This window comes from Pteropus medius, unplaced genomic scaffold, assembly GCF_902729225.1.
Source record: "Pteropus medius unplaced genomic scaffold, Ma_sr-lr_union100, whole genome shotgun sequence".
NCBI classification, from domain to species: Eukaryota; Metazoa; Chordata; class Mammalia; order Chiroptera; family Pteropodidae; genus Pteropus; species Pteropus medius.
Window position 1 is genome coordinate 4,963,480 of NW_024340849.1, and position 72,089 is coordinate 5,035,568.

The 72,089-nt window shown below is 45.3% G+C and overlaps 1 protein-coding gene and 1 non-coding gene across 10 annotated transcripts; one reads left to right on the forward strand and one right to left on the reverse strand.

Annotated features, from left to right (window-relative positions):
• Positions 1-15,534: 15,534 nt before the first annotated feature.
• On the forward strand, positions 15,535-15,653 carry LOC120590860 (5S ribosomal RNA). Its single transcript, XR_005649786.1, has one exon. It is a non-coding gene; the product is annotated as a 5S ribosomal RNA (ribosomal RNA).
• Positions 15,654-31,242: 15,589 nt separating this feature from the next.
• SOCS6 (suppressor of cytokine signaling 6) lies at positions 31,243-58,980 on the reverse strand. Of its 9 annotated transcripts, none has more exons than XM_039839797.1 (4): positions 58,895-58,980; positions 55,221-55,415; positions 38,021-38,086; positions 31,243-36,855 (listed from the first exon to the last, which is right to left on the reverse strand). In XM_039839797.1, exon 4 carries the CDS (start codon positions 36,726-36,728, stop codon positions 35,142-35,144), a length of 1,587 nt encoding a protein of 528 aa, XP_039695731.1. In that variant the 5' UTR covers positions 36,729-36,855; positions 38,021-38,086; positions 55,221-55,415; positions 58,895-58,980; the 3' UTR covers positions 31,243-35,141. The 9 variants fall into 9 exon arrangements, with proteins under 9 accessions (XP_039695731.1, XP_039695720.1, XP_039695703.1 ...); XM_039839786.1 differs by lacking the exon at positions 38,021-38,086 and adding an exon at positions 46,842-46,926; XM_039839769.1 differs by lacking the exon at positions 38,021-38,086 and adding an exon at positions 58,101-58,215 and having other exon boundaries at positions 58,895-58,941.
• Between the last annotated feature and the right edge of the window lie 13,109 nt (positions 58,981-72,089).

Sequence of the window (72,089 nt, forward strand, 5' to 3'; positions counted from 1 at the left end):
CACAAAAATATGACTATTTCTCCACATTTAGAAAAAAAAAACAAAGTAAAAAGACAAATCAGGAACGACACTGTTATAAAAAGTTTGAAAACTGTCTACACAAACAGAGTTAGACTTTCTTTTTATTGATTTATAACCCTCGAAAAGAATTGGCATGGGACCATACAGAAAATTAACAAAAGGGGAAGCACAGATGTCGCATAGACGTGTGAAAAGCTGTTGAACATTACCAGTTTTCAACACTCTGCAAATACAAAAGCAGTGACAAGGCTTTTCCTCGCCATCAAAGTAACCAAAATTAAAATCAAACCAACAAACTAATTCTCAGAGAGGGTAGGGGATGGGGGTCAAGGGCTCCATCGCACACCGTGCATCAGTGAAATCGTGAATTGTCCAATCTTTTAGGGTCAATTTGTGTCCTGGTGTCAAAAGCCTTAAAAATGTTCCCTCTTTCTAACCAAAATTTTCCTCTAGAAATACACCCTAAGTAAACAAGCCAGGAAGAATATTTGAATGAGGCTGTAAATACTGGGAAACGGCCTGAAGGTCGAATAGGTTGGGGTCCCTGAGTCAGACTCCGAGGCAGAGAGTTCAGGGGGCTATCTGGGGACTGCCCTCCGCCATGACTCCACACGGGGAGGGACGAAAGGGTGCCAAGCAGGGCCGAGTGAACCGAGAGGCCGCATGTATCACACTCGCGTGAAACCTCAGCCAGTGCCACGGGGCCGTCTCGGCAAGGATGGCCCTTTGGAGCTGAACTGAACTGAGACAAGGGCTGGGACCTGGTGTCCCCTCACCTATCAGCCACGGGTGTGGCCACCCCAGAAGGAGGGGTGGTGTCGGGGAGGCTGCTCTCCGGCCGATGGCGACCCCAGATTCGGCTGTGCCCTCAGCAGGCGAGGGCCCTTGTTCTCCATGATTCTTTATCATCACTCCTCGTGGGCTAGTGACAATAGGTGTGGTAGGTCGCATGTCCCTTTTCTTGTTTTCCCAGCTGTATCGGGGGCGGAATTGACAAATAAAAGTCGCATAGACTCGGCGTGCACAACGGGATGGCCGAGAATCCGTGTGGTGGTGAAACGCCTTTCACGTTCAAGTTAACACGTTCCTCGCCGCACGGCGAGGAACTTCTGGTGTGACGAGAACACCGACGACCTGCCTTCTCAGCAAGGTCCAAGGACACGGCACAGCGTTCCCCTCGTTACCGTGGACAGCCACCACGCTGCAGGCCACATCCCCAGGGCGGATTCATCTTAGAACACAACGGGCACGGGCCAGCCACATATTGTCAACATTCCTCAGTGCGGACAACAAAGAAAAATGAAAAAAACGGGATTCTATGGGAAGTAACCTCACAGGGTGATCTGATCACAGATTCCTACCTGCACAGGACACCCCAGGCATAGAGATTTATCTTTGCCTTAAGCTGGCCAGTCTGTGGCTAGTGTCCCTTCAAAGCGGATCCTAACTCTCAAGGGAGCACAGGTCTTGTTAAGGACCCCGTAATCCAGTCCCCGCCTTGCTTCCTGTAAACGTCCTGATGTCCCCTCCTCAATTTCAAATGCAGAAAAGAAACAGCGAAACTGTTCTTCTCGGGAGCATCTGAGATCTCGCTCCTTAACATATGTTGTTAGTTTGGCTCGGATAAACTCACACGAATTCTCTACGGGTCTGGATGCTTCTTATGTCGACAGCCGTAAGAGCAGGTTAAAGTCGTTTCCCCACGATCTATATTAATTATCGTGGGAAAGGCTGGCAGCCGCAGCGCTCAGTGATAAAGGCAGCGTGACTAATTCATGTGGCAGTAGGACCGTGCAGATTCTTTTGGCTATGAGTGACAGAAGTTCCTATTCCAAATAACCTTGAAACAAGTACGTTTCATCATTTCTCCTGACAGAAAGCCTCATTCTGGGGCATCAGAGCAGGCAGGGCAGTTCGTTCGCTTAAATAGCGAACGCGCAAAAACGTCCAGGATTCAGAGTTTCTGTGTTTCTTTCTTAGAGTTATAAAACTTCTCCAGAGCATTCCTTCTCTCCCCTACTCCCCCAGAAACCTGCCATGAGCCTGCTCACCCGGAAGGAATGTGGTGGTGTGACGGCCTTAGACGCAGGGGACTTCTGCTCAGGGACGTAAGGTCGCTCTTCCGAGCACCTGGCCACAGGTAGCAGGGAACCCTGTCGGAATGGAGAGGGCGTGCGGGCGCGTGACGCTCTGAACAAGAACAGGACAGCGGACTCGCCGCAGATCGAAGGGACATTCCGTAGGTCAGAAGATCCCCTCGAATCCAGCACGGCACAGTGAAAGGAGCCTCGTCTTAGGGTGTCTGACAGAACCGCGCTCGGAACCCAAATCAGGCACTTAGTGGAAAGTTTAACCTCAATTTACTTAAGCCGACTAATGTTCCTGCTCCCACACGTCCAGCAGGGAGAGTGACAGCCAGTTGACGAGCTGACGTCAGAACCGAATAAGGAACAAATATGAACTGGCGTCCGCGGCACGTGGACCACGTCGGGTGTGCACGGTCGGTCCCACCGACACCCCACCTCAACCTAACGGGGAGCAAGCACCTCGTTGTTCTCATCCCATGAACAGGAGAAGTTTGTAACTTGCTCAAAGTCACACTGCTGGTGAGAGGCAGAGCGAGGACAGGAGGCAGCCTGAGTCCAGAGCCCGTGCAATGGCAGGCGGCCGCTCTGCCTCTCGGATGCCAAGCCTGGACGAGGCCAGGCCCTCGGAATACACTCGTCCGTCTAAACCGCACCACGTCGCCCTGGACCATGGCCGCTACCATGAGCAGAACAGCACAGCCACGTCCCGTGCGTAGGCGCCATTCAGCTCTGACTTCCTCTCCTCAGCCCTGATGCAGATGAGGGACACAGAACACAACGATGCACGAAAACGGAAGGGAGGTGTGCGAAATGCAGGCTCGAGGAATCGAACCCGACGGAGAGAGAGAGAGATTGACAGAGAGATGGACGACATTTGTCAGAGTGAATTACATTTTAAAACACCCACTGTGTGCGACAGCGAGTAGGGCAGCTGAGCCGTGGCCCAGAGGAAACGAGACACGTTCCAAAAATGTTCGAGGCTAATTATTGTCTAAGATTCATAATGTCCATATATGTCCTCATTTCTACAGAGAAAGAGCCTGAGACTTAGCCTTCGAATGACCTTGCCGCCCGCCTCTGTCACAGGTAGGCCGCGTCGACGACGCCCAGGGCGGACCGTCCGGGCAGCTGTCACACCTTTATCATGTCACGATTCTCGCCCAAGCATGAGCTCTGGCTGCCATCTCCCTTTCACGCACAAGGAAGGTCACACGGCTGACAGGTGTGTCCCCGTAGCTTCACCGGGGGAAGAAATGGCGGACGAGCACATAAATAAATAAACTCGGGCTGATGTCTTATTTACATCTAAAACCCAAATCAGAATCTTCCTTTCCTTTCGTCCTGGGGCGATCGTGGTGCTGTTCGCGGGTTCCTGTCCTGTTCCTGCCCCGTCAGGCCTCGGTGACAGCAGCCGTTGTTCTGTCCCACGGGATCTTGTTGCCCAGTGGCTGCTAAGCTGACTTGTCTGTTTTTCTCACTGTCTCTGTCCTTTGGGTCCGACTTCCTGGCAGGGCCTGTTTCCTTCACTTGTGTCTACTTCCTGCTGAAGCCTTCTTCCCGTTAGGGAAGCTTTTACACGGTTTTCCCTCCCCGTGTGTAAACAGCAGAATCTGGATAAGAACGTGAGTCTTCTGCTTTCCAATTGCGTCCTTGTACTTTATTACCAAGTGTCACGCTACGTGACACGGATTCTGTAAGAAACACAACCCGCAAATATTTACTAAGTACCAGGTTCTCTGCTCGAGGACCTTTCGGTCTAGGGCAGCAGTCCCCAGCCTTTGTGGCACCAGGGACCGGTGCTCCCATGAGAATCTAGTCCCTGTCGATCTGAGGCGGGGCTGAGGCGGTGATGCTGGCGCTGGGAGCGGATGCGAATACAGGAGAAGCCTCACTGCTCGCCCACCGCTCACCTCCTGCCGTGCGGCCAGGTTCCTAACAGACCATGGACCGGTACCGGTCCACAGCCCGGGGGTTGGGGAACCCTGGTCTACAGGATAAAGCAAGACGTGTAAGCTGGTGACCACAACAGAGTGTGTTAAATCACACGTTGAGGAACACCGAATACCATCGGGACACCCAGGGGTGCGCCCCTAGCCAGTCTAGGGCGTGAAGGAGGGCTGGCCCACAGCAGGGAAGGGGGTGGTTGGATGTCTGCGGAGGTACAGTCCAAGCAGAGGGGCCGGCGTTGGTGGGGAGGGGAGAGCGAGCCCGCACTCTCTGGGGATGGCTGCGGTCTGCGCCGGTGGGGTTAAGGCGCCGAACGGGAGTGAAGCTTGGAGTCTACACTGCGGACAGTGAGAACCGCCGAAAGGCGTTTGGAAAGATTTGGAGAGAGACTCGAAGATGCATTCAGCAAAAGGAGATGGGTGTGTAAAAATGATGAGGACACGGTCCCTCTCTCCAAGGAGCTCATCACCGCCTGGGAGAGGCAGATGTACAAACACATCACCACAGAACCATTTGTTTTGTTTTAAATAGAGGACACACAAAGGGCTGGGGGACCCACGGGAGGAGGACATTGGCGCTGCCTGGGGAGAAGAAAGAAAGGCTTTGTGTGGGTGACAACTGAGCAAGATGACAGATGAGTGGGTGGCGACCAGTTCTGGCAGAGGGGCGTGGACCCTTGGGCGGGCCCAGGATAGACACTTCAATTCATTACCCAATATTAAATTAACCAAACATTTGCCACTGGCCTTAAATGGCAAGCCTCCGGAATTTGTCTCTCCCTGTTAGAGATAACGACAGTTACACGGTAACTTACGGCTCTCTTCTCAAGGATTTGGAACCTGTGTGGACAGAGAACACCGTATCTGGGGCGTTCGAGACACAGGAGGACCCATCGGAAGAATCTGCAGTTCCAGGAAGCGCTGCTCGTTTCTCGAGGCCACAATCACCACGTCAGAAGTGACTGGGACTCATGTTTGCGGGACCTGGGTGGGGCACATCTGCACCCACCCTGTTCCCCTGGCAGATTGACTCAGAAACGAAGTGTCCAAGTCATGGGATTGGAAAGAAACAATCTTCTCTCTCTAGCAGCAGCAAAGTTTGCAAAGGATTCAACTGCAAAGGACACTACAGTGTCTGTGCTCGTTAGTCTGGCACGTGCGTCACTTACGCACAGAAACCCGTGGGATGCAGAGTCAAGGTGAGGCAGAAAGAACATGCCTCTTGGCTGACAGCTCGATGCTGTGTTTGCTTCAGGGGAACTACAATCGGGGGGTCTCAGGTTTACTGGATGGCACCGTTCTACGTGATGTGTGGTTGTGGTTGTGGATACGTTGAACTAGGAACTATGTAAATAGGTTAAAAATAAAGAGGTGGGCAGTAATTTATCCAGGAAATAAGAAAAAAAGGTGTAGGAGGAGTTGCAATATGAATAAAAGATAATGTGGACTTGAACACAAAAAGTCAAAGAGTAACGATAAAACAGCCAGAACAATGATATTATAATCATGAATCTCTAGGTGCGAAATAATATTGCAGTAAATATATACCATGAAAAATGTAAAGATATTTTTTCTCATATCCGTATAACCCTTATTCTTATGTTTAAGCTAGTTTTCAAAACTGTAATGCTAATGTTCAGAAATTGTCAAAGAAGCTAAAATTAAGTATGTCTTATTCCATCATTCCACATGACAAAATATCGTTTTCGAGGTTATTTCAAACGGAGTTTGCGGTGGCGGACCTGTTTTTATCCAATAACCTGAGACCCTTCTCTATCTGAGAACCTGTCCTTTACGATGCACCAGTCACGCTGTGAAGGGACTTGGGTGAATCCTAAGAACAAAATGCTGACCCGTCCACAGGCCACGGAGGCACAGGGGTGAAAGTTCACACGTCCTGCACCCAAACCTGAACTCGCCACTCACTCGGAGAGGGACGCCCCGCCTGCCACTCAGCTGTGTGCTGCCTGGAACACGGGAGACCCTTTCTCTCAGGATACGAGGGACAGTGTAAGTAGGATTGTTCCAAAAATGGACTAAAGCGTGTCTCTTGTGCTGCTGCGGTTTCTCTTAAAACTGTCCCTTGTTTAATACGGTCCCCTGGCTCGGATTAAATGGCGAACGCAAATTCGGCGAACAGTGACAGCGGTTTTAAGAAGGCGTGGGAGGTGTGGGCTGTGTGCTTGCTTCGCCAAATAAACTTAAGACTTGATTCATTTATTTCTTTTCGGAGCCTTGCCTCTGACCCCGGAGAACGCCTTCAGAAATCACTATCTTCTCAATACATATTAACCCCCTTTTTGCTTGACCTGTTCTGAAGCAGAAAAAGAAAAAAAAAAACTGTAAAACCAACTTCTCGTTTTTATCAGTTTTGATAATAAGAACATGGAATAAGCAAAATTATAGACTACTTATAAATGTCTGAAAGAAAAATCTCCCTCGTAGCCCAGGCACACCAACTGTGTTATTTCTGTAGCTTTCCACCTTCCTGTCCACGGGTAGTTTTAAGCACAGTACAAGTGCAAGTTTATATTCTGCTTTTGTCATTTGAAATCATAACACCTTCATAAACGTCCGTGGATATAATTGTTTTATAGTAGTGACTCATTCCTGTCCCAGGATATTTGGGGTGCTCTCAACGTGCCACTACTGTATATGGGGCTGTAATGAATATCCTCATGCTTATAAAACAACGTTTAACCAGAGATCAATCACCTTATGGCAGAGCCCTCATTCCGGCGGTATGATGACGTAATGCGTGTGCCGTATGTAGCGCGTGTATGGCGTGTAATGGTAAGTAACCATCATTATTGGCCAATATGCGTGCTGTGGCGGCTGAGACATTACACTGGAAAAACTTTAACGTCCTTTCATCCTCAAACTCTGTGATTCCACCCCCCTCCAGAAATCCCCGAGTGGTTTCACGTACTTGCCAATCAGATAACCAGGGATCAAACCGGGGCATTTACCAAAGACTTGTCGAATCTAAGCAGGGCCATGGGGAGATTTCCGAGTCACAAAGACAAAGTTAGGGCACAAGCCATTGTAGCATTCAAAAACCACATGGCACGTCTGCTCGGCACCGACGACAAAGCATCCTGCAGGGTGACAAGCCGATGTCTCGGCTTCCGCGGACATACTGTAAATGACCGTCCTGACGCCGGGTCCCCCGTGGACCAGGAAGCTGCCAGGTGGGGAGAAGCTAAAGTGTGGACAGGACGCAGCGTTGGGCAGAGGAGTAGAAGAGATGAGCACACACACAAAACTCCCTCTGGGCAGGATTGTGACGCTGGCTCCTGGTGTCACCCAAACAGCACCAGACCTGGCTTTACCAGGACGCAACTACCTTGTTCCAGAGAAGCTATAAATAATCATCAAAGATGTGACTTACAGAATGCCCGGTACGTCACCCCAGTACTGTGACTCATGTAACCCTCAGTCCCTCCCACCGAGGAGGTGTTTAAACTGTTTCCATGCCATCCATCTGAACTCATTATGTTGGCAGTTAATTAAACTCATCTTCCCTGATAAACCAAAGCTCCCTCTGCAGAAGGGGAGAGAAAGGAAAACGAAGAGAGCCAGAGCTCACCCCGTCGGCGCCACTAGGGACCTGCCACCAACCCGGCGAAGACATAAAGCCAGAGAGAACCGTGTGTTTTCTAGGCCCCCAGGGGTGTGACCTGAGCAGATTTGTGTTTTCCAAACACCAGGCTGGATGCAACTCGGAGAAGAAGCTAGAGGGTGGGGACTGTGGGGTCAGGAGAAGCCCCAGGAGGCTGTCAGTCCTGTCTGCTCTGACCCCTCCGTTCAAGCCCAGTTTCTTATCACACACTGACCTCCCCCATCTGCCTCTCAGACACATCTGTCATTGTCCTCACGAACTCCTGTGTCCCAGATTTCTTTATCTTGTCAATGGCAACACATCTGGCTCTCTTAGGTCACGAAGGGTTGGAACCTCAGAGTCCCATACTTCCTCTTCCCCGTCACCCTCCAGTCACAGCCTGTCCATGCCTTCGCGATAAGGTTCTTTATTTCAACTCCGACTTCCACCGGAATTTCTCTAAGTTTAAAACAAATTCAAAAGAGGCGTCTTGATCAGTAGGAGGCCCTGGAAGGGAGAGGGGGAAGTATTCCTGGACTCCACCCGGCCTCACCCTCCCCACGCCCACCACCTCTGCTCAGTTGACTGTATTTTCCTCCTTGTTTATTTTAACTGACTCCTTAAGAGGACAAGGGAGGGAAAGGGATGGAAAACGCCTCTGTCATTAAAACTGACAGTGACCAAGTTATCCAGGTACTTCCCATCCCAAGCGTGACGGTCTCCCCAGTCAGTGCTCTGGGCCCAACAACTAGGGTATTATCATACATCTGGCACTGTTCTAAGTTCTTTATATCCATTAACTCGTTGAGCCCCCTCAGAAGCCCCGTAGGGAAGGTACTATTTCGCAGATGAGCCAAAGCGAGAAGCAGGAGGCTACGAAGTCACCTGCGATCACACAGCCATGATCTAGAAAACCGGAATTGAGCCAAAACCCTGCAGACCATCTCTGGAGCCTCATGCTCAGCCACCATTACACGGCCCTGGTCCCTGACACTTACACAACTTTCCTGCAGTCCACCCCACAACCTGCCCTCGCCAGCAACCTCCTCACCCCACCCCTGGGCTCGCTGGTCCGCCCTCTCCCCCGCCAAACTCCATTCGGAAGGGGTTGGGTGGGTCCTGGAGGCCTGCCAGGTGCCACCTGCCGCTCCAGCCCTCGGATGCACTGGCGACCGTAACAGATGAAAATGCCTGCAGAAAGCTTTCGTTTTGCAGAGAGAGTCATTAAGAAGCATAATAAGAAGAAAATCGCACAGTGCACTAGGAGAGCAACAAACCAGGGCTGGGGATGGGCATGATGGGGGCGGGGCGGGGGGCGGTTGCCATTTTTAGTGAGCAACCAGGTGGGGCTCTGAGGAGGTGACACTCGGCAAGACCTGCGGGAAGTGAGGGTCCTGGCCGTGGGCTACACTCCAGGAGCAGGGAGGGACCAATGCCCAGCCCTGCAGAGGGAGCCCCTGGGGTGTGGAGGGGCTGAGGGTAGGAGACAGAACCCACCTGGCAGGCCCTGTAAGAAGCCGACTTCTACTCTGAGTTACACACGCAGCCAGCCAGTGGCTGGAGGCTCTTGGGCATTGGAGTGACACGACCCGACTTCGGTCTTAAATATGATTTATTATTCTCATTTATTTCTGATTCCAACCCAAATCTTCTACCCCAGGAAAGGATATCAGTGCATGATCTTTGCAATGCCCGCTCCCTCTTACTTCTGTTCACTCCCTACCGTCACTTCAACTGACTGTTCGTTGCTCCATGCCTACCCCAAAACCCATCCGTTTTCCTGGACTTGGCTCAAGTCACGCTGCTTCCTCCACGAAGCCTTCCGGATTGTTGTTATGGCCCAGTGATTAACCTGTAACGGTCTTTGACTTAACTCATTACGAAATTACGTGTTGTTTGTCTCACGAAACTACTAGCTGCTATGAGACAGGGACCCTCGGGGGCACCGAGGAGGAGGGAGTCTACAGCATACGCAGAATTTTCCGTAGCACGTTCCTCAAGCCTTTTTCAAACTGTCACAAGTTAATTACCATAAGATGATTCTGAATACCTTTTAGGAAAGTCCCAGCTATCATAACATGAGGCGGTGAAGACGCAGGTAAGGTGGGTTTGGGTTATTGTGTTTTAACGCATCCCTTGCCATTCCCACTATTTACACAGCACTACAGATAAGCTACCATGCTCGAGCTACTGCCATAAAGTGATTCTTAAAAAGCAAATGTTCTTTGTTCAAGATACATTTTCTGAGCCGTTTTGTTTTATAGTCTTCCTGAGCAGTAATAGTCATCCCACACATTTTCATTCCACTTCTGGCTAATTACAATTTCTGATTCCTATAATCCAGATAATGTCGCTACTATTTTTTATTTCCAATTCCTTGAAAATTTTAAAAGAAGTTTAAGGATTTTTATTGACCTAACAGCTCCTTGCTGTTGCAACTATAATAGTAAATCCTCGACAGGGGCTTAGCAGAAATTATAAATGACTAACTTCTTAATTGTGATAGAAGAGAAAGACTCAATTTAAAGGATTTTAGTGTCAAAATGGGAAAAACACACCACACATCGTTATTTACCTAGGGGCTACTAGGGAATCAAACTTCTGCTTTATGGTAAGGATTTCAGAGGAAGCTTTTATTATATTAAAGGCTTCTGTGCACAAGATGCTGTAAGATTTCTTTCTGGTCTAGTTTTTTCAAAGTAATGTCTGCAATCTATTATACATTAGTACCTATAAACTCCATGAAAACAGATGTCATATTTTCTTGTTCAGTGTAGCCACTTTGGAAAGCAGTCTAGAAGCTACTCAACAAGTTAAACATAGAGTTACCACGTGACCGAACAAGTCCACTCACAGGCATACACCTAAGAACACTGAAAACAGATGTCAACATAATAATCTGTACATGAATGTTCATAGCAGAATTATTCATAATAGCCAAAAAGTGGAAATAACTCAAATGGCCATCATTTGATGAATAGCTAAACGAAGTACTGTATAGCCATACGATAAAATATTGTTTGGCCGTAGACACGGAGGGCAGATGCGTGCTACAACACGGCGAACCTGGGGAACACCCTGCGAAGTGAAAGCAGCAGGTCACAAAAGGGAACATTCCGTGGGATTCCGCTCATCTGCGACGTCCAGGATAGGAAAATCCACAGAGAAAGAAAGTAGAGTGAGGGCAGGTTAGGAGTTGCCAGGGGTTGGGGGAAGATGGAATGGGGAGTGACCGTTCGTGGATATGGGGTTTGGGGTGGGGGGTGATGAAAAGTTCTGATCTTAGATCGTGATTACTGTTTAACCTTGTGACTATACGAAGACCACTAACGGCTCGCCTTAAGAGGGCGAATATTATGGCATGTGAACTGGACTGTAAATTCAAAAAACATATTTAAAAAGTTTAAGGACATCATAAAAATTAACCCCGCCCCTTGCATTACAAGGAAGGAGCACTGAGAAGGTTCTTACGTTCCGCGCTCCTAGGTTTGAGGTGAGGATTGTCTTCCTCACCTTTGCAAGCCCAGGAGCTATTACGCATCCTAACCTGTGTATTACACCCTCTGCATCAGTTACGACACTTCCCATGATCAGTTAAGGAAAATGCAACTCCAATTCACCTAAATTATAGAGGAATCATTTAGCCCATTTGACTGCAGAAGTCCCTACACAGACTTTAGTTAAGACTTAGTCATCAAGGACCCAACCCTTTTCATGCCCCAATCCCACGCTTTGGACAACTTTGACCTCTGAAGAGATTCCTTCTTCTACCTAAGATGGCTTCCAGTAATTTCTAGAGCTACAGTTCCCTCATTTGCTCAACACCCAGGAAGTAATAACTGTGGGTCTTTCTCAGGCTGACTTTGGCCTTGCAGCATAAGAAATTGAATGGCTGGATCCACAGGACAGTGCAAAGAACCAAGCAAAGAGGCCCAGAGCTCAGAGGCAAAGCTGAGGTCATTTTCTTGCAGGGGGTGGGGGGAGGGGGAGAGAGCCGCTCATTCAAAAACCTACTAAAAGAAAAAGGATAGATATACGAAAGAAAGGGGTTTTTATTCTATGTTAGGAGAAAGCTGAGGCTTTACGTGCTGAGTATTTGTGGGGGCAAAGGGAGGACTGAAAATTCCTCCTTTTCGTGGGTCGTTTTTTTAAATTTATGTGACATTGTGCAGGTGTGATTTTCCAAAAACTCTCAGGTGAGACCCTTCAGGCTCTTTCTGGCTCTTACGGCAGACACCTTTCTGTGCAAGATTAGGGCCTGTCGATTAGAAATATTTTTTTAAAAAATAGTAAGCACTTATTGTTTGAAACCAATGAGGGGCCACCCCTAGGTGTTGGGTGGGGCCAACCCCACCAACAGGCTTTTCGGTCAGAAAGAAGAAGGAGGAGGAGGTTGCTGGAGGCGTAACCCCGTGCACCGCACTCCCAGACGTCACTCACTGAATGAACAAGAGACAATGAGACAACACGAATGACCGTTGACAGCAGCTTGGAAGGGACCAGTATAACAAAGGCAGGGCTGAGGCTGCGTGGGAAACTCTCGCTCTCTTGCGAAATATTTTCTAGGCAAGAAACTCCTTGAAAATGTGCCCGTTTTACCATAAGTAACTTAACGTATCTACTAATAGATACTTAGCTTAAGTACCTACTACCATCTCCCCCTCCTCTTTACATTTGGAGATCTGCAACTTAATAATAAAAAAAAAACGAACGCAATGCCGTCAAGTAGCGAGAGAATCCTTTACTTGCTCACCAGGACAGTCGGGAGTTTGCTCCCTCAGAAAAGAATCTTCACGTTGGCGTGAGCTGAGGAAATCCCAGAGCAAATGGCTTTCTCGAGGAACATCGTCGAGAGCACTGAAGTTTCACCGTCACAAGGGGCACGACCGACCGACAGTTTCTGCCTCTCATTCTACAACAGCCGTCTTGTTTCCTGTTTCCAAATTTTTTCCAGATTTAAAATTGATTTCTCAATCACTGACTTTTCAAAAGCACGTGGACAGACACGCTCAGAGTTAACAAATGCGTCCTCATACTGCAAGACAAGGCCATTCGGCGAAAGTCAGACTGTTAAGTTTCAGAGTCAAGGAGAAGAAATCCCATCTCTGCTGCTCGCTGGCTGTGTGACCCGGAGCAAAATGCCTGAACTCTGTCCGCCCCCCTTAAAATGGTGGTGATAATGTCCTCCTAACCAGGCTGCACTGAAGAGCAACCGAAATAATGCCTGTAAACCACACAGTCCAAAGCCTGGAAAAACCACTTGATAAATACTTATTGCTAGGTTGTAATTACGATAATTTATAGGAAATGTGTTCTAAACACTGGAGATGCAACCATTTATTTAAGTGTTATCTAAACATCCCCATGACCCTAAAATGTACACATCTGAGAAATGAGGAAGAACGTTCCTCATCTATCACATGCAAAAAAAAAAAAAAACTGAGGATAGAGGTCTGTATATCAACATCAGCTAAATCTATGGCAAAAGCAAAAAACGGTTTTCCTTCATATCATTTGTCTATATAAGCTAAAACGGCCAATTTATAGGAATGCTGATTCTCAGAGGCGGAGGAGAAGGCACTGACTAACTCCTTCAGTCAACTGATACAAGTATCAAGACCCTGCAAGGCAACAGAGAGCAAAAATCGGGCCAATTTTTAATGATCTAGCTACTTAAAGTAGATCTCACAGCTTCCTCATAAAAGTAATAATAATAACAAGTGTGTATTCACACACACACACACACACCACACACACACACACACACACATTCTAGATATATTCCAGGGGCTGTTCTAAGTACTTCTCATACATTGATTCGTTTCTGTATCCTGGCTCATTCCATATACCGGCTCAACATGTGACTTTCCAGACACTGATCCACAAGCTGACTCGTGGTCTTCATCACAGCTCTTACAGGTAGGGGCGCCATGAACCTGAGCAGTGGAGAGCCGAGCAAGGCCAAGGTTAGGTTCCGATGCGAACTCTGGCCATGTGCCCCAGAGTTGCCCTCCACCCTTACTTTCTGCAAAGCCCAGTGTGGAAGTCACTGATCACGTGTGGCCATATTTAAAGTTTAAATTAACTCAGTTAAAATTATGAATTTTGTTCTTCAATTACAACAGCCACACACGGCCCATGGCTTCTAGTGGACACACAGACGGAGGAATTCCCGTCACCACTGACACTTCTCCTGACGCGCTGCCATCCTAGCCAGGACACTTCACTGCCCCACGGACCCTAGCGGTCCATCCGCTTTGCCTAAGAGTCTCACTTGAATCCTAAACAAACTTAGGTTATTTTGTTTTCTTATTGAACGAGCAGCTTACTTGGGATCTACACTTTACACAGTTATTAAGTATAACACATTAAAGGTTGCAAGCAATTAGAACACATGTCCCCTGCTCTGAAAAGTTGACAATCTATTTGAATAATGAGTGAATTCTCCGATGCCTATTACAATTAGGCAGTGCTGTCTGTTGGTGGAACAAATATACAGGAGGGTAGAAAGGCATCATTTAATAGGCAACTCCAAGTAATAATGAATTGTTTTCCAAAAATATTCTTGCATCCTTGTCGCTTAGAACTTAAAACGCATTCTCCCACAGAATCATGGGCAACGTGCTGGATAAGTCCTATTTCACCTGGCCAGAGCCTACTGAATCTGTGATCTATTAGACTCTGTGATTTATTAGAAAGATTTTATAGTAAAATGTTGGGGGAAAATCCCTCTGGTAAAATATTTGTTATATATTCTACAAATATTTATTGACTCTATACTATATACCAGGCACTGGGTATAAGCTAAAAAAGCTCACAGTTTAATGCAAGAATCCTGCAGAACTGGCTTATCGTAGACTTGAAACCCAAAGCAGAGGTCCAGTAAGTCTTTCGGTTGAAACAGGAAAACCCCTACGAGCCTAACCAGCCCGGGAAGGTCCCCAATTATGTGCCTGCTGATGGTGAAGCAATGAAAGACTGTCGAATGAACTTGAAAGGTAACCAGAAAGCTCTCTGCCCACTCCCCACGGTTACCACCTCCACTTCCAAACATCGCACCCTCAGAGAAGGCCCCACCCACACAGGACACTGATGACGCTGATCAATCAAAACTGTCTTAAGACTTCCTCCTTTTGCTGTATAAAACGCACTGTCCTTTCAAACCCTTTGAGTTCCCAGCACAAAGGATGCAGTAGTAGCTGACTTCCTTACTACAAACGCCCCCTGACTTACAATGGTTTGACTTACAGTTTTTTGACTTTACGATGGTGCAAAAATTAGTATGCATCCAGTAGAAACTGTACTTCAAATTTTGCAGTTTGATCTTTTTCCTGGCTAGTGATAGGCGTTACGATGCTCCCTCGTGATGCCGGGTAGTGGCTGCGAGCCGCAGCTCCCCACTGGCCAGCCGATCGTGAGGGTTAGCAACTGATATTCAACGTGTACTGTGTTGCCAGCATTTTTTGGACATTGTGTTTTGTGTTTTCACATCCCACCATGTTCTACCAAACATCCATCTGTGTCTCCCACTTCCGCTGAGAAGAGGAAGAAGACAGTTACCCCCGAGATGAAACTCAAGATAATTAACCAAATGTGGCTGATGTGAATGTTCTGAGCACATTTAAGGGTGGCTGGGCTAAGCTATGATGATCGACAGGTTAGGTGTATTAAACGTATGTTCGACTTTATTTTTAACTTAAGATCAGTGTAGCAGGACATAACCCCATTGCAAGTTAAGGAGCATCTGGACAGTAAACTCTGAATAAACAGACTTTGATGAACTCTAAAGGTGGCCTTCAACTGTTGATAACCCTCAACTACCATCATCTGTATGGTTAGTTAAAATCAGTTGTGACAACTCTTCAAAAAACGAATATGGGTCTACGGCCATGCCACCCTGGATGTGCCCGATCTCGTCTGATCTCGGAAGTTAAGCAGGGCTGGGCCTGGTTAGTACTTGGATGGGAGACTGCCTAGGAAGACCAGCTGCTGTAGGTGTTAAAAAATCTATCTATCTATATATATATAGAGTGGAACTATGGTGCCATATATATATATATATATATGGCACCATAGTTCCACTCTCCTTTGTATTGCAGTCTACTTTAAAAGAGACTGGGGATAAAGTCCCAGGTAGCTTGCTCAGAATGGCGTAGAACCCAAGGTGCCTCTTTGGGAGCATCTTGCTTGGGAAGGTCTGTCCTGTGTGTCTCCTGGTGGACAATGCTGAGCATTGCTGAGGATTGAACTTCAATTCTACATCAGTGTGTTAGTAAACGCTCGCCCTCCCCACAGTAATGGCCGCCTGTGGGCTGCGACGTCACTTTGGGAAAGAGCGGCCTGAATAATCAAGGCCAAGTCACTCCAGCAGACGCAGCAGAGGCACTGTGCCAGTCGCTCTGTTGTTCCGTCTCCCCCAGTGCCTCTGACAGACACTGGGGCACTCGTTCTTCGTGATTAATTCAAGCCTCTCTCACTGCGCCAAGTCACACAGATTAAACTCTCCTTGAAACTCTTACATTTATAAGCCTTAGAAAGAAGATAAGAAAGGAAGAAAGGAAGAAGAGGGGAGAGGGGAGAAAAAGAAGCGGGGGGAAGATGGGAAAGAAGGGAGGGAGGGACGGAGGAAGAGAGGAAGGAAGGAAGGAGGAAGAAGGAAGGAGGAAGGAGGAAGAGGAAGGAGGAAGAAGGAAGGAGGAAGGAAGACCTGTTTTACAGTCTTGCTGAAAATGGAGATGGATATGAGCAGGGATCCTTACAAGGGCATGTACTCACCCTTTTAATTTTAAAGACGACAGTCAGAACAGCACATAACACTGTTCAGTTTCTTTCTCTTTCACACCCCATCACGTTTTTCAGCTTTTGCACAGAATTCTTGCTGTGCTTCATATACACTTTCCCTCCAGATTTCCTCGTAGAGACCTGCAGTTCTGAATCAACAAAACTTTCACAAAAGGGAAGGCCAAGCGATGCGATACCCAGCCAGGGCGGCGGTCCTTTCTGTCGTTTTGTCAAGTAAGACTTGGAGTTTCGCTGTCGGAATGAGACCGTGAAATCTGGTAGGAGATCTCCGCCTAACACAAGCTTCGCCTTTCTGACATGTTCCTCAGATCTGGCTGACTGATGAGATCACAGTGTCCGAGCTTCAGATGTCCGCACGAAGAACCTAGCTGAGGCCCCCTAGGGTTCCGACAGGTGGGAAGGTAGGAAACGTGACTTCTCTAAGGCTTTCCAACTTGCAAATTTGAATAAGGTTTCTAAGACAAAACCTAAATACAGAACATGAAGAACAGAAGGGTCGTGGTACGGGGGGAGGGGAGAATTAGAAGAAAAAAAATGTTCAAATTACTGTCATGATTGCAAAAGGCGGACCCCAGATGAGCCACTGGTTCGGAGTCCCTGTCACACCCTGGGCGTCCTCAAGCTCACAGGGTCTCCGGGTCTGCGAGGGGCTGAAGGGCTGGTTCCAAGAGGAAGCCAGCCGCCCAGGCACGGTGTGGGGAGCACGGCGGTCCCATGATGAACCTCTGACAACCCACTGAATTCCGTCCTCCAAAATGCACTCCACCGTCCAAACGAAACCTCAAGCCTCACCGAAAATGGGAATGCACGCAAAACAGGAGAGACTTCAGTCCCGCTCAGAAGGAAGCACAGCTGAGAAGGTGACTGTTGCTTATTCAAAAAGAGAAAATAAAATGGTGGATTTGTTTTTGACATCTGGTCATTTTCTTACATTTACGTCAGCAATGGATGTGGAAAGTAATGGCGAACGAATGAAAGAGACACCATAACATGCCTAGCGACGATGGGCGCTGTGCACACCGCTGGCTGCTTAGGCAATATCGTTTCCTTATTTCATCCTCATTCAGAGAATTTCAACTTTTCTAGGAATGGCCGCGTGTTGAGCTAAAAACCCATGGTCGCCGGACTCTCTTGCAGCTAAAGGTGGCCAGGGGACATGGTTTGGGGCAACAAGATGTGTGTTTACTGGGATTTCTGGAAATGTCCCAAGTCCTGAGATGGCCTTTCCTTCCTGCTTCACCTTTCTTCCTCACTCCAGAAATGCTGACGTAATTCTCAGGGGCTCAGCAGTTACACCTGCCAGCAAAGCAGACAGGTCAGATGGGCCTGGCCTGGGGGCCACTTCCACGCTTTTTGTAAGAAAAAAATAAACCTATTATAACTTAATACAGAGTTGATTCTATTGTATGCTGTCTGCCTACAAGCTTATCCCTTGCCATTATCCAACTAGTTAGAGAAGAAAACAGTTCGATGTAAAAGCAAGACAATCAGAGAAACAATGATTGAAAAAGAGAGATCCATTCATTTCAGATGAGTTCCAGCTGTAGATGGACCTATACCAAATGTGTTTTGGACAGAAAGCTGACAGTCCAGGCACCTTTGGTCATTCAGAGGCTGGAAATGAAATTACTTACACTCCGTTCCTAGGATTAAAATTGCTGCCCCATTAATTGTTCATCTCATTTATAAGGTCAGTAGTGTTAATGGTTGCCTGCCTCTTGCACTAGGCAGTTATGAGAAACGGATCGACACGTGTGTAAATTATCCCCTCAATTCCTCAGCTTGCACGGCTTTGTGGTGCTTTACGGGGTAAACCTCAAAACAATTTACACAGACCTGCTCGTGCACTTATGTACAGAAGCTGATTGCTTTCAAAATTCGCATAAATATTGACGCCCCGGTCTGCCATCCTGGATGCGAGCCGTCAGCTGTCTGGCGGTAAGTTTGTCAGAGCCCGTTTCCAAGGCTGGGAGGCCGATGGCAGGCAGTGATTTCTGTGAATGGGGTAGAGAGGAAGGAAGAAACGGAACTGGTTGATTCGTGACAAACACTTTGGTCGGTGATTCCTCTTGCTTTCTCCTTGCCCACCTCCCAACACGGCTGCTGAAAAGGCGAGGTGCTCCTTTGTCTGGCCACCCTTGCAGCTCGGAGTCCATGAGACCCCCTTCTGTCCAAACAGATGCAAGGCGAAGGGACTTCTGGGAAAGATTCTTGTTCCTGGATGAAAGGAGAAGGCATGTTCTTTTCTCTTGCCATCTGGACGGACCCTGTACTTCGTCACTTGTAGAAGGCCATGTGAAGATTTGCTGTCTGTAGGTGAGCAACCGTTTGGTGACCATGAAGCATCAAAACTACAGATGTTGGAGCAGAAAGACAAGACATTGAGCCACCAACTTACCTGGAAACACCTGCCTCTAAACAGCGTATTAAGTTTACAACAAATGTCCTTTCTTAACAGGTAAATTGTTCCATCCAGCTCTAGTTCTCTGCACCTAAAAGAATACATACTGACTCAGATTAAGCACTGGGACATAAAAAATTTTAGGAGATCTAAAAATATGACAAAAGTTACTCAGGATCAACGCAAACGTAACAGCCAAATCCGTGAATAACCAGCCTAAAACAGCATGTTCATTCATGGAAACGTTTACGTGGCAGAGTAAGGACCATCTGGGATTCCAGGCTTCCTCAGCCTCAGGGTCAATTTAGAATCAATGCCAGACTTCTCCAGAAGGAATGTCAAAATGCTCCGTTCACAGAGAAAGTGCATACTCCCCCGACAGGCACTGCCCTAAGAGCAAGGAAATTGTGAGAATCGTTTCATGCATTTATAGAGCAAACATCTCTGGAGAAATTGATAATTTCATTTTGTTTTAATAATAATTAATCTTTGCAATATCCTGGTGTGGAGGAGAAGGGATAAAGGATAATTGCTACAATTTAGAGGGAAAAAGACACAAAGAACATGAAATGAAATGATTACCTTTAAACCACAGTCACAGAGCAGCCCCATGTAGAGACAGCCAGTGAGCCAGTGGAGGTTACAGTCCAGATATCTTAAATCCCAGTCTAGCCTCTGTCCCTCGGGCATTTTCCTGATGACGCAGATGATCCAGATGAATCACTCAGTCCCTTGCACCTCCCAGAAACGAGGCTAGGATACAGAGAGAACACAGACGAAAACAGCAAGTCAAACCTGCTCTTTTGAATCATTGTAATGAAAGCACTCTAGTCATTTTTTTGACTCTACACATTTGGAATTAAAAAAAAAAAACAGAAAAGGAGAATAAAGTATAAGGAAAGCATTGATACAAGGGAAGATACAAGAACACTCCAAACATATATTTTCAAATAATGTCTACAAAGTAAGCAACAATGGAGTACTGAGGAGTATCAGAGAGGGAAGAAATATTTTAGAAACATATTAAGTATTATTTCAGAGTTAACTAAAGTTGTCGGCATTTTATTTTCATTTGTTAATAAGGCATACAACGACTCTTTCGAAAGAACGTGAGGTGGCTGCAAATGAAGTCAACATAAACCAGAGAACGTTTGGAGTATAAATAACACCACCAGGGCACAAACCCCTGTCCCGCCACACATGGCCACACGACTCCACCTCTCACTGCCTCAAGCCAACTGACCAAGTTCACTGTGGGAACAGTCATGGCACCAGCCTCAATGCCTCTTACCTCATTTAAGATTAATTTTTCTGGGACAGCTCAGAGAACACCAAGCAGGATAAATACATAGATAGACACACCTAGACATACCATTTTCAAACGACAGAGAATCACGGGTAGAGAGAAAATCCTGAAAGAAGTTTGGGGGAGCGGGGGGGACACCTTATCTATAGAGTTATGAAGATAATAATGACATGTGACTCTCCTCGGCAACCATCCAGCAGGACGAGAGGAAAGAGGCAGATCCAAAGGGCTGGGAGAAAAAGTCCACCAAACTAAAATTCTGTGCCCTGAGACATGATCCTTCAGAAGCGAAAAACAAATAAAGACTTTCTCAGACAAACAAAGATTGAGGAAATTGGTTAACCACAAACCAGCCTTGCAAGAAATGTTGAAAGAAGGTCTTTAGAGAGAAGAAAAATAACGTAAGTCAGAAACTCGGATCTATGTAAAGACGGAGCCTCCAAGAAGGAATAAGTGAAGGTAAAATAAAAAGGGTTCATTTTTCTTATTCCTAATCGATCTACGAGATAACAGTTGGTTCAAAATAATAACAACAATAATGGATTCGCTCACGCATTCGTATGTGTATGCATATGCCTATGCATGCGTGTATACAAATGAAATAAATGACTGTGGTAACACAGGGTTGGGAAGGAGGAATTAGGATTATTTTGTTTTTATAAAGTACTGACGCTGCTGGTGAAATGATGCTGTGTTATTAAAAGTTGGACTTGGGTTAGTTGTGAGTGTATATTATAAATTCTAGACCAATCACTTAAAAGAAAAAAAAAAAGGATAATCGATATGCTAAGAAAAGAGAGAAAATGGAATCATAGACAATGTTCACTTAAACCAAAAAAGTCAGTCAAGGAGCAGAAGACAAGAATAAGAACGAAGAAAAGGATGGCAAATAGAAAACAGTAATGAATATGGTAGATATTGATCCCACTGCATCGATAATCACTTTGACCATCAGTGGTCTAATGCGCCAATTAAGACAGAGACTGATCAGAGTAGATCAAAAAACGATACAACTATATGTCGCCTACTAGAAACTCACTTTAATCATAAAGATACATAGTGACTAAAAGTAAATGAATATGGAGTTATCTAAAGTTTGTAGAACAGTGCCTGGCCCACAGGAAATACTCTATAGTTGTTTATAATCATTAGAAGAATCAAATAATATAATAAACAGAGTTATAAAATATATTCACATGCACATGGATTTAACATAAACATTGAAAGATTTAAAGAATCGATCAGATCTTAGGACATTAAAGACATTTCAATAGATTCTAAAGATTACACAATATAGAACATTCTCTGGCTACAGTGCTGTAAGTAACCGTGAATTTTTTTTAATTGGTCAGATTTAAACACCTGCTCTCCTCCGCCCAGTCCACCATCACTGGATCAGATATCTTGTTTCATGGAGATTGGGGGGTTCACTGGTTATTGGTGGTAGTTTTTCTGCCACGAAGACATGAGAAATATCCCTACTTTCTTTTTTAAGCAAGATAGTTGGACTTGAAGACCTCGAGCTCCCGATTTCCATGCCTAGGGAAGAACTACCTTGTTCGAGACGCGTCAGGGGAAACAAGCTTGCTCAGAGGGTAAGAGAAGGGTGATGCGCATCTGGAGCTCCTGTGGGCGGGGGCCCTGGCTGCGCTGGCTCCTGGGCCCCCAGTGGAGAGCTGAGCACCATGCATCCTGGAGTTTCAGCCAAGACCACGAGGCCAGATTGGACATTGTGGATGTGGAAGCCATCATGACACGCCGCCTTCCAAAAAATACTGCTGTGTCATCTACTATTACATAACAAACTACCCCAAAACGTTAAATCGCTGCTGACTTAGGACAAAACCATTTTCCTATAGCTCACGGCTTCGTGGGGCTGGAATATGGGGAGGAACCAGCTGGGCGAGTCTCCCGTTCTGTGTGGGGTTGGAGAGATGACGCTGGTGTCCGACTGGCAGCTGGGCCACCCTGGTACCAGGATGGCTTTGTGCAGGCGAAGCCTCATGCACACCTGCCCAGGCGGAGGACCGGGCGGAGCCGGCCCGGCTGAGTCCGCTGAGCGCAGCACCACGTGGCCTTTCAGCATGTGCTGATGGCGATGACAGTGTGGCCAGGCATCGCACCGGTGGCTCAGGACCCCAGGTGCAAATAAGGCAGAAGAGTATGGTCTTTCATAATCCAGCCCCAAATGTCACCAATGTCACATCTACTGTTTACAGGTGGAAGCAGTCACGAACCAGCCTAGGGAAGAGGGGAGGGCACACAACCCTTCCTCTGGATAGTGTGAGTGCCCAAAAGTTTGCAGCCATGACTTTAAAACACCTCAACTCCGCAGACCTGGGCTTAGACCACGGGGAGCATCCAAAATGGACTGGAGATCAGGAGTCCGTCCCCAATTCCACAGACCGCAGAAGCCACCAGAATTCGTGGATAATGAGCCTGATGGAAGGGGAGCCAGAAAGAGGCTGACTCTCGGTTCCGTTACCTGTTTTTAATCAAATAACTATTTTAATTAATAGCTACCAATTCTTATTTTACTAAAGCTTTTAAACTGTTTTATATTTAAAACAAATTTATTCGTGTAAAAAGTAAAATAGTTCCACAGAGCTTAAAAAAACTCTCTTCCTCACTGTGCCTCTTCCTTACTATATTCGTTTTCTATTGGCTGCAGGAACAAATACTGCAAACAGTGGCTTCGACCCACACAAATCCATTATCTCGCAGCTTTGCAGATCACAGTCCAGCACAGGTCCCACCAGGCTAAAATCCCCATGCGCCCAGGGCAGCGTTCCTTTCTCTAGGCTCTGGGGGAGAATCCATTTCCTTGCTCCTTCGAGCCGTTGGCAGAATTTCCCTCCTTGAGTTTGTAGAACTGAGTTCCTGTTTCTTTGATGGCGGTTGTTCTCCACTTCTGGAGGCCACCCACATTCCTGGGGCCATAGGTCCCGTGCCTCGTCTTCAAAGCCAGCAATGGCCAGTCAGGCCCCCCTCACACCTCCCATCTCTCCTGTCTCTGCTGTGCTCACATCTCTGACTTCAGCCAGGAAAGGTTTTCTGTTGTCAAAGGTTTGCGTGATTAGATTGCATCCACTTAAATAAGCCAGAAAAGTCTCCCAGTCTCAAAATCTTTAATTAAATCCCATCTGCAAAGTTCCTTTCTCCACATAACCTAACACATTTATATGTTCCGGGGGTCAGGGGATGAACGTCTGCAGGCTCTCCCCACCACACCCACTGTCCCTATCCCAACCCCAAAGTCTTTTTTTGCTGTATTTCCAATATATACTAGTATTTCTGAATTTTCTTGTTTAGTTTAAGCCTTAACATTAAGAAGATAATGACTTCACTCTTTTCCGTGGCCCCATGTTCACATGTACCCACTTCTCCCAGTAGAGTTAGAGTTTCATCACAATTTTCTGTGAAATCATTATCCAGGTGCTTACATTATTGTAAGCGAGTAAATATTGTTATCACTGAAACACATACTATGCTATGACTTTTTTCCTTGTCTAACTGCAGTCATTATTTGTCGCATCTCTTTCATTACTCAATTGTTCTATATCGATCATCTTTGAAGTTTTCATCAGAATTGGAAGTCGCTTCTCAAGACATTCAAACACAGCAGATAATCCATCTATTTTTTTCCCTCTTTTCTGGAAAACATCCCTCCTTATTCCCTTTCATTGGAACTCGGATCGACTGCTCTCGAATCTACTGGAGCCACTGGCCTGGAGATATTCTTTTAGTATTACTTCCAGGATCCCCTTTACATTTCTCCAACGTTGAGGATCACCTGTCTCTTGGTGGACTCCCTCTTTTTGCTGGAGCGCATTCTCTAGTAGCAGTTTGAGAAAAGGTGCATGATTATGTCTTAGTTTGCATGTCTTAAAATGTTTTCACTCTACTCTCACATTCGTTTAATGCTTAGGTCCTACATAGTATGCTGGGTTAGAAGTCTTTCTCCCCCATTTCCAAAGCAACATTGAGATGTGAGTGAGGATGGTGCAGAGAGTGGTCTATGTGGCATCCTGTAGCAATGGAGTGACAGAGAAGGACATTTCACATCCTCATTCCATCCTAGAGAACAGAGGTAAAAGTGGCTGAATTTGTGATTCTGATGTTCAATAATCAAAATTTCTCTAGTCTACAATACTGAAATATGATTATCAGTGATGACAGGTTTCCTTTTTCTTTTTCGATTCATATTGAAAACTTGGTCCCTTTTGCAACATATGAAGAATTTTTAAGATAAACATTATAGATTTTTTAAGATAAACAGTATAGATTTTTTTAAGACAACGATTTTTAAGGATTTGAGATGAGAAAGACTTCTAATCCCCTGTATCTCTATTGTGACCAATTTTGGCATATGTACCTGCTAATGAAAATTTATTATTAATTTTAGCAAACTTTTAAAGAAAGTAATCAAGTCCTAGATACTAGATATTATGGCAATATTATAACCTTACTTTCCAGGGTTTTGTAATCTCTCTGTGGAGACCAGACAGTTATAGAGTGAGCAGTTAAGCAGTCTGATTAAATGCTAAAATGAGAGCTATGAACACACACTAATCCATTCACAATCGTGACAGACTTAGGCTAGGAGGAAATTTGCTCCATAACTTTATCCTGTCATTTATTTAGATGAAAATAACATTTACTAAGCTGTAAGTCTGTGAGATATGCAATTGAAAAATTCATACTAAAATTCAAACAGATTACCTTAATACATATCCCACCTGTGTGCCCAAGCATATTCATTTCCAGCACAAGTTCCGAATAGAAATAAACGTTATGATATTAAAATTGAATTTTTACCCTAAGGCTAACATGGAAATGAAATCAAAAAAAAAAAAAAAAAAAGTACATGTATTTCTTTTACCCAGAGTTTTACTTAAGAGTTTTTAGTTATTTGAACATTGAAGCCTCTTCCATTTTCATTTCCTCTCAGAACACTAGAAATAGATTGCCACCCTGTCACCCTGCCTTATCAGCCTGCTCTTATAGAGAAATCCTTTCCACTGAGACGGTTTAACCAAGGCTAAAAAATCCAAGGTTCTGTCAATTAAGGATAAAGTCTAGCAATTTAGTAGTTGATAAATGTTACATATTTAATGTGCTTAGATGAACTCTTTCATGCCTTGAGCTAATAACTCAAATTAATTAAATTATTAATTTAGTTAAATGCAGAATTTACAGTTCATCTTCCTTTCACATGGCAAACATGGATAGCTTGAAAAGCCACAAATGTGAAGAAACAATATAAATCTGCGGGCACTTCAGTATATAAAGCAGAACGGGTGGAAAAAATCAATATTCTGTTCAAATTGTCCTAAAAAGTTAAGTTCAGATTTCCCTGGTTGGCATTGGCTGAATTTCTGGATTCCACCCATTGTCTTTAAATTCAAAACAGTAAAAAACTACTTCCTCAGAAGTAGCAAAAAAAAAGGAAAAGAAAACTAAATCACTTTTTTAAAAGTGACCAAAACCAACCACCAACCATCAGAATTTGAGTGAGATCTTGAAGGCATAAATATAAACTCCTATATAGCACACCTTAGCTGTACATTCCAAGCGAAGCCTCCAAAAATTACACGGTTTCTAATAAGTGAATTTCCTTCATATTTTTCCCATAATCAAAGGATATAGATCAAAGTTTGGTTTCCCCATCTGTTGCTTGAGGAAGAGGCGTTCTCACATGAAAATGAGGCCGTTGCCTAGGTAAATTGAGAGACCAGCTGAGAAAGTGATCAAAGCCATGAAAATATCATTTCTTAAATTATCTAGGGACATGCAAGCACATTTTATTGAGAGTCTTAAGGTCACTACAGAAAAAGAGTACTGATTTGTACGTTTGCCATATTTTTTTCATTTAAATGGCTGTATTTGGAAATCCATAAGAAAAAGCAGGGCTGTACCAAAGGAAGGAGAGGTTGCAGATCTCTACCTTTAGTGGAATAGTTTCGGCAACTGAAATTACCTTTTACTTTTATTCACACGCAAAGACTGGATGAAATATTTTAGGACTGAATCTCTACCCAAAAGAAATCGATTTCTGTTTGAATAGAGAATTTGGCTAGATACTGTAACATCATGCACAAGTGCAATACACAATATAAAAATGCTTTTTTGGGAAAGAAAAAGAGGCTGGGTTAGAGTTTGAAAACTCGAGACGGGGGTGTCAGGGACAGAGCAAAAGCAAATTAATTACGGGATGATTTCCATCCAAACAAGATTCCTCTGATGATAAAAGGAAAGAAAGTTCTTAAACAACCAAAATACTATTCTAGGGTCATATGCATGACAGACATAGCATTACAACTAAACATTTAACTCAATGGGGAAAAAAATTAAGTTCTAGCCACAGGCAACACTAGGTTCTTAACCTTGTTATAATAATAGAAGTTGTCTTTTTAAGCGATTTAGTGAAGTATTTTCTTTATTTCCATAAATAGGTCAAAGAAACATGCAGTACTTGATATTGATCTATAAAGTAAATGATCTGGGCACAGTGGATTTCCCCTAATTTTTTTAGGGGAAAAAAATTAAAATGGGAAATGTGGATGATATAGGAAATTCTGTGCCAAGGAAATGTTATAGCTATCCTGCAATTCATATAGGTGAATGTTACTAGCTATTGAAAGGTTGTTAGTTACTCTTAAGATATTTCTGAATTTTTAAAAATGTTTTAGTTTAGGTAATATTTATTAAAATTAAAATGTAGTAAAAACCAGTAGTAAAATTCAGATAACCTCCTCTCTCTTTGCTCCTCATCCTACTGCTTCTTAAAAATCAACGACTTTTTAAATTAAGAATGCCAAATAACGTGTTCCTTTTCTTCTCGCTTTACTTTATCCCTTGGCCAGAACAGTTAAAAAAGGCTTTATCCTGACATAATTTTTACATTTTTTTTGGTCTCTGTCAAAACTCGATATGATATAACAGATTTACAAAGTTAATAAATGGGAGTCGGTAGTCACTAATCACCAGAGAAACACAAATTAAAACCACAATGAGATATCAGCTCACACCTGTCAGAATGGCCATCATCAATACATTAAAGACAAAAGTGTTGACGAGGACGCGGAGAAAAGGAAGCCCTCGTGCACTGTTGGTGAGATTGCAAATTGGTGCAGCCACCATGGAAGATAGTTTGGGGGTTCCTCAAAAAATTAAAAATAAAACTACCTTATGACCCAGCAATTCCACTTCCGGGTATTCATCCAAAGAAAACCAACACACTAATTCGAAAAGATCTATGCACCCCTGTGTTCACGGCAGTGCTATTCACAATGGCTAAGACATGCAAGCAACCTAAGTGCCCGACGATAGACAATTGGATAAAGAAGATGTGGTACATATATGCGATGGAATATTACTCGGCCATAAAAAGGTGAAATCTTACCATTTGAGACAACATGAATGGACCTAGAAGGTATCACGCTAAGAAAAATAAGTCAGAGAAAGACAGATACCATGTGATCTCACTTTTATGAGGAATCTAAAGAACAAAATAACGAAACAAAAACAGACACAGACGCATAGATGCAGAGAACGAACTGATGGTTGCCAGATGGGAGGGGAGTTGGGGGCTGGGTGAAAAGGCGAAGGGTTTGCGAAATACAAATTGGTAGTTTTGAAATAGTCACAGGGATGTGAAATACAGCGTAGAGAATAGTCAATAATGCTGTCATAACTCTGTGTGGTGCCAGGTGGGCACTAGACTAATTGAGGGGATCATTTCATAAATTATATAAATGTCCGACCACTATGCTGTTCGCCTGAAACTAATATAAAATATTGAATTGAAAAATTGAAAAATAAAAAATAAAACAAATAAATAAATGGTAGCCAGAGAAAACTATAACAAAACAATTCTGACTAAAAGTGAGATCTCTTAGAGTGAGCAAGGAAAGGAAACTTTTCAATCATTGAACTTTTATCAGCCATTAATGGATTGTTAATTGGAGCGGCTTTTTAAAAAATCACATGGCACTTAAAAGAATTCAAATGTTTTCACATAGTTTTCCAAGGAGTGGTCAACACTGGTTTGCTGTCCCACGTCTGCATTCCAGATTTTTTATGACCTGGGGGAAGAGGGGTGAGTAGACCAGATAATTTCACTATTCCACACACACACAAAAATCTAAGTATGCCTATAGTGAGTGAGTGACCTTACAGGATCACCCCAGAAGAATGAACTTGAAAGGTTTACCGTGGTGTTTAATATGCTTCATATAGTGATCACATTTAATAGAAAAATGTTAGCGGGAAAGGGCTCATTTGCATACATATTTAAAATTGATTAGCATATTTTCTTCATGCATTAACATATCTACCCCGAGGACCCCGCTCTCCCCACGGTGGAGAAGAGCAGGCAGTGTTGGGACTGACTTCCACCTTCCGACCGCAGATGCCACTTGGCCCAGCCTCACCCACCCGAGAAGCCCGCTATTCTGAGTCAAGAATGGACCTGGGACCCAGGTTAAGCGATCCGGAGGTCTGGCTAGAATCTTAGAGGAAAACAACTCCTCCTGTCTGCTGATCGCAAAACTAGGACAATGTGGCTCCCCCGCTGCCAGCAGCTAGGTCCCCTCCCCTGGCCCCCGCGGGGAAGAGCTTGAGAATAAAGCTGACCTCCAGCGACTACAGGTAAAAGAAGAGGGTCTGGATGACATGGAATTACTGGCTCGAGATCCTGAGCCCCTCCCGCCACCTACCATAATATTATCATCTACGACTGGGGGAAGTAAAAGTATTCCCTCAGTGAAGACGGAATAGACTACATTCTCCTCCTTACTCGCCTCCCCGCTACCCAAGATTAGGTCTCATCAAACCCTCTTTCCTTGATGCTCATCTCACTTAAATTGCTTTCAGTCCTGCACGTAATAGCAGCTCAATACTTACTCTCAGAGATTGAAATGATGAAGAATTCATCAGCACCGGACTGTACCATACGGTTAATGAAGGTGAATTAGTAAAATTAGTAACGAAGTAATTCAGAACTGACACTGAGAGATGTCTTTAAAAATGGCTCTGTAATACAGCATCTAATTTTTTCTGAGTACTACATTCAGCTTAAGTATACAACACCCAAGGAAAGTGAGGGTCCCGTGGGGAGCGGAGTCTCGGGGTACACAAAAGGGGCGGGAGATTTTGGGTGTAAAATCCAGCTAAGTTTCACCTGGTGATTTCACTAACTAGATTCTGGGAGAACCCGTTTACTGTAGAGCAGTGGATTCTTCCATGTTTAAAGATATATATCTATGGTTTCCTAGGTAACTGTCACACGCCAGAGCCACTGTTAGGCTGGTAATTTTCTGGGCCCAGTAGTGCTCACCACCTGCAGCCATAAGCAGACACAGTTGGCAAGGAGTATAGTGAGAGAGAGAAGCAGGCTGTGGCAAAGGCAGCAGGTGAACAGTGGCTTCAGAATGACAGTCCTTGATGCAGAGGGCTAGAGGTGCCACCTCTTAAAACTGTTAGGGGCGGGGCGGGGCTAGACAGCAGGTTATTTACACAAGAGACGAGCAGCTCTGCTTAATGAGATTCTTGGGTGTAATTCCATATACTTAAAATGACACTTTATAAATTCACTTGTGACCTAGGCTGGCGTCATCAAGTCCTCGTGTCTATTAGACCCACAGAGCCAAATCAGAGACCTGAAATCGGCCTCGTATAGATCTGTGCTTCCTAGAATGTTCTTGGTGTGGGGAAATCTGTGTCACATGATCAAAAAGTAAGAGTTTCCTTTTTGAGATTTACACTTGCAAGCCAGCTACCAAGGACAGGATTTGATGGCCCAAAATGACCGGTAGGCAAAGTAACTGGTCCTTTTCCGAAACCCTGTGAAACAATCCCTTCTCTGGCCAGCCTCTCGTTGGCGTTTACAACCTGAGGGAGCCTGTCCCAAGAGGGCCCTTCTCTGATTCTTCCGGAAGAGGTGCAGGGAGAATGCAGCTTATGACAAAAGTCACTCCAGGAGTCGGGCTACGAAACCCTCCTGTAGCACTCCACTCCATGTCAGAGTCAGGCTGCTGCGTGACCAGCGGACCTAGACTCGGGGACCGAGGGAACAAAGCTGCCGGTGCAAAAACATCCTTTAGCGAGACCCGTCACGCAAAAACGGGAAGGAGACTGGAAGAGTCAAATTCTTGAAAAAGATGTTTCAGAAGGTTAGGAAACCCTTAAAACTGAAAGTTGCAATGTGAAAAAGCTAAAAGATTTAAAGTTTTTTTTTTTTTTTAAACAAAGAAGTTTAAGTGAAGCTAGATCTGAAAGAAAGCAAAGCTAGACTGGCGGTTAAAATAGCAGATAGTAAGGACTAAATTCACATGACACGACCTTGAGAAGCCTGCCCGCTCTCTTCTTTCCCAGGATGCCACAGTTCATGAGCACCACCATCGGCAGATAAGGAGGGCATTAAAACTGAAGATGATGCTGTCAAAAATGGTACCAGCTCTGGAACATCAGAACGTCATGCTATTTGGGCTCTATTACAGTCAAAATGTGTGCTATATCCTGAACACGGTCATTTTTAAATTCACCTCTGAATTGGCTAGGATGAAAGAGGCCATGTTAAAAAGAGAACATTTGAAAATGAACATGTCACCCAAAGTGGTGTTTAAGAACTTTAAAGCGCATCATCAAATTCGATGGATGAGAAATCATTCTAACCTATGAATTTCTGACTTCTACACATTTTGATAACCTACAAAATGCTATTCATCAGAGATATGTTTTTTAAAATGTCACAATCCAACAGTTTATCACTCAGCCCAATCTCTTCCGTGAGGCTTGAGGGCCGTGTTAACTTTAGCTGGCCCTTTTCAGAGGTGCTGCCAGCTCACCCCAGCCTCTGCGTGGAAGGCTTCTGGGTATTCGGCAACATCGGCTGATTCCTAATTTGCTCACTGTCTCCCATGATTGACACTATTTCACTTTTCCCTTTTTACTAAGATTTGCTAGACCCTATCCCTCCAGGCTCTGCCCAGTTTATAGGGCATCCAAAAGTTATCTAGTTAAGCCTATACAAATTTAAAATCTGCTTCTGTGTATTAAACAGACTACAAGGCAGATCTTGTGAACAAAATTTTTATTTACACACTGTATCTAGAAGCAGATACATAAATCCTTATACAATTAACTTCCAAAAATGTGCAAGAAATTACTATAATTTGTTTACAAACCAAAACACGTATTAAAATCAATGGACTTTGGATAATTCACTCTGTGGTGTTCTCAGTACAAATGGTACACACCTGATTTGAAACATACAGAAAAAGTGTAAACTACAGCAATCTGGATTGCAAGTATTAACTTCATGGCACTCCAACGACTATAAAATTTATTTAACCCAACATGTATACTCATTACAAAATTCTATAAGAATTTTTCATCATCTCTGGATGGAGAGTGTATCTTTTCAGAAACAGCAACTACGCATTTGCCATGTTATGACTGATTAATACAAAGGATGTTTATAAAAAACCTTCTTTACAGGATTAAAAAAGTATTCAAAGAAACCAAATTTGTGATTACTAGCGTACCAATACTTTATTTTAGAATTTTATAGTTATTTATGGAACTGGCGATTGTTCCTTATTAGAGTTTTCAACAAAACTGTCTATTGCTGGTAGTGATTTCCTTTTCAAATTAAGACTTCACATTCAAAGCCATTAAGATTGAAAATATAATATTTGAGTTGTTGTTTTAAAGCAAATCTCTCGTACATGTGAAATGTACGATTAAAAGTGGTGTTTCTGAAAGTTCTGCTAAGAAACATATTTAGACTTGTAGCACTGGCGGAGACATTGCATATAACCTATTTAAGATTTTAGTAACTTTTATCCTGTTTCGATAATACTGGCTCAGAAATAATGTGTATGTTATTTCCTATATGCCCATGAGTTAGCCTTTTGGCACACGATTTTCTTCAATAGCAAGATGCTTGCCCTGTGTAGCTCGTTTCCTTAAACACTATTTTTAGTTCTATGATCATTTCCTGTGATATAATATTCTAAATCTTCAGATTATTGCACCAAGTAGAAAAAGAACAGTTTTCCTTAGAGAGTGAGATATTTTTCAAGTACTTTCTATGCTTTCTTTTTATAAAAATGCATAATAGTGTCCTAGTAAGCCTGGAAATAGCTTCTGGCCTCCATCATGTTTTGGGATAAAATATTTGATTAAAAAAAAAAAAACTGGTTCATTTACTATGGCAAAAAGATAGAGCTTTCCTGTTTCCTTTTTCTTGTCTTGAGCTCAGATTTTTCAAAGCACGTAGTTAAATACCGTTCACAGGTCGTGTCCATGGCATCTAAGCCGCCATTCTATATAATCCAGAAAGTAACCCAAATTGTATCTAGACCAAACTACAGGATGAAAATTTGTCTCTTTTCCCCCCTTTCCATTTTTAAGCAGAGTGTTTTAGTACCCTACAAAGCCAATCTCTCACATATGGTGTGCTGCCTATGCCAAATGGTTCTCTAAGCAAAAGCAGAAAATATTGCAATACTCTTTTGTTTGTAAATAACTTCGTGGCAAATACCTTTATTTTTATCGATATACTATCAGACCCGAGCAATTTCAAACCGGATTAGAACAGGGCATTTCTCTTTAAAGTATTTTACACTAACGATGTACGAAAGCACATAAAAATTGGCTTTCTAAATTAGAATGGTATCACGACTTGCCCTCCATAAAAACACAAAATGCAATTTTAAAAAGTTCAGATGGAAATCAGAATGATCTTAACCTGAAACTAAATGGCCAGATCTTAAACACATGACCATGAGGGAAAGTGTGGGGAACAGGCTATGCCCACCTGCCAAGATGGGCTTCAGGGCAGTCCCGAGACCTCTGTGCACCGTGACCTCACAAAGAGTACATGTAAACGCTTCTAGAAACACGGAGAAGCCACTTTGACAACTATTATTAATACACAGTGACTCTGTGACAATACCTGCCATCTAATATAGATGCACAGGGACTTTTAACTCACCCTAGATATATTTTAAATTGTTTAAAAATAAATAGTTTTGCAAAAAAATAGTTTAAATGTCTTGCATTAATTTGATAAGTTTACATCTCTAATAGTTCTTAATCCAAATAGCTTATAGTGAACACTTAAATTATATTATTACAGTATACTCAATATCCCATCTTAGGTGAAAACATATCACAAAGTGAAGGAGGGGTCTTTGTAACAAGGTACAGTCAACATTCCACCAAAATGAAGTACCTTTTCCCCTTTAAGTCAAAATACCTTAACACGATATTATGGCATTGTGCCTTTTCTGGTTAATTCTGTTCTACCCTGAAAAACAAACAGAGGGAAAAAACAGGGATACTGATATGTCTGAATGACAAAGCCATTAATATCTTTTACTCTTGTTCTTACGTGGGGCTAGGAAAACTGAGTGACAAAGGAAGAAATGTTTTAAATTACATGTTTCATCTGAGATGGAAACATTTTCCTTCAAAACTATATACCTGGAAACATTTTCTGCATGGGCAATCCCAAAATACTACACTGAACAACTGTGCAGTGAATAAACAACTAAATTTCAAAATAACTAAAAAGTATTATGGATAACACGCTTGCCCTCCCCCCTCCCAGGCCCCCCAAAAAACGACTAAATCGACTAATGATGCCAATTTACTTAAGATTTACCTATATTAAAAAGAAACAAATAGGAAATCTATTTTTAAATGGTAGTATATATGGTAGGCAATAGACTTCCATACATCTGATATGGTTTTAATATTTTTCTTATATGGTATTCTGGAATTTCCACAATTTTTCAACTAAAGTCACTGGGTTTGTTTTTTGGGTTTTTTTTTTTTTTTTGGTGAGATGAATGGTCAAATCCAAGCGCATCTTAATAGTGACTACGTAAAACAAAAATATAAATCCAATTTTAAAACAATGCTTTCTTTCTATTCAAATCAAGTTAAAACTTTATAGAAACTTTAATGTTCCAAGAGAATCTAGTCCATTCATGAAAATCAGTTCTACGTCTTCACCCAAAATGTTGACTAAGCTAAAGAAACCACAGATAAAACATTTTATCGAAGGAAAATATAGCTAACAACAACAACAAAAAACTATCACAGGAAACTATGATCTAGAATTTCTTTAATAATAGTTCTAGTGCCATAGGTCTTTATAAGTTATGCCAATTTGTACCAGAGCTTAATGACAGAAAAGGCAACACTTTCTAAATTGGTGGTATACATCTCTTCACAATTTTTAATGTAAGGCCATTCATTAAAATAGACAAACCACAAGATGAAGACGAAGGCAACAGAAAAGTTCAACTTTTCACAACCAAAGGGTGGGGGGGGGGAGCCCAAACAGCAAAACCTTAAAAATAATTTAGAAATGAATGTTATAAAAGATATGTTGCAGATCTGGGTTCCATTACCCAAGATTATGTCAATGCATAATCCTAAGTAAATCCTTCTAAAGTATGAGATTAGACAATCATTTTCAGTGTACGTGTAAATTCTGTGTTTTAATCACAGGGGTCCGTATGTTCACTCAACAGTATCTTTGAGAAAAAAAAAAGGGGCCATTTAAAGAGACAAAACAATTTGCATTCTGTAAGTTCCATTCAACTTTACTTAGGGTTGAACACACATGAAATGTGCTTTTTAATGCATAAAATCACAGTGGATAGCAGCAAAGGACGGGGGACGGGGGTTAAGGAGAATCCGATCATTCACATTGTGATTATTCTGCACATCAATGAAAGAATTCACACTTCTAAAACCTCAAGACTTCCCTTTTTAAAGAACCAAAATAAACCCAAGACACCTTGTCGACACTTCCTCACCCCGAAACAGATCACTCTTTTACACATAAAACTGAAACAGTATGGCAGCAAAAGATTTCGATAGCAATGACGGCGTGTAAACTGTATTTCAATCTCTTTTTCTTATTCCCAAAGTGCAGGATGCAGGGCTTCTCCTCTCAGTAGTGCTTCTCCTGTAAGTAATCCTTCATTTTGTTTGGCAGAGGCAGTTTCTGAATTAGGTCTATCCTGGTGTACTGACGTATAACGAAACGGCACAGGTACTGCAAGGAGCGCACCTGCATGAACCGCGACACGGGGTTGGTCAGTCTGACGGGGTAAGTCGCCGAGCCCGGCAGCCGCGAGCGCGAGTAGCAGAAGGCTCCGTTTTCGGAGTCCCGGATGGAGTGCTCGATGAGGTCCACGATGGACGTGTGGCCCTCCACGTCCGGCTGTTCGTAGAAGCTGAAGCGCCCGTTGGAATGTTCGATTCTGGTGTGCAGCGTCTTGCCGTGGGAGCGGAAGCTCAGGCTCAGCAGATAGCGGTCGTCCGAGCTGTCGCGCACGAGGAACGAGCCGTCGGGCACGCTGGCCAGCTTGCCCTCGGCCTCCCAGCGCGTGATGGGGCCCCAGTACCAGCCCTGCTTCGCCAGCTTCTTCAGCTCCTCGGTGAGGCTGGTCACGGCCAGCGGCCCGCTGCCCTGCACCGCGTCGTACACGCGCGCGACCCCGGGCGCCGAGCTCGGGTCGAAGTTCAGGTGGCAGCGCACGCTGTCGGCCACGTGCGCGTCGGCGCCCGCCAGCCCCGCGAAGCTGCGCCGGAGCGCGCGCGTCTGCAGCGGCGGCAGCAGCGGCGACAGCGGCGGCGCGTCGCCCGGCCCCGCGCGGGGGCTCGGCAGCCCGTCGGCCGCGGGGTCCGCGAACGTCTCCGGGGCCACGCCGAGGGCCGGGTCCCCCCGAGGCTCGTCGCCGTCGGCGGCGCAGGGGCCCCCGCCGCCCGGGCCGGGCGCGGCGGAGACGTCCATCGGGGAGGACGCGTCCAGGCAGCAGCCCCGCGAGCCCTCGGGGGCGCAGGGCCCGCCGGGCAAAGGCACGGTGTACGGCAGGTACTCGTGGGGCAGCAGCCCCAGCACCACAGGCACATGCTCGTCCAGGTGCAGGCGCAGGTCGCCGGGCCGCGGCTCGGCGCCCTTGGGCGAGCCGCCCTGGCCCGCGCAGCCCGCGTCCGGCTGCAGGTCGCGCAGCTCCTTGCGCACGCCGTTGAGCGCCGGGCTGGGGCCCGCGGCGTGCACCAGCGCCTTGACGCGCACCTCCATGCGGATGCACGTCTCCTCCGACGCCGTGGGCCGCAGCGGCCAGGGCGTCGGGCTGTAGTGGTGGCTGCGCAGCGACGTGGAGCGCATGGGCCGCGGCGCGCGCACGTCCTTGAACACGAGCGGCGCCGACGCCGAGGAGAAGGTGTCCTCGTCGGCCGCGCGCCCCGGCGGCGCGCCGCCCTTGCCCTTCGCCTTCTGCTTCGCCGACAGCCGTCTTTTCAAGGTGCCCATCAGGCTCTCGCTCTTTGATCTCGCTTTCCCCCCTTTCTCGTCGTCGCCGTTGATGTCGCAGGCGGCCATGTCCTTCCCGTAGCAGCTACCAAACAAGGAACCGTCTTTGTCGAAACCGCCGGCTAGCGAGGGTGGCTGCACTACCATGAACTCCGCTTCTTCTTTGCTTTTATTCAAGTTGAAAGATTTCCGGAAGGTTTTCAGACTAATTTTCTTCATTATGACTGATGACCTAGTCCGAGGGGATCAATTTCTCTCTGAAACAGTGTCGTCAAACATCTGGAGAGGCTGCGTGTAATGCTGCATCTATGTGTTCCCAGCTTCATTGACCCTTTGGAGCCATTTTCTAAAAAAAAATAAAATACGTTCTTTTTTAAAAAGAGCACATTACAGAGCTTCCACAAGTTTTATTTTACTCGACATTAATCCCTTAGCGTCTGGACAAGGGACTCCGAGTCCATCCCTAAGAAGGTCCGTTGAGACAAGGAATTTTTCCATTTCATCCGGATCGCTGCCTACTGTGTAATCAGCAGGTGACAACTATCTGACAATCCTAAAGAACAAGCCCTAACCTTCCTATCTTCTGTTTGCACCTGGCTTGAGGTTTGCTCTTTAATTAAGGGTCGGAGTCCGTGCCTCCCCTGACGCTCACCTCCAGCTCTAACTGGCGCAGGGCCCGGCCAGCAGTGTGAGTCACCCAACGGCAGAAACTCAAAGGTGACACCACGCTGAACTGGGATAACAAGTCTGGCCAATTCCTCAACCTGTATATGTTTTTAGAAATGTAAACATCCGTAAAAATGAATAAAAGCCATTCCATAATCTGTGATAAGTTACTGAAAAAGCCTAGCAATGTCCCTGTATCCTCACGAATTCCCTGAGGACAGAGCCCGGGATCCTTCACACCTCCAGTACCGCCCGCGGGAGAGATGCCCCGCTGTGACTCGGGGCACAGGCCACGGTCCCCGCTGAGGACTCCCTCAACAACCAGATGTGTCTGGTGGAGACCTACCTGGAAGATTATGAAGCCTATTTCCAGAATTATTACACCTTCCTCCTCTTTTTTTTTTCTTCTTTCTGCAATTTCTCATGGCAGATTTTTACTTCTGTATCCAGAAGTATAACTTCTGAACTACTTTTGTACACTGTTCCATCACTGAAATGATAAGATTTCAATTCTGGAAAGACTTTTTAAAAGTCATTTCAGAGGAAAAATTCTGACCTCATGGTCATATTAATTGATCATAGGAATAACTGCTTTGCAAAAACATTCGGAACTATGCATATTATATTTCTTCTGCGGCCATGTTCTGCAGTTTGTGTACCCACCGAAGTATAAAGTCATAACAAGATGATGTGCTTCAACTGGAACAAACGCTAATAAAACTAAGAGCAAGATCCCATCCCCCGGCATCAGTTCAGCAACACTGTTTCTTTGGCAAAAGAGGACAGCTCCAGCCCTGACGGCGTTTGTCGATCCACTACACATTTACTAAGCCCCTATTACATACCCAGCACTGTGTGGTGACATGCAGATTAATAAAGCATTTATGGCCTCATAATCCAGTAGGAGAGATCTATGAATGGATGTAATACAAACTCATTAGTAACATAGCCATAACACACAGCAGGGGTTGAAAGGAGGTATTTTACAAATGTTTACTTTAGTTATAGATAGGATTTGCTTAATGTGCAGACAGAATCTACATGAAACCATTTATAGCCATGGTCCCCAACCTTCGCAGCACCAGGGACCAGAGCTCCTATGAGAAGCTAATGCACGAGGATCTGAGGCGCAGCTGAGGCGGTGATGCTGGCGCTGGGAGCAGATGCGAATACAGGCGAAGCTTCGCTCCCTCGCCCGCCGCTCACTTCCTGCTGTGCAGCTGGTTCCTGACAGGCCACGGCCTAGTACCGGTCCGCAATCCAAGAACTGGGGACCCTTAATTTAAAGTAAAAACCACTCATACTGAACAACCTATCAGGGGATCAGCAATATCACCTCTATAAAGAAGCAATTTTTAAGTTTTACTGTCATGTACTATGTTTTTTGAGCAAGTTGTAAAAAATAAATATTTGGAGAGCCAGTTACTTTTAAACATTACTGTATATTAGACGAACTCATATCCAAGTACTGTTATCTTCTACCCAAGCATATGATCTAATATTTAAGTTATTAACTAGATTATTCAACAAAAATACAGCCATCCAGAAACACGAAAGGGATGATATGACAATATCCAACAGCTGGCAAGTCACTCCTTTTAAGCAGACAGTATAGGTTTTGTGCTCAAAGTAAGAGAGATCCCAATACCTGATCTCTTTTGACAAGAATAAGCCAAGCACTGTGGTTGTGACAGGTACATCTGTAAATGTAAAACGGTAGTGTAATGGAATTTAGATATTTCGTTGATATAATTAGGATGAATTATTGCCATTAAAAAGCAGTTTATATAAAATGTAAGTGAAGTAAAATAATCTGTTCACTTGGAAATAACAATATATGTAAAATTATGTTGAAATTTTAAAAAGTCAACATGAAAAACTCAATAGAAATAAACAGTAGGAGACAAGGAGATAGTAAGTAAAAATGAACAAGCAGCTTTCCGGTAAAAATCTGCCGCATCTGCTCGCATCTGCCGGTGCGAGCCCGACCCACGGCCCGCGGTGAGCGAGCCCCAGATCCCGACCCAGACCCCGGCGGTCGCGACAGGCTGCCCGACGCACTCCGCAGCTCCCACGTGGCTTGTCCTGAGGCTGTCGGCCAGGGACTCACCAAAACCCACTGCGCTGTACCGCTTGAGTGTGTCACAGTGACGTAGAACTGACTGCATCCTCCTTATGCCTCATCTCCCCGACCAGACTGTCGTACTTAAAATACCTCACTCATTTTTATATTCCTAACCAGAAACTACCATTAGATAATACATAGTGCTTCAATTCTTTGAAACCAAATATTCCTTGACTATCAAATAAATGTATGGATAGGAAAAGCCACACTGAACAAAACTAAATCTCCTAATGAAAATGAAGCAATCTATCTCCTATAAAAATCAAAAGTCATTACAAATGATCAAGGATTGACATTCCATCTAAAACGGCCACATGAAAAACACATGCTCATCAGGTAACAAGCTCGACCACACACAGCAGTGACTGCTTGCACACGGTATGTGTTGAGGCAGGTAGACTACCAATGAAATTCTACCAAATAAGAGAAGGAAGTAAATATATTACATAATTTCCCACAAAAAAAATACGGAGTACCATGTAGTTGTATAAGTACGTCTAAAAAACGCTCTCTGATCCTCAAAGCTGAAGATGGATGAAAGGCAGAGTAGCCGCGGCCCCACCTCTAACTGGAGTGCGCTGTCATCGGGAACCGAAAGAAACGGGGGCTACGCTAAGGACCCGGCCGTTGCAGCAAATGCTAGACTGTCCTTTCTGCTCGCAGGCCATTTCTCATAGAGCCCTCTCTCCACCCCTTTCCCGCTACGATTGTAAAATATTTTACCAGATCCAAGAGGAGTTAAGATGTTTGATGGAAAATTAAGATAAGGAATTGATGGAGTTCAAGTTCAAACAGATGCAGTGGAGAGACTCAAACATGAGTTAACTGCGCATGAAAATTTTATTCATATGTTAGTTCCATTTACAAGTAATTCTCCATAATGCCCCAGTTTTCGGATAAAATTTTAGTGACACTAAAGTAACATTCGACATCAGTTAGAATTATTAATTGGTTGAAATGTGACACCTGGCAGGAGACAGCTGCAGCTGCGGACACTTCCTGGGTCCAGCAGTTACCGATATGCTAGGGATCACATCAGAAACGCCTGTGCGTGTGTGTGAGAGAGAGGAGGCGGGTGCGCGACGCAGATAACGCAGTAGGAATACATACGAACCCATCTCAGGGCTGCATGCAAGACACATGTGGCTCATGCACACACGGCGAGCCCCGGATCCGGATCCATACTTAGGTGAGTTCTGAAAAGTCGGGACAGAAGATAAAGATCCGGAGCGTGACGTGGAAAGCAGCCTGGATGAGAAAATGCGGTGGCAGAGCCCGATCCCCCCACACACGCGTGGTCCTCCTCAAACCCAGCAGCCAGACTTCAAGAGGAGAACTCGAGACAGCTGTCCATCTCGCTCAGGAGAAAAGTCTTCGCGGTGGCTCTAAGGCCTGCACGGTGAGTGTCCCACCCTTACAACGCTGTCCCCTGCCCTCTCCACGGCCCCTTGATGCCCTGGGGATACTTACTACAATATGCTGCCATTTAGGGCCGGGGTACTGGCAGCAAATATGACACGGCTAACCCCCTCCCGACCTTCAAGTCTACGCTCACCTGTCCCTTCCTCCATGACACCTGCCCTGACCGTGTCACTTGAGCTGCAACACACGCCCTACCACCAGGCTGATTACTTTTTTCTCGCGTACAGTACGACTTTATTTATTATGTTGTTTTCCTCCCCCTCTTTATATTAAAGGATTTACGCTTTACGAAAGCAGGGACTTTAACTGTTTTACCCACTGATGTCTCCCAAGAGCCTAGGAGCACAGCAAAGACGCAGGAGGCACCAGCAACTGTGAGTGAACAGAACTTGACGTACGATCCCAACCAGGTCCAGTGATGAGAGGCCCTGCCCACCTCCAGCTCCCTCACTCCACGCCCCACAGGATAATTTATCACTATTTAGGATAAAGGTACAAAATGCCCTAACACGGCCCATGAGGTCTGACGTGGTCTGCTAATTCGCTTCTTGGGGACGTCTGCCCCATCCGCTGAAAGCATTTGTATTCGCCATATTCTCTCTTAATGCTACACTTTTTAACATACTGGCCCTTGGATTTAAAATGTGTTTTTACAGTCTTCTCTTTGATTAATTTGGTCAAACCTCAGCTCATCTGTCGGTTCCTCAACAGCCACGCCCTGCTCTTCCAGACCAGGTGGACCCCCAACCACAGGCTCTCGGAAGCCTGCACGGCCACCTGCCTGGGGTACACACCTGCTATGTGAGCTTGGCCCTGCCTGCCCACCATCCCCGCAGACTGTATGTAATCCACATGAGAGCAGGGACGGTGTCAACTGTTTCCTCAACATTGTCTCCCCAACACCTGCCCACACCTGAACTGGAGAACACTGCTCCACAACAGGCCACTTAGCTGCTCCGATGTGACAGGTCCTCACGTGTCGATTAAACTCACTACACCTGGGGTTCACACGGTCCTGCTTCCCACTAGCACATCCATGTCAGAGAACATGAGAGACTGAGAACCGCAAGGAAGGTCCTTGGTAATTATCGACTTGATAATTATTCCTTGTCCAACTACCAATCCCTATGCAACTCAATACTAACATTAAATAAACAAAATTCAATTCCAGACATTAGAAACGATAAAAAGTTCTATTAGGCCATATGGTCTTTTATCTCTTCCCTTCATTTTCTAGGCAAAGATTACCCTGGAATTGTTAAGAGTATCTGTTTTTCTGTTTGCACTTCCAAAAATATATGCCATCTTTTTATAGGATTACCATCTGTCTCATCATGCCTAAGTGTTCTGAATTAGTTTTACTGCTTTTCTAATTGTAAAATTTTAAGTTTACACATAGACTTGAAAGCGTGTATAAAGAAAGGTTCGAGGGAAAAGGTTTTAGACGTGAATATGGTATTCGTCTGGGCAGAAGGTAACATCTTCAAGTAACTTCGCAATCTCTTTTTTACGGAATGACTGCATACAGTCATGGCTGTCACTGTGAGTACTAAAAAAAAAAATTAAAACACAACATCAAGCTACTTAATTTTCAGTGAATACAAGAACTTTATTACTGCCACGTGCCGAGTGAGGAGACCGGGTCTCAGGGAGAATAAAATCCGCCCCACGAAGTTCAACAACTTGCCCACAGGGAACGGCAGATCCAGACCCTGAGCCTGGCTGCGGCCTGCGAAGTTCAGAGCCTTCCCCTGTAGCAAGCAGCCCGCTGACCATTCGATTGCTGAGTCAGTGGCACCCAAACTTTCTGGACCCGGCACCCCTTTGTCCTCTAACACATGATCGAAGACCACAAAAAGCTTTGTCCATGTGGGGTGTATCTACTGAAATTTATCCTATTAGAAATTAACATTGAGAAGATTTAAAAATATTTAATTCATTTAAAAGTAACAGTATACTCATTACATGTTTATAATATTTTCACTAAAGATAAATATATTTTCTCAAACAATAAAAATTCAGTGAGAGTAGTGGCCGTGTTTTCCACTACTGCGACGCCTTTTTGTCTGACTTCAGAGAGCTGGACTCTCACGGCTGCATCTGCATCCAAATCTGTTCCAATATGTTGCTTCGATGTGTAAGAAGAAAACCTGACTTCCTACAGATACCTGCCTGTAAACAGGAGAGGTGTTTTACGTGATAACCCTTTCCCTGAAGTGTGGCTATTCCTCTGTGATACTATACCGAAAATCAACAAGTGACAGTTTCTTAGAAGTCAGCCACTCTGAGAAACCTGAGACCACACCAAGCATTGCACTCTACTACTTCACACGCACTGGTCCAGCTGGCATTTCCAGGGAGACCTTTCGACATGCCCGATTCCGCAGCGTCACGTGCCACTCAGCTGACTACACAACACGGACGGCTCACATCCGTCGTACCACCGCTCATCTCGTCAGAAAAGTCTTTTTTAAGTACCGGGGAGCAGTTAAGCTAACACAGGTAGAGACGAGTGTTTCTCATTTTTGCTTGAAAGCTTGGACTTGTCCTTGGCATCAGTACTGTCAGTGAAGCGACAGGCTTTCTCTGATCTTTTTGACAACATGACTACTAAAAACCCAAGCTGAATAACCAGTTTGCCAGCCATTCTTTCAGGGAAAAGCGGTGGTCCACGAAGTGGCTATCTCAGCTGGCAACTCAAGCGAGGCCCAGGCTCCGGCTCGGGACACCTCCTGCCCCAGGGGGCAGCAGCAAGTGCTTTGTGCCCACCCCGCTTTCACCATCGATTTTCGAAAGCCGTGTAGTCAGGGTCAGGATTTAACACAATGATTTCTACAGCTTCCTCAACGACGTTCTTAAATGTACCTGGAATTTTCTCTCGTACGAGTGCGCGGAGGTAAAGAGCACGTGACTACCACGAGAACTTTACACTATGACAGTGGGGGGGCGGCATCGATTTAACCGGCGCAGCTTGTGCACCCTCAGGGAAAACAGCGACACGGTGAAAAAGGTACATAATGTTCGAGCATTCTTACGAAAGGGGACCCACAGAGCACACCTGAGGAACCACCTTAACTAACCTCTGAAGACAGTTTAACAGAACAAAGAGAAAGACTTTTACCGTAGGAAAAGCATCCGCATGAAAAGGCAGCAAGAGAAGGAAAGCGGCCACACCTGCGACTTCCCAGCCACTTCGCGAGCAGCCAAGGCGCACGCCCTTCCACACCAGGCCCTGGGCTCTGCCTCGCAGTCCCTGACCCTGTCAGTGCCACATGAAGAACAGACACCAAAGCCTTTCCAGAAAGGGAGGAGCAGGAAGGAACAGACCACGTAACAAAAAGGCAAATAAAGGCAATGGCCAACATAACATGAACTACGATAGAATTTAGGTTCCAATGCTTGTTATACCCATAAATATGAATGGGATAAACTCAACTTATATTAGGAAAAAAAAGATTTTCAGATCTGGTTAAAAAAAAAAATCCAGTCATGTTACATGGAAAGGACACACAAAAACCATTTTATCAGAAAGTTCCAAAATACCATACAATCTCTATTAGCTACCTTCTTCGGCATGCCTGTGATTTCTGTAATTTACCAGCTGAAATACGTTCCGCTCTATCCCACCTGAGATGACAAACATCATCGGTCTTGGCCACCTGTTAATCCTCAGCACCTAAAATGGTTCCTGGGCATGGCTGATGCTCATCCACGCTTTTCTGAATTTAAATTCACTGCATGATTTAAACGTGTAAACGAATAAGTATATATTTTTAAAGTTCTTTCTATAAATAGTTAATCAATTTGTAAACACCAAATAAATGCAATTGGCTAAAAAAATTTTCTGTGGCATTAGGTGTGGCAAAAGTCGTTCTAAAAAACTAGGAAGACAATACCTCCCCCCAAAAAACAAACAAAAAACAAAAAACAAACAAAAAAAAAAAACCTAGGCCTTTGTTTAAGATATTGCTTGGCAAATGTAATTAACTTCTAACTGTGCTTGAAAGAAGTGCCAAACTAGAAATCATCACGGTGGGGGAAAATTCCACAAGGTAAGGGGCACCCAGGATCACCAGCGTGGCTGTTTACTGTGAACTTGCTAATATAATTTACTCCAGATCAAAAAAGCAAAATCATATGCTCATAGCTATAAACCACAAAAAAAGCCTGAAAAAAATTTAAAGATCAATTCTTGAAACACCCCCCAAAAAAGTAAAACAGAAATAGATGGACACTTAATACATCATATATATAACAAAATTTAGAGCCATGACTAATGAAGAAATGATGAAAGCGCACTATTAATTAACATTATTTTCAACATATTAGCCAATTAATTAGACACGAGTAAGAAATATGTGTAAATATTGCAAAGACCAAACTGTCAGGCAGCTAAACTACTAGGGGAAAAAAAAAAAAGAACGCAGTCAAGTAACTGATTACAAAATTTATAGGTAAAACTCACTACTAACTGTATTTTTAAAAAGCTGGTAAAAATATAACAAAAGACATTTATAATAGTTTTTAAAAAGACTGAATTAATTTAAAAATATTCAAAACTACATGAAAAACTTTAAAACTCCTAAGGGGATCATCATCGTTTTTTATATATAATACATATATGTAAATTCAAAACAAGATAGTATCTTTCACACACATATATAGACACACATAAAAAAATTCGATGACCCCTGTCAAAATACAAACTCAAGATCCCAAGAAAACATCAACAGTGTTTTTGCAAAAAACCTGACAAAATGATACGGAAACTGACTCTGACATATAAACAGTGAAAAAAATAAGGAAACCTCTAAAGGACAAATGCGGGAGGAGGAGCTGCACAGGACGTGGAAACACACTGGAACGGCTTAAACCCGGAGGGCAAGGCCCAGGGAGCCACCACGCGGGCCAGGGCACACGGAGAGCACGCGGCTCAGAGGACACGGTGCTGGAAGATGGGGGCTGTGCGGGAAATGACAGCGGGCAGGCTGGATAACCATTCGGGCGGGAGTGGTTCAGAGGGCAAGGTGTTCGCTTTATTTCTTATATTAAAATAAAGTTCGAGAGGACTGACTACGCAAACATTAAAAAAAATAAAAGCTGGAAAAATATTTTTAAAAATCTCGTAATGCAGAAACCTTTCCTATGCATAACATAAAACCTGGATTCCATATTCCATATAAGAAAAAGATCGGTAAGTCTAACAATACAAAATTCATAAATTTCTAGATAGCCGAAAAATGGCATAAAGCCAAAATAAACTGAAGAAAAACTGCAGATATATATGACGAAAGATTAATTTCTGTAGCACAGACCATGTTCTTAGAGATCAGTAAGAGAAAAGCACACACTCCTAACAGCAAATGGGCAAAACATATGAATGAACAGTTCACACAAAAAGAAAGATGGAAGGAAAAAGACAAGAGAACAAGCAAGAGAAATCAAGCACACGAGGGAGGGAGGAGACTGATTCAAACGGCCAATCGAACCCCAACAGGTCCTCAGTCCATTAATGACAAAGAGACTGATGGGACTTGGGGTGATCGCAACCGTTCTGAATCCTGAGTGCGGTCGGTGGTGGGTACGTGACTGATGCTCTCGCATAAAACCGACAGACAGACGGCACACGATAAAGGGGGAGTTTCACCAAACTAAACTGTGTCTCGACTTAAAAAATCCACCGAAAAGGAAATTCAAAACAAGATGTTACCTTCCACCTATGAGTCTGAGAAGGTAAGTCAGTAACAGTGCTGGCAAGGGTGTGAGAAATCGGGACAGTCTGTGGAGGATTATCTGAAAATACTTATCAAAATTTTAAATTCGCATATGCTTTAACCAATAATTATGCTATTAGGAACTTGTCTTTTGGATATATGCTCATGCCAAAAACAAGGACATATGGAAAATGATGTTCATAAAGCATTGATTAAAAAAAAGGAGGCTAATATTACTGGATCATTTATCTAGTACTGTCCTACTATTGGTAAAAACAGACCACATATTGGCTAAATAGGCGCTGGGCCTTAGTTTAAGCCATCTGAATACAATGCATCTCACTTACTGCTCACAACGCTGTAAATTTGGACCCGCGCACGAAGATGACACCGTGGGAGCCTCACCTGGACCAGAATGCAGTTCTCGGGTGTCCCAGGTCCACTGTGTAACACTGTGTGATCTCAGAACAGCATCGATGGCTCGAGGCAGCTGTGAGTTTAAATGAGGTAATATATGTGAAGTTCTGTAAAAACGTCTAGCACGTTACTAGGTTGTACAGGTGCTTGCAGTGAACAGCAGTACGAAAATCCCCATTGTATAGATGGGGAGGCTGAGGCAGAGATGAGGGGTCTTGTCTAAAATCGCACAACTGATTCTATAGAATGAGCCCACTTAATGGCTACACGAGCCTTTCACCACATAATTCATTTTGGTAAAAATGTGGAATTAACCTAAATATCAGGAAACAACAATAATACACATCAAAAAACAATGGACTAGTAAGCTATAACCCATCCATACAATGAAATACTATGCAGATAAAGAAAGAGGTCCAAGATACATTGCTGGAAAAAGGCAAGCTACAAAACAAAATGCAAATACGATCCCATTTGTGCATATATTTATATGCCTAAATATGTATACGAAATGACTCAAAGAATATCCAAGTATGGGTGACCACACCTCCAGTGAATAGGCGAAGGGACAGGAGGCTCGGGAGACACAGTTTCTATGTTAGGTCCTTCCGGAAACACGAGCGGGTTTTCCATTACTACAAAACCACCACCGACAACGGAATTCACGCAGTCCAGGTAAAAGAATGTGTGTGTGTCAGCCACCTGGATCACGAAGAGCAGCACTCTGATGCCCTCAGGGTCAAGGTCTCAACAGCTGTCCTAGATCCTTCTCCCCAAGCCTTCCCAGCTGTTCCTGGCTCTCCCCAGCTTCTGATCTCACGATGCAAAGTCTCCCCTTCACACCTCGCCTCGCTCCACGCACCTCACACTCTACACTTCAGGCTTTTGCGTCCCTCTTCCCAATTCGGCCTCTCCTGGTGGCCCTGTCCCCTATGGACACCAGGCATGAACACTTTATCCAGCCAAACACCTGACATCCAACAACCCAGGCACCAAATTCACCCCATACAGCAACTGGTTCCCATCACCCACTGCGATTCTACAAATTTCCCTAACTTAAGCCCACCTATTTGCTTCCCGCTCTTGTCCCATTTTATCACTCCAGGTCACATCGTTGTCTTGGCACGTCCCTGGAAAGTACCAGGAGACAGCTGCAAGCCACAGTCAAAATACAGGGATGGAAGAAAAAGTTCTTATACCCTCCAGGACCTTAGATTCTAGTAGGGAACACAAGTAAGCGAACATCTGCAGGAGACTACAGGAAGGGCTGTACAATAAACGTGCTCAGGACGCCATCATCGCTCAGGGGAGAGACGCCTAACTCACAGGAGGAGAGGGCCCCCGTCGCCACTGCCACCAACACCACACAACCACCGCCCGTTCAAACGTCAGCTCGTACACACTAAGAAATGAACACTGACCTCCTTGAATCCTCCCGAGAATTCCATCTGGAATGTACTATTTTTATCTTCGTTTTAAAGGCGAGCCAATGGAACCTCATAAAGTCCAAAGTCACAAAGGAAGCTGCCAAGTAGTGGACACAAGTGGTGACCCCCTGGCACATGATCCAGAAAGTGCCAGCTTTATGTGGCTGTGTTCAGGCCACGTGGGGCCCGGGGGTCAGAGCCTGGTGCTGCAGGGCCCGGATTCCAAAAGCGCCTGGCCCGAGACAGTCACAGCCTCCGTCCCCTAGTGACCTTCGGCATCCGGGCCTCGGTTTCTTCATCTGATAATGAGAATAAGAAAAGTGTGTCCCAAGGGGGATTCTCCCTGGCATCCAGGAAGGAGGCGGCTGATAAACCCTCTCTGCAGAACGCAGCTGCAGAGCCAGGCCACGCTGTCCAGAGCAACCGATTCAGCACTCAGGAGACGAACAGCGTCAACTGGGAAACTTGTTCGTGAAAACGCTGAACTTGGGGACTTCATTAAAATTCCAAACTTTTGTGCTCAAAACGCATCATTAAGAGAAAGACCAGCCACAGATCGGAAGTATTTGCATATTCTATATCTGATACAGGATTTGTACTCAGAATGTATATATAAAGCACTCTCACAACTGAATAATAAGACAAATAACCCCATTTTTAAAATGGGCACAAGACTTGAATGGACCTTTTACCAAAGACATACGAATGATTAAGCACATGAAGAGGCGTGTAAGAGCACTGGGAAAATGCACATGAAAAGCACAATGAGCTACCACACTCACACCCCCTAGAGTGAGAAGGCCCGGTCTAAGAATGTACGAAACTGGACCCCTCGCACACTGCTGGTGGGAATGCAAAATTGGCGGACTCAAACATTTTTCCTCTTACTCTGGGAAAATGATGTAAATGCACGGCTAAATACGTAGCACAAAAAGATGGATGATATGGTGAATGCATTCCGGACCTCTAAAAAATCACTCGGCGTCGTCAGTTCAGCCAGGTCACCTGGCCTCTTCTTTTCTAGAGCTGCGACATACTCGTGTCCTGACTTCTATTCTTTCTGTGGTTCCCTGAGGAACAGAAGTTTCTCACTTTACTTTAGTCGAATCTGTCAGTCTTCCTTTACTGTTTGCCTCTTCTACTGTCTTAAGAAATCCTGACACTTGAAAGTATATACTCTCCTGTACTCCCTATAAAAACACGGGTGGTTTTACGAGAACAGAGTCTGTGAGCTTGTTTGTTCTTAGGGCACTTTTTTAAAGGGAATGGCTGAGTAAATCCATCAGGTTAAAGCAAAATGCAAGACCTTTCCTTGGCTTTTAGTTAAACCATGACGGTGCGACAAAAATATAAATCAGTAGATAAGAATGTTATTTTTGTTGTTTTATTAGAACGTAGCCTCTTTCTCCTCACTCGAGCCAGAATAACTTTTTGCAAATCTGACATTTGTTTGGTGCATACAGTCAGGCGCCAGCCTGAAATATTTAGTCTAAAAGATAAGACTAGGACCCCACCAACTTTTCAGTGTTCCTTGTTCTCTCCTCGCGCAGCGTACTTGCCACAATTAGTCACGCTCCGCCCCAAGCACAGGCCTTAATCCCCTCCCCTCAGCAAAAACCGAGGACACTGGTTCAACCCGACCCGCCCTAGGCCAGGTCTAGGCCCTTTCGGGGGAGTGTGGCTGCGGAGACGCACGCGCACTCTGACTGGCCTCATGTCAGTCGTGACCACGAACTTCAGGCGGGAAGGTTCATGCCGCCTGGAGATCAAGTCCCTCCTCCTCCTCCTCCTCCGCCGCCGCCGCCGCTGCCGCCGCCGCCGCCGCCACGCAAAGCGCTCGTCAACGTCACTAATGCCGTCCACCCCGCAAGTCCAGCACCCGTCCTCCGCCCTCACCTTAGGTGCCGTCAGCAGAGTCCGCCACAGCTGACCCCTCCGCACTGGACTTGGGTCCCTGCTCTGTCCACCCATGCCCCTTAGCGACTTCACTCGTTCTCAAGCTTTCAATCACACTGATGCACCACCCGCCCCCAAATTTCTGTCTCTATTTAGCCTCAAGACAGTCCCTTCCTGACACTGCCACTCACTGTCTTACGGACAAGAGGCCTGACATGTTCAAGACGAGCCCGGGGGCCTCTCCTGCCCCTCCTCCACCTGCCGTCCTTCCCACTTTCGTCGGGGCTGCTCCGTCCTTCCACCGCTCAGAGTAGAGCCTCGGGAGTCTTCCGTGGCCCCCTCACTCCACATCCAGGGTGTCACCAAGTCCCCATCTCAGCTACCTTCACAACGCCTGCGGAATCCGGGTCCTCTGTCCCCCGCTCGGGGGTCTCAGGTCTTAGGGCAGTAGCAAGCAGCGCCTCAGGCCAACCCGTCGGCTGGCACGTGGGGCAAGCCCGCCATTCTCGGCAAGTGAAGCACGGTGACTGTGACAGACTCGCTCTGACCTCTTTTAGGGCCTCTAGATCTTTCCACAGTAAGTTTTATATTAAAAAGCAATACGAATACTTGCATGGCTACAAAGGTGGATGAAGAGCTTAAAGATAACCAAGTTAAGAAAAATGAATGTAAAGCTGTCACGTGATTTAAAATTTAATAAATTAAGAATGAATGTATAATTACAGAAAAAGCTCTAATAAATTTTGAAGTGATTCACTCCCATTTCGTAGGCCACTGACACACGACGACAGGGTGGCGAGAAGTTTGCTGTGTGACACGGACTGAAAGCTCTCCAGCCGCTTTTCCCATACAAAGCAGCTGATCTCTAAAACACACCCAGCTCTGCAAGTATCGGATTCAATGAGAATAAAAACATGCAGACAGAAATTTAACCTCCATACAGAGAACTTCTACATGAGCATTTCTAAGCATCGTTTCCTATAATTGTGTTTAACACGTTCTTATTAAATTGATTATAAAATAGTCATAAATTCAACCAGGTAAAAGGTTAATGGGGCCGGTTTATAAGAATTAGTGAAATAAACTCACTCCTCTTTAATTTTCTGATTCGGATTTTAACATGTCGGATTTAAAAAGCAGTATCACTTTCTTTATATGTGCATAATACATTTTTGACGTCTATAGTTTTACCTTTCTAGCCACTTGCCCGTTTTTTAGCTAAAAACATTACGGCACATTCCCTAAACAATCTCACCACTTCCACTGCCTATGAGAAAGAATGACCTCACTGTTCAAACTACCTAGTAGGTAGAAGATACTTCGGGAATTGCTGACAAACACTGACAATTACGCAGGCCCGAAGACCTGGCTGCTGTTCTGTCTCCTTTCCGCGGGGGCGGGGGGTTGCCGCAGCAAACGGCACAGTGATGCTTCTCTGCTTTTTGTTCTTCAATGTTTTCATCTGTTGATACACGTAATCCCTTAAATATTGAACTACTGAGGCAAAATGTTTTAACTTCGACAGGCAACATACACATAGAAACAATTGAAAAGTGACACAATTTCTTTGAATGCTCTCAGCCTTCAGATCTTAACACAAAGCTCTAATTTAAAAAGCAATTTGTCAGTTATTCAAATGCTTTTGCATAGAATGTGTAAGAGTTTTTCTGTCAGTTTGAGTTAAAGAACAGGAGCTTTCAGTTAAAATTACCTTTCCTCAATTTCTACAATAAGTACACTGAAATTAAGAATAACGGGTTTGGGATACAAAAAGCAATCCACATAAGATTTACTAAGTATGTATTAAGAGCAAACATAAATCTCATTCACTGATCTTCAGACGTAAAGGGGATCCTGGAGAGCAATAATTATTCAAATTAGTAACACAATCCTATCAAGCAAGCGATATAAAAATCCTACAAAATGGAAAGCGCTACACGCATTGTAAAATAACTGTCACAAGTAATCACTTATTTTGGTTGCCAAACACAAGACCTCTTGATGTTTTTAAAATGATCCAACTTAAAATATTTTGTTACCCACCACAGATCAGCAGGCCTTTCATAATTAAGTTACACAGAGCTTAATGACAGGTATACCTTCATGACACACTAATGGAAAACCTTTACTTAGGGAAAAATTAGATGTGGGTTTCCCCAAAGTAAAAGGCTTTACTAGTCACTGATGCTGGCAAAACAAACAAGAATTATTAAAAAGAACAAAAAACTTTGGATGAGCCTCTTATAAAACATGTATTTATCTCCACTATCCGAAACAGTAACAATAATAATAATAATAAACCCACGAGGACAATAAAAACTGGAAAGCAAATGACAAGAGGTGACGACAGTGTTAACTGGCTTAGACAAACTGGAGAAGGCTAAGCCTATTGTAAGGGAAGTCAACAAAAAAGCCTAAGAAAAGGTATCACAAATCTGAAATAAGAGTCATATGCTACTTATTTTAAAAGTGGGGAGAGAACAGTTAGAAAACAAAAACTCCTACAGCCAAAATGAAAAATTCAAAGAAAGAAACACTGAGAAAATTTCCCCAAAGAAAAAGAACCAAAAAAAAGGGAAGTTGACTTTAAAAAAATCGATAAGCGCTCTTCCCGTAAGTGGCCTGAGGTGACCTCTGAAAATGGTTCGCTATCCATTTGACCCAGAAACCCCCACAAAATCATGCAAATCAAGAGGTTCGAATCTTTGCGTTCACTCTAAGACAATCATGAAACTGTCCAGGCCGACAAGGGCATGCATATCCAAAATGCCACCGAGTATCTGAAGGATGTCACTTTAACGATGTGTGCCGTTCCGTCGCCACAGGGGTGGCGTTGGCGGGTACGTCCAGGCCGAGCGTGTGGCTGGATGCAGGGTCGGTGGCCTAAAAAGTGCTGAATTTTGCTGCACGTGCTTGAAAATGCAGAGAGTGAAGCTGAACTTAGGGTTCAGATGTGGACTCTCTGGTCACTGAGCACCCCCAGGTGGACAAATTCCCCAAGATGCGACACCGAACTTACAGAGCTCGTGGCTCCGTAACCCAGACACGCATTCTCCGTGCTACGCGGCGATGACCCGCATTGGAACCGAGCAGGCTGCGCCCCAACCAGAAGCGGAGGCGGCACGGAAGAAAAGACATCCCAGACGCTCACGGCCCGGGAGTAAAGCTGGCACCAAATAAATGATAAAAGTTTTAAAAAACTGTTCTGAATAGAAAACCTAAAAAAAAGTGAATCGATAAATCAATTTGAGAGGTCCAACATCCAACAAAGAGCTTCGGCCAGGAAAAGAAAAATATGGAGGGGAAGAAATGATGCAAGAAATTTTTAAAATTTTCCCAAAACTGAACAACACAAGTTTACAGACTATAAGGATTCATGAGATGCTCAAGAGCAAAACATAATACTCGGCACATGACAGTAAAATTTTAGGATTTGGGAGATGATACAGAAGTGCTATGAAGCTTCTAGAAAGTGGAAGAAATTATATACGGATGACAAGACGGAAATGGCGAGTGAGTGAGTGGCAGCGCTGGAAGCCGGTGGAGCGATGCCTTCGAAACTCCAACGGAAAATTAACTTCAGTCTGGCACGCGTCTATCATCAACGACGTCTCGTGTGCGCCTGTATTTCTTGGCATTTGTGCAGGGGCATACGACTGGTTCTAGCCAATGGACCGAGAGCAAAAGTCACATGTCACTTCTGTGCCAAATATTTAAGTGCCAGCCAGTGGCCTGTCCGCCGTCTTTGCGTCTGCTGGGGTGACCCGGAAGCGGGGGGTGTCGTGATGGGAAAACTGCAGGGGAAAGCGGACTGGCTCCGAAGGAAGAGGCCACGGCGGGCCCCGTGAAAGCGAGAGAGAACCCTCTGCTCGTGTGGGGATTTCAGTTACTCCGCCACCCTCTCCTGACCAAGGCATAACCCAGACCCCTACACACGGCCAGACCGCCCAGCAAAGACTTAGAATACAGGTGTTTTCTGGCCTGCAAGGTCTCGAGCACACACACACGTGTGCGCACGCACGCATGCACACACCGCCCCCTGCCTGTCCAGGAAGCTACTAGGAGTGTGAGCTCCATCAGATCAAAGCAAACTGAGACACAGAGAAAGAGGAGACAAGAATCCCTAGGCTGATGCCTCAGCTCCTGCTGCCTGGCCTGGTCTCAGGTAATGTCCCTGCCACCTACAGCTCTTCCCAATCGAACGCAGGTCACCCCGCGAGCCAGCTCAACTCTGACACTCTCCACGAAGACACCAACCCAAATTTCCTAGTTCCTGGGAGTAACATGACTCCATTCTGAAATCTGTCACAGGGCCTGTGGCTTTGGGCAGGTGATGTCACCACCCTCAGTCTCAATCTCTTCCTCATCTGTGGGACAATGGAGCTAGTCAATAACTAGAAGTTTCCTTCTAACTCTACAATGCAGTAATTGTAATTCTGCAAATGTACAAAATCACCAAAATCCTAATACAAGACTATGTTTGGTGCAGGCTCACCTATTCTGACAGTCTGTGATATTTAGTAATAATGCTATTCCCTGTGTGTCTCTGTTCACTTTCAAAGCATTGTCAATAGACAAAAATGACTACTGTCAAAGGGAAATTATTTCCTTTAAAACCAAAATTAAATTTTAATAACAAAAACCTTATTATAAACATCGAAATAAAATTCACAAAAGGAAAATCATACAAAGTAACACGTCTGCCAGTAAGAATGCATCTTGCTTTAAAAGTCTATTGATCCTGTTGCTTCAACCATCCAGCCTGCTACCGGTGTGGCCCGAAGCTGGCCATAAGTACCAGCTGTAAGCGACCCCAAATATCAGGCTTCCTAAAGCACTCCATAATACAACTTCTCTGAACAGTTCTGAAGAATAACATCACACTCTTAAAATTCTGTTTGGCGAAAATCTTATCTAATAGGAGCCATATATTCCTCTGCCTTCTGAAAAAGCACTTTAAACACAACTGTGTATATTAAATACAATCTCAAACAGCCACTAAACTGCTGTATACAGAGACGCCTCTTTAGATAACCAAATTTACCTGCTGGGAAACTTCAGGATGGCGTAGTGGCACCTTCAGGGTTGGTGATGCTCAGGTAACTGCTGTCTCCCCGGCCTTCAGAGGTCCGAATTGTCTTCATTCTTTCTTCTTCTCTTTCTTCTCTACTCAACAGTCTTCTCCCAGGGACAATGGGACAGCCACCGCTCCCCAAACATAGTCTCCCAGTGTGAGGCCCTTTTAATAATTTTAAGAAAAAATGTCAGTGTGATAGCTGTTGAGAGTGGTAAAAGAATATTAAAATAGTGTGAAGGCAGGAGCATGGGCCTCGCAGACGCCGGATATGCTACCTTTTCTGGTCTAGACCTCCCGGCAGTGGCCACAATGACCCAGAGCCAAGCAATCCAGCAGCTCACAGCGTGACCACGTGCGGTCCTCACTCCAGCGGCGGGCACCGTGAATACTTCTGCAGACTGCCATTCTCTCTCTTCCTTTATTTCTATTTTCCTCGTCCCTTTGGTCTCTCAACCTTTCCTCACACAGGGCTTATTTAATAAAAAAGACCGAGTCTTACGTAGCCATTGCTGATAAACCAGAACACTCCTTTTAACTGATCACAGGATATTTTAAGCTAATTATTACTATTAGTACGTGTTATATTCCAGGCACTGAACTCGTACATCTATATGCATTATCTCATTTAGTTTTCACACCAATGCTGAGAAAAGCACGATTTTACAGATAAGGCAAGAAAGACCAGTTTATTTTAAAACCCACCCTATGAATTTCTGCACGACCAAGCAAAATCTTTTAGCCCATGGTAAAGAGTTTAGATTTTACTTTAAACAAAATATAATACAATAACTGTCAAATAAATTATTATCTCCACTTTGCCCCATTTGAGGAATAAGACTCGGAGGGGATATAAAATGCGTTCAAGGTCACCAAGTTAATCATGTGAACTCTTTCCTAAAGATGTCACACCTCCCAGATGCTCTCTATGTGCAATGAGAGAACTGAACTCTTAAATGACTTCATCCAAGTTTGTCTACTCTTGAAACGTCAACAAGACCAACAATCACCTAAGAACAACTGTGCCAACTAAGTAAAATTTGATGTTTGTGTGAATCACCAAAGCCCCTGAGTTTTAGGTAAAACGTGCCTTGAGTCCTAAAACCTTCACTACTTATTAGTTAAACCAACAAGCTACATACAGCATATTAGCCATAAAAACAAAAAGACAATTTCACTCTCAATACAGTTTAATGCATGTCCTACTGTTCCTATTTCGCCCCCTGGACAACTCTGTGGATCCATCTAGTCATACGAAAAGGTGTCCCCTTTTTATGACGTACACTATTATAAATTCCTCCATTTACAAGGAGTAATTTTGCAAAAGTACTCAGGCACCAGATGCACCATTCCCAAAGTGGAGAAGGTAAGGGACGAGGACAGAGCTGATACAGACTTGCTTCCCATAAAAGATGCGCAAACGGAAAATAGCAAGTGATGTTAGCTCTAAGTCATTTACCTATCTACCCTGATGAACTATTAAAATAGAAGTATACACATCTATTACTTTACTAAATCAAAAATGGGATATTTGACCTCTTATTTCGAAACAGTTGTGTGTATCCACCCATTTCACATGACTGCATATTTTTGAGAGAACAGTTAACTGCAACAAACTCGGAAATGGACACATTTCCTTTTTCCAGAGTATATTATGACTTTAAACAAGATCACGCCATTACTTCTATGAGTAAAATAAAAGCTACTACTCTTAGTAACACACATTTCCTGAAGACTGGCCACAATGGAGAAAACAGAGTTTTCTCTAAGGAGCAAAGTTACATAACAAGACGATCTTAAGATACTTGCTCCTCGTCCCTGAAACGAGGGCCATTCAAAGACCCACGCAGGACCTGAAAGGAGCAGGCATCCAGTCAGCACAGTGGCTCATCCTCCCAGGCCACCGACAGCCCAAGTCAGGGGTACCCTAACCCCTACTCTGCCACTCCCTGAAGCCTCGGAGGGCGCCAGGTGACACCAAGGAGTTTGTCACTGGATCCTGTGGGGGTCCAGTGTATGGTCTGCCAATCTTCCCAGTAAAGAAGGAAAAGGGGACAGTGTACATCCCACGGACTCAGAGGTAAAGATCATAATAAAGGTTAAAAAGGGAAAGAGTGTTTCAAAGAGATGCTGAAGAGATGCTGAAGGGATGCTTAAGGGAGTCCTAGAAACTGCAAAGGCTCAGGTGAACAACCTGGCTGATCCTTCCCCAGACCGAACGGTGGAAAGCACTTGCCAAACCTGGGACAGTAAGTTCTTCTAAGAATCCTTATCCAGTCCCCAGCAGTGAGCCAGCTTCTGCATTAGGAACAGTGCTGGAACCAAAGGGGTGATGCCACATACTTCATTTAGAGCCCGAAGGATTCTGAGCCTCACGGAATCCGAGCCAGGTGATGCAGCAGCAGGGAGAAACTAGGAAGCACAGGGAAAGTGTGTATCACAGGCGAGTCTGAGGGTTTCCTGAGCGAAGCTTGATCAATGCCATTCATGTTTTTAAACAACGCTGACTCTCCATAACGCTAACTATTCCATTTAAAATTCATTCATTCATTTCATGTTGTGGTATTTGCTGGGTTAAAAAAGTCAAGATAAGGGTATGCTTCCTGTGGTTGGCTTTTGTTTGATTACAGACGCATTTTTATTCCAAGGAACACGTTCGATTGGAAACGCACTGGGGACGCGTCGTGCGCGCGTCTCGTTCCCACCGCGACCGGGATTCCTGCGACCTGCGACCTGACACCGCGCCGCCTGCGGCCGCTGCGGGGCAGACGTTCAGGAAGCACTTGCTGCTCTGAACTCGACCTCACGGACTTCGCTCCCGGAAGCCTCAGTCGCACCGCAAGGTCCCACCTGGCCCTCCATTCCAAAAAGTGCGGACGGACGGGAACCCCAAATTCCACATTCCGCCCGAACGTGAAGTAGGCACCCCGGATCGCTGCACACACTCCAAGTTTTGCGCCAGGACCTGCACCGAGAAATGTGAACACTTCTGCCACACGGCGAGCCACCGTGGTGTCCCCGAAGTTGCTGACTGCGGGGCGAACTGGGAATTAAGGCCCGTCTCGGTGCCCGGGCACCTGCGATCCCAGTCCCCACGGGAGGTCGCCGCATCGCCGGCAGCACGGCCCGCGGAGGGCGGACTGGGGTCCCCGCCGGCCGCGACCTCCCGCCGGGATGGGGATGGGGACGGGGCGGGGACGGACACGGGGACAGGAATGGACACGGGGACAGGGTTGGGGACGGGGGCTAGGTCTGGGACGGACACGAAGACAGGGTCGGGGACAGGAACGGGGACGGAGAGGGGACGGGGTCGGGGACTGGGGGGGACGCGGCCCGGGCCGAGGGTCCGGGCGGCCGCGCAGGCCCCGCGCCGCGCCCCAGGCCTCGCCGAGCGCCGGGCGCTGCGCCGCGGGCCGCGGGCAACAAAGGCGGCGGCGCGGCCCCGAGAGCGGGCCGGGCGGGCGGCGGCGGAAGCAGGCCTCGGCGTCCCCGGCGTCCCCGCGCCCCGCCCCGCCGCCCCGCGGCCGCCCCGCGGCGCCCCAGGCCCGGCCCCCCGCCCGCGGCGCACAGGCGCCCGGCCGGCCCCGCTCCCGGCGGCGGCGGAGGCGCCCGGCCCGGCCCGACGCGGCGCCGCGCTCGCTCACCCGGGGGCCGCCCGCTCCGCTTCCTCGCCCGGCGCCGGCGCGACTGCCGCGCGGCCCTCCGCTCGCGCGGCTCCGCCCCCGCCGCCGCCCCCTCCAGGAGGGGCGCCCCGCGCCCACGACTCGGCCCGCGGCGCAGGCGGGCGTCCCGGCGCGGGGGGCGGGGCGCGGGGACGTCCGGGGGCGGGGCGCGCGGGGCGCGGGGACGTCCGGGGGCGGGGCGCGGCCCCAGCCGGTCGGTCCCGCGCCCGCCGCCCCGCGCCCCGCTTCCCGAGCGGGGTCCCGCTCGCCGCCCCCTCCTCGGGGCCCTGCGCGCGCGGACGGGGCTGTCCGTCCGCTCGGCCCGGTGGCGCCCGCCACCCTGGCCTGTCCCCGCGGGGACGCAGAGCCGGGGGCCGTCGCGCGCACACACGGGAGCGGGGCCGCCGTGGGGAAGCCCGTCCCCACTCCGCGTCTGGCTCAGTCGTCAGATTTGCTGGTTGAAAGAAACTTAGTCCCGGTCTCAAGCCACCTACTTTTCCGCTTAGCCCGGGTTTTAAACAAGTAATAAATAGTTCGCTATTGTTTGCGCCGCTGAATTCCGAGATAGTGTGATGTGAAGTTGCGGTTTGGTGACTTGACTCATTTCTTTGGAAATTGGCTGAATGTGCTGTTTATGTGTAGCAAAAAAAAAAAAACAGCTAATTTTATTTTTGTCAATGAGAATCACCAGGAAAATTTTTTTTTTCTCTCTCTCTGGAAGAAAAGCGATTAAAGATAAGTATTAAAATCTAACCTAAAAATCGTCGACTTTAAAAGCCTTGTCTTTAAAAGTGTGGACCTTTTAAAAAGGAAACAAATAGGCCAAGGGGAAAAAGTGAAAGTTGTTCACGCGTGAATTTATGTCTGAATTATGTCTCAAAAAACTGTTAGTTAAAAAGTTCAGGTAATTGATCTTAGTTCTTAAAGTGTGTGATATACAATACTCATCTAAACACAAAATCTAGATTAATAATTTAAAAATTGGATTGTCAGGTGATTCCATCAGTTCGTGTGACTGAATAGTATATAAGGTTGACGTCATTTGTTGTGTGTGACTCACCAGACCACTGTCATCTTCAGTTCTTACTTTCATTCATTAACAAACCGTACCATTCTTAACCTGATTTAATGCCCCTCAATTCTCAAATAACTAATCACAATGAATGTAGACTAAAAAACAATGATCGGGCAGGTTACTGGTAATAACAAATAGTACTCAGAAGAGAAGCAGACATTTTGATCCCACCCCCTAGCGCTTTAAGCCCCTTCAGAAAAAGAACCATGGGAGAGAGGCAGTATTGAAGGCACCCTGTCTCTCCTTCCCTGATCTCAAGACGAAAGGGGACAGGAGGCTGTGCAGCAAGACTGCCGAGCACTGAGCTGGCAGTGGGCTGAGCCTGGGAGACAAATAAAGACCCCCTGCTTCTGGGTCTGGCAGAGCTGATCTGGCATCTGGGCTTTGACAATTCATGTAGTTGTGTAACCTTAAGCAAATTGCTCAGTTGTAACCTCAATTTCTGCTTTCTAAGGAAGGTGTGAGGCCGGGAGGGTAGGGTAAAAGGGGAAGGGGGGTTAATATTAACTATATCAAATAGTTGTGAAGATTACATGAAATAATGCCCAGAAACCACTTAACCTGGTGCCTGGTCCATAACGACTATTATTATTACTAAGTAATGTATGTTTTACAGGCCAGGCATCGATTGCATTAAGCTCTTTTGCATATATCATCTCCTTTAATTTTAACAATCTATCTATAAAGTCAATATTATGCCCCACAAGACAGATGAGGAAATGGAGTCTCTGTATATACAAGTATAAGGAGTAAATAACTTTCCCAAAGTCACACAGCTATTAGCGGGCAAGAGCTGGAATTCAGACATTGGTTAGTTACTCTGATTTCAGAATATGAGCTTTTAATCTCTAAATTAAAATAACAGTGATAACAGGATAATAATACGCAACAACTTTGGTGGTTAAATATACTATGGAATAATCCACTTGGCTGAAGACATGTGTCCTGCGCTGAGCTGTCCACCTTCTGCCGCTTCCCTTATCAGCAACTCCACCTCCCTTTGAGGCAAACCCTAGCTTTGCTCCGCCCACACCCAGGGCAGCCGGGGACTGAGACTCCTGCCCAAGGCTCTGACCCTTGAGCAAGAGAGGGGAACATGGAGGAGGTGCGTGGGTGGGAAAGGAGCAGAACCGAACCCGGCCCGGTGCGGTACAGTACCTGGACCGGATCGTTCTCGGTGCCGGCCCAAGTGGCCTCCTCATAAATCCCTGCTGTGCTCACGGTAATTGCTGTCGTTGTAACCGCAAGTGCCGTCTAGTGCGCCAGCTAAACGCTGGGGATGGCGAACGGTCCTATTGAAAGTTCCCCGATGGGCGGCAGACCACAGTTCCTCTTCCTCCTCTAAAGTCCTAGCTTACAGAGCCAGGAGGACCTTTATCGATCATCCTCAACGTCCCCATTTTATAGAAGAGGAGACGGACTCAGAGATCACGTGACTTGCCCGAGGCAACAAAGTTAAAAGCCGCTGAGTCATGACTTGAGCTGCCATCTCCCCGATTCAAGTCTGGTTTGATTTCTAGTATGAAAAGCCTTCCCCTCTTCCAGAAGGAGAAAAGAGAGGACCCTAGACTTGAGGAAATTGGCCGGAAACAGGATGAGGTACAGTGGGTAGCCTTGCAGTCTTGTCCTGATGTTTCAAATGTACCCTGCTCGGTGCTCAAAGCATCCCCCGGGCCCCTGGGGTGGCTACCAGGTAAGCGGATTTCATATTCCCACTTCACTCTCTCCTCCCCATGGCCCTTCCTCCACCTCCTGCCTCCTGTCAGGGTCACGGGCTACCCTCCACGCATTCAGAGTTCCCCATTGGTACTTGTACTGGGGTGAAGACTGGGCCCCAAAGCTTTACATCCTCCCAGAACCTCTGAGTGTGACCTAGTTTGGAAGTGGGATCTTTGCAGATGGGGTTAAGTTGGTACGAGGACATACTGGAGTAGGGTGGGACCTTAATGCCACATGATCGGTGTCTTTGTAAGAGGGAAAGAGACCCAGAGACAGAGCTGCAGCGGGAAGACCATGCAGACTCACAGGGCGAACACTGTGCAGGCAGCGGTTTGCCGTGATGCAGCCACAAGCCAGGGGAAGCCAAGGTCTGCCACAACCACCAGAGGTAGGAAGAGGCCGGAAGCATCCTCCCTGTGGGGCCTTCAGAGAGGACATGGCCCTACGAGCACCTCGACTTTGCACTGCTGGCCTGCAGAACCACGAGAGAACATATTTCTATTGCGTTAAGCATCCAGTTCGTTGTACTCTGTGGTGGCAGCCACAGGGGACTAATACAGCCCTCCTAGGCTTGCCTGTCCTTCCCTCCCTCCCCGCCCCCCCACCCCTTCGTGATCTCTGTAATGACGTCACCAAAGTCTCCTCCTACTCAAAGCTTCTCTTTGCAGTTTCTCAATTACTAGTGTCACCACAGGTCCCACTTTGCCTAGGACAGAACCAAGTCATAACTCTTGTTGTGGCACAAACGTTAATAGTGCCTGCCACCTTTCATCTCATAATCGTTCTGTTTCAGATAAAAATCCTGTGTTCACTCTGCCTTTCACCTGAAGTGTAGTGTAGTGACTCAGTTACCTGGCATTCAAAGCGCTCCAAGAATTGGACCAAACTGCTTCCTCAGCCTCAGAGTCGGTCCCTGGCTTCCTCATGTCACACTTTCCTGGGCTAAGCTGAGTAATTTGCTCTTCACACAGTCCCGGCCCTTAGCTCATGCTTTTCTCCCTGCCTAGAATGTTCCTCGTCAGCCCCGCCCTCCAGATTGTCTCTTTCTATTGAAAATCTTATCCATCATCAGTCAAGGTTCAGATCTGCCCCATCACAGTGAGCGATGTCTTCCTGCTTAGGTCCACCCAGGTCCTTCTTCCGAGCCCACATCACACTCCGCACTGACGGGTACCTGTTCTCTCTCCTCCTTTGAGTGCAGATGCTTTGTTTGTTCATCTCTGTATTATCCGTACTAGTGCCACGAAAGAAACATTTTCTCAAGAAATGTTTGATGAATAAATGTGAATATGAACGTTCCTCTCTCCATCTATTCGAGGCCAGCCTGTTAATAAATGGGCTTTCAAAAATGCTTTCAAAAGTCCACTTTAAGAAACAGGGGTGGCTGCGTTGTCCTCTGGGAATTGAAAAATACCTGGTTTCCAGAGCATAAATATTAAGAGGAAACGTGCAATTTTGACCAGCAGCTAGGTTCTGCTAGCTGAGAACCTCTTAAAGGAATGGTGGTATCTCCCAGAAAAATGGACTCTGAGGGCTTTTGAGACCTGGCAGAAGGTGTGTGGGTACCTGTTTGTTTACTCAGAAAGGTGGCACTTTAACAAAATACTGTTCCTGCATTAGAGTCCCTGGTACATCAGGCCCAGGTCAAAGATTTTATTTGCAGACAAATGGAAAGAAATACCTTGCGCTTGCCTGCCCTCTCCACTTCCAGGACCCAGGCCTCCTGATGGCTTAGGAGTCTTTCCTTGTGTAAGGTAACCCTATCGATTTAGTGCAAAACAATCCAGCTAATACCTGTTATAATGAGGAGTCGATGGCATGTGTTCACCTCTTCTGCAGGAAACTTACAAGGAGGTGGGTCCCCGAGCAGAGAATCACATCACGGAAAATTCCCTGTTAATCTAACAATGGAAGAAAATATTGAAATTGTTCCCTCCAACAGGCAGAGAGCCAGAAGTCCCATGGGCAGCTCTAGATGGCCTTGCACTTAGCACCTCTTCCTAGCAAGACTGCAGCTTGGGTAGAATCCCATTTCTTAAAGTCCCCTTTTTTTATGGCAAGATGGAGTGAGTTGTTAGCTCACTGAATTCAAAAGGTAGAAATCCATAGCAGAGTCAGCATTTACAGGTAAAACACATTTCTACCCATGCTTATGATTCTAAAGCAACAAGAGGGCCTGACAATCCAGAAAACAAAACAAAACAAACAAACAAAAAAACACTGTACCTCCTGTGACATCGACTAAAATTCTATATTAGAACTTTGTTCCTTTAGATTCGAAGTGATTAAAATATAAATACGTCCCTAGAAGCAATAGCACTTTTAGACATCATCAACTATTCATTACCCTGTGATCGTATATTACTATCATATTATTTGATTCTCGCATCCTTTTAACTTTTCTAAGTGTTACCCAATTTATCTATGAAATTCCATTCTAAGAGTTTATTTGTAATTTAGATTATAATGTCAATGTTTCTAAGGAAAAATGCAGCATAATAAATGGTCATTGGATTCACCGATTAGTTCCTCCACTCAATAAAAAAAAGCTTATAATACAGTTAAGTTATACAACTAGAATGAATATTAAATCTTTCTAGGGATCCAATATGGTATGTGTCCCATGAAAGCTATTCTAGTGAGTTAGTGATAGGCTCTTCAGAAATGAGTAGCAACTGACAACAGCAGGTTCAAGCAGAATTATTATTAACACGCCCAGCCTCGGCCCCACAAAGAGGGGCTTGGCAGGGTCTTGGAGGGTATCATGGCCTCAGATAAACGAGCTGCCCAGGGCAGGCTTCCAACCCAAGCAGAGAATCTAAAGTAAGAGCCCCTGGTACAGGGACAGTGTTAGGTACTATTGTGGGTTGAATTGTATCACCCTAAAGATCTGTTGAAGTCTTAACCGCCTCCCCACCCCATACCTGTGAAGGTGACTTCGTTTGGTGATAGAGTCTTTGCAGATGTAATCAACTCAAAACGAGGTCATAGTGGGTTGGAGTGGGCCCTGTTCACTGACCGATTCCTTATAAGAGGAATATTTGTCAAAGACAAACACTGGAGAGCACCATGAGAGATGGAGGCAGAGATCGGACTGTCGCCACGGGCGAAGGCACGCCGAGAATTGCTGACAACCACCAGCCGCTGGGAGAGGCATGGAAGGGTTCTCCCCTAGAGCCTGCGGAGCCAGCAGGGCCCTGCCCACACGTGGATCACGGACATCTAGTCTCCAGAACCGTGAGAAAATAAATTCCTGTTGCGTGTACCGCGAGCTGGCTGGCTTACTTACGCTGCTGCTTCATTCAAGAAGGCAGAACCCCGGGGAACAGACTGGTGAGATGTGAGGGGTACCACAGCCGCTTCATATATTCAGCAAACATTGATTGAGCATCTTTTCCGTTCCAGGCCTTGTTCCAGGTACAGGGGACAAGGGAGTGACCGAGGCAGATCAGGTGTCGCCTGAAAGAGATTAATTTAGTGGGAATGGAGAAGAAAGGGGAGGGAAGAGTCAATATCACATTATTAAACAAAGGAACAAAAATGACAACTATGCCATGGAGGAAATAGGGGGGCGAGGTACACGGTCATGTGGGAAGGGGCTGGCGGCGCTTCCACGAGTTTGTGCAGGAAGGCCACCATGAGGAAGTGACTCGAGGGAAGGAGATGAGGCAACAATGCAAGGGATTGGGCGGGGAAGCATTCTAGGAAAATCTCGGAGCTGTGACAGGTCTTGCCATATTTGAGGAAGAAAGAAGACAGGTGTGGCTGGACCATGATGAAAAGGAATGGCTAGTTAGGAGATGAGGTCGGGACGGAGGCGGGGCCAAGTCATTTCAGCCCTACTAGGTAGAAGATTCATTTTTATTCTAACAGTCATGGGAAGTAACAAGTGTTTAATCGAGGGATGATGCATTTACATTTACAAAAGGTCTCTCTCATCGCCTGCATGGAGGATGGATTGTAGCAGTACCAAGTTGGAAGTGACGGGAAGAGAGGTGAGGGCCCTTGGGACTAGGGTAGAGGTCGTAGAAGTTAAGTGAATGGATTCGGTTGGGGTTAAGAGTTTGACAGGTGGGTACGACAATTGAAGAGCGAGAGGAAAGAACTGTGGTGATGGTGAAATGTATCTAGAAGTTCTTTGACGCTTTTGTCGCCTTCTCTTCAATCCCAGCTGACTCTGATGATTCACTTTAAACCCCTAAAATACATACGAATTTATTTAACGTAAGTTTTAAGTGTCACAGGAGCCTTCATATGAGAAATAAGACCTGAAGAAATGTTTAAACCTGAGTGTCTTCGTCCTTGGTGACGAGCGGAAAGCTGTGGAAAGGTCGGACAGGACAAAGAGCTTGAGTTCGATGTGGTGACTCAGGAGACTTAGTAGGTGTGTTCAGACTCTGCTGTGTCCTTCTGTCTTTGCAGATAAGGATGCTCCTTTTCTCTGATGTAAAAAGGGCGTGTTTGACCTGTTTCAGAGGTGGGTCAGAAAGTCTTTCCTACCTTTTATGACCTGCTTCCGGGGAAGGTCAGACACTCCTTCCTGCACAGGCCATTCCTCAGATTCCTTCAGCCTGAAATATTCCATGCGTCAGGGTGCCGCATTTGGGGGTAGCATGTCTTGAACTACATCAGTGAAAACCTAATTCCTTACCAAGTTTTTTATTTCTTTCACTGTTATTTTTCAGAAGAGGAAAAACTTCTCATCTCTTAAGCATGCAAATTAAACTGACAGAAGACCAATTAACAGGGGGGGAAAAAAGCACAAATTTTTTTATTGATGTTAATATTTTTATGTGCACCAGGGCTCCACAGAATAGTTCTCTTGCCTCCTTTCTGCTTATGTGGTGATACACAAGGCCACCGATCACTGGATATTAAAGCACTGAGACTGAGTAGAATTTACATAGAACTAATTTTACTCTTTTCCATTAACAGCAGACATATTTGGAAAGCGCAAGATTTATACTAGGGCAAGAAAAAAAATATATGGGTCATTCAAACGTCTTCTCACATAACAATTACAAACTGACCTTTGGTCTCGGTGGGTATGAAAGTCCTATCCTGAGTCACATCAGCAGTGGCTAGCCAGAGGACTTGAGATAGAGAGGCACTCTCTCTGAGAGAAGTACTGTAGAAGTGAGCTCAATGAATGGCTTTCCTGCCCGGGCCCATTTTAAGGTCCCCTTGGCTCAGAGTCCTGGCAGAGGCCGGGAACAGTAGGTGCTAAGCGCCCTTGCATTAAGCGTTAAACTATGCCAGACTTGCCAAGGGAGTGGCTCCAAAACCTGTCTGGCCTGAATTCGCCAACCCACCTAGCTTCAGGGCACAGAGAGAAGAGGCTGTGTGTCCTGTCCTCCGAAGAGGTGGAGAGGGAGTCGTTTCCTCCCCATTTTAAGCCAAAAGACAGAAAGTTTCAAGAAAACCAGAGAAATTGACCTGCGCCCTTGGTATTTGCGTTATGGAGTTCCTGATGCCAGAATCACGTGGGAAAATGCTGAAAAATATAGAATGACTGAATCCGCCCTGACCCACAGCAGAACGCAGAGACAGGCCTGCACCCCAGAGTGTGGCAGGCCAGGGAGCCACCCGTGGGCTCTGTGGACCTGTCAAGCTGAGTTGGAACTAGATAAGGAAGACGTTATTCTGATAGGGTTCAGGATGGTTGCAATGGGGGTTTCAGGATGGTTACAGTGCTGGATACTGTAAAGACAGCTGGGAATTTGTAGCCAACAAGCAGAATGAGGTCAGTGGGTGTAATCAAAATTATTAGGAGGAGACATGAAGGGGAGAGGGACTCTCGCTCAACCATCACCATCTTGCAAGGGCACTCAAGCAGCCACGGAGAAGCCCAAGGGTAGGAACTGAGGCTCCTGCCAACAACGGCCACCACGTGAGTGAGCCACCAGGAAGCCCCAGACAGGGCCTTAAATGGCAGCCCAGCCCACACCTCGGCTGCAGCTTTAAAAGAGACTCCAAACCAGAACCACCCCACTAAGTCGCTTCTGAACTTTTGGCCCAAAGAAGCTGTCAGATACCATGTGTTTCATTGTTTTAAATCCCGCTATGACTTTTTGAGGTGATTTGTTTTGCGGCCGTAGATAACTAATATCTGCCATTTTAGAAGTGAGGAAAATCAGTCAGGTAGAGATTAACTAACTTGCCCGGTGTCATGCTGCTAAAAGTGACCAAATCAGGATTTGAACTCAATGCCCCTCCACGCACGGTGCCTCTGTCCCTTACGGAGAGTGAGGTGCCATGGTCAGTGTGGGATGAGCAGGATTTCCAAGCGGTCAATGAGTACGTGAGTGTGCCCAACTTTAGCATTTTATTTTATGTTTTTCAAGAAATTTTAAAAACTATTTTTAGAGGAGTTTTAGGTTCACGGCCACATTGTGCAGAAAGTACTGATTATTATTTTGCAACCATCAAGCCTTCGCATGTATTTAAACTTATTCAGAAGCTGATAACCATTGAATATTTTATCGTAAAGATTATTCTGTGCTCTTTTCATTAAAAATGTTTTTTTTTTTCTGTAGAGGGAACGTATTTCTTTTACCCTGATTTAGCTCTCTTCTCCATTAATATTAACCCGAATTATTACAATTTAATTTGTAATAGACTAGATGTTTCATTTAAATAACTTAATGAACTATTAACATTTTAAGGAAATAACATTCAACCCCACTGGTGAAGGCTCTAAGTACATAAACTGCATAATTTCTCGACCCCATGTCCTCATGAAAAGAAACTGCACAGCTTGACCACGTTCCTACTCTATCTCCCTGTTTTTCCCTTACTGTGGACACCCGAATAACCCTCTGGTCATAACCATGGTAACCATATTTTGTAGGGAAGAAATGATGCAACGATTACATGAAAAGGGAGAGAAGGCAAACCAGTTTTCCATGCTACCTCATCCCTCAACTTTTCATCAAGAGAGCGAGGAATAACTGGAAGATAGAGATAACTTCCGGCTGCATGTTAGTTAATTACCACAAGATAAATGCAAAGTCAGCCACCTATGCGTCCCTCTCTTTTTTTACCCCTAGGTTGTCATCATGAAAAAGTGTGACTTCAAATGAGACCCCAAAATAGAAGAGGCTGCGTATCAACTCAGGACAAGCACTTGGCAAAAGACAATTCTTCATCACGCAGGAAATTAATGAATGCCTATCAATCAATACCTAGTTGAATATTACATTTTCATTGGCATACAGTGCATACTTCACTCTAATAGCAAACTAATAGTCTCTGTTAAAAATGGCTAATGAGTAATTTTGACCAAGATCTTCTAGAATACTTTCCTAACAGATTCGCCCTTCAAAATATTGCTGAGTGTGCATGTAAACTCAGGAAAATTCTGGCAACGCCAGGATTTAACTTGAAAAGAGAAAGCAACAAAAGACTTAGGGGGCTATTAAGGAAACATCAGCGTGATTCAGATTTCCTTCTGTCACTGACTATTTTCAGGTTGAGTTTTGTTTGGAAACAGTTCCAGGCGGATGGCAAGCCGACAATAGCAGTCCAAGTGCTTAGCTCTCCTTTCCAGAGGACTCACTGCATCCCTGGGGAGTGACAGCCCGAAACAGAGTGTCTCCCAACTGAGTCACTGCTAAGAATTGAGTGGCAGCAGGATAAACGTTTTATTTCCCGCAAATGGCTGGAGAGTATTTAAGTCTTTATTTCCGGCTTATCCAGGGAAAAAGGCTTTCCTTTTAGATAGGTTAGCATTAGGCCTGCCCCGCGTGCACACGAAAGTCGAAGAGCCTGAGGAGGATGGATCCAAGAAGATTCATCCGACCTTGGCCCAGGCCCTTCCTGAGGGAGGAGCCAAAATACTCCTCAACGGTTTCATTTCTGCTCCGTCGTACAGATCAGCAACAAAAGTCCAGCATTTCAAAGTCATTCTTTAACTTAGCAAAAATGTTCACCCTAAAATATTTGTAAAGCAGCTGAAAAGCAACACACAACTCAAACGTTTTCTGTGAGCTAGAATAAATTCTCTTTACATTTTCTAGCACTTACTGACTGCTTCTTCATTATTATACACTTTAGTGTACCTTCTTATTTTGAAAGAGATGATGAGGATCTATATAGTAAAAATAAATACAAATGTAGGTTTAAAGAACAGCTTATTTTCAGAAATTCTATGATTAAATATTTTAACATTAATGCTGCCTATTTAGGATGACCCATTGTTTCAAATTTTTTTGTTTGAATTTTTATTTTATTTTAAATCAGGGAATAGAAGTATCCAAAAGATATTTTCCCTAATCTTATTTATGTGTTTGAGTCTCTTACATCAGAGGCTTTTAAATCAATGACCTGATATATACACACACACACACACACACACACACACACACACACACACACACTCATACATATAAATGTATACGTATATATATTTTTTAAAATTCCATCTTGTAATTCAGGACTGTTACAAGAATAAAGTATTTCCTAAGTAATTACTCCAAGAGAGAAAAGAAAAACTGCAAACTATTCTATGCTAATTCATGCTTTATAAGGCAAGATCATTGCTTTCCCGTTATTTTTTTAACTAACAAAGATATAGTTGGCAAAATTTTGACAATTCCTTTCTGTTTATCAAATCAGTGGAAATAGACACTTTGAAATTGACATTCGCTTATCATTAAATTAATTGATACTAATAGCTCAGCTATGAGAAACTCAGGTAGGTTGTAGTGTTTCTCTGAAAGAGTCAAATATTTGTCCGAGAATAGTAATTAACTTTTTCAGTGTCAGAATGCAAATAAACATCTGGAAAGAAGCGAAATAGTTTTGTTTCTGTTTTTGGTTTTTAGAATGGGAATTAAAACTCTGTAAAATATCTTCCAACAGCTTATCAGAACCATCCAGGGGTCACAAGGATCCCCGATGTCTTTCAGGATAAAATCCTTCTCATCCTATGTCAGTATTAAAAAGCTCTTGTTACTGGAAATATAGCTAAATTACAAGAAAACATCACTTAACGAGTAATTAATAAATAGAAAATCCCATTACTAAATTAGAAAAAAAATAAAAACAAAAACATCTTTATTTCAGGGTCCAAGACATTCAACAATTCAACAATTCAAGTCTCGTTTCATGAATATTTGCAAGATGTCCCAGACACAGGAAATTGGCTTCATTTTAACCACAGTTAAAATCCCTGATAGAATTTCTAGAAAAGAAAAAATTACCCTGAAGCCCTGCTCAGGGCTGGCTTGGGACCAGCGCAGTTCCAGGGGCCCCCGACTGTGGGTTAACGCTGGGATGTGGAATCCCGAGTCGCTTTCTCTTCGGATTAGTTTTGTTTGTGAAGTCCCATGGGACAATGGAGCATGATATGGGGGTTTGGAGCCTCAGCTCACGTGTGGTCCAGCTCCCACCAGTCGGTCTGTCACCTGCTCTGCGCCCCTGGCCTCAGGACCCACCCGTTCAGCCCCTCCTGGTTGCCTAGCATCTACCTGGGCCTTGAGGGGCCCGGCCAGAAGCGCATGCGCATAGTATCTTGGCGTGGGGTTGGTGGAAGCTGCCGTCACCTTGGGCTGGCAGGACCAGGGCTCATCCAGGGGGACTGACAGAGCAAGGCTCTTGCCCTCCCTCTTCCAGATACCTGTTGTGTCCCTCGGCCTCGGGCGGGGGCAGCAGGCCCACAGACAGGAAAGGCCCTGGATTTTCCTGGCCTCCAGCCCAGGCATGGCGTGAGCATTGGATGCTGCGCTGGGGGTGGGGTGAGGAGAGCTGGGGAGGAAGCAGGACCCCAACAGCTGGTGACTACGTAGGGGTGGGAGGCACCTGGGAGGGTCTGCACGTGCTCTGCAAGTGTCCTGGTACCTCAGGGAACTTGACGTTAAATAGCAAATGAGAACCGCCGTGATGGGTGGAGACACAGACCTTTGGAAGTTACCTTTTGCATAATTCAGCATTTCCCAGCAACGTATCACCCCTCTTACGCCTTCTTGTTATGGGCTGGTAACGTCTTCGTCTTCGGTAGGATCAACAGACGTCACTCAACAAAAGAAGTCTGCTGGCGGAAGGGCATTTTGCTTTAGAGTGACCAGTGCGCTGCTTAGTCGGTTTCTCACTCCGGTCCACCCCGCCCTTCTCTGCTGGAGGCTGGCCTCCTCCCAGGGCCTCCTTGCCGCTGGACTCTATGTGGGTCCAGCAACGTCAGTATGTGAGTGGAGACCCGGAGTAGAGGGAATTCAGGGTGCTCGGTCCTCAGCTCCTTCTGGGGGACAAAGCGGGCGGGGGCTGGGGGGCAGGCGGGCTACAGTTCCAACAGAGCCTGCCTTCCTTGGCTATAGGTCTTGTGGAGATGCCTCAGCCGCCACTCCCTCTGTCCCCGGAGCTGTCCCCTCCTCCTGCCAAATCAAG

What these genes read in the sequence shown, in the direction of transcription:
- SOCS6 (XM_039839729.1), bottom strand. Translation starts at nt 36,728, where the DNA reads ATGAAGAAAATTAGTCTGAAAACCTTCCGGAAATCTTTCAACTTGAAT.